At 37.9% G+C, this 72,089-nt stretch overlaps 2 non-coding genes across 2 annotated transcripts; both read left to right on the forward strand.

Moving 5' to 3' along the window:
• The first annotated feature begins 29,623 nt into the window (after positions 1 to 29,623).
• Positions 29,624 to 29,731, forward strand: LOC148552736 (small nucleolar RNA R71). Its single transcript, XR_015892599.1, has one exon. It is a non-coding gene; the product is annotated as a small nucleolar RNA R71 (small nucleolar RNA).
• A 10,201-nt stretch (positions 29,732 to 39,932) lies between these two features.
• On the forward strand, positions 39,933 to 40,036 carry LOC148552737 (small nucleolar RNA R71). The gene has a single exon (XR_015893628.1). It is a non-coding gene; the product is annotated as a small nucleolar RNA R71 (small nucleolar RNA).
• The last annotated feature ends 32,053 nt before the right edge of the window (positions 40,037 to 72,089 follow it).

Raw genomic sequence — 72,089 nt, forward strand, 5'->3', positions numbered from 1 at the left:
TGGAAATTGTTTCTCATACGTAATGTCTTTTCTATGTAAAATAGAAAATAAAAATTAAACTTGTACCAGAAATTCAAAAGATGAATGAAATCATGCGGGAAAGAGTAAAATGAATCCCTTTTTTTTTTCTTATTAAAAATAACCATAAAAAGAATTAGAATAAGAGAATGACTAATGGCATTACTGTAACACTGCCGAAAAATCCAACGGGGCCACCGAGTATGTTTTCCAAAAATTATTTAAAATCCACCCAAAGCATTAGCTAAAATTTATTATGAATAATTGATTTTGACATTCGTTTATTAAAATTTAAAACAAATTAACGTATATAATTTATGATCTAATTATGTGTTCAGTCTGTTGTACGAATAAAAATAATTAGTTTTTTATATTTGTTTTTTGAAAATAAAATTTTATGTCTCTGCATATGTAAAAATACAGTTAGAAATTAGCATAAGAAAATTATACCGATAATTATAAAATTAACTGCAAATTGATTTTTTTAAAACAATTGAATCTTGAGTCCCACTTTTAATTATCACACTCGTATTCTTTGCAACATATATGTAATTTGAAAGAAGAGAAATGAAAAAATGAATTAGAAAGATAAGCGTTGAAAATTTAAAACTAAATTAAAAACTAAAAAATTTTGTATATAATAATAATAATGATCATTATAGTAATAACAACAATAACAACAACAACAACAACAACAACAACAACAACAACAACAACAACAATAATCATAATCATAATCATAATAATATTTTTTATTTGAATTATATTATATTGTTAATCTTGTTTTTTTTTTTTGTAGAATGGAAAGATGAAAAAGAACAGAGAATGAGAGAAAGGAGAAAGAAAGATAAAGATGAATGATAAGAGCGAGAGTTAGAATTTGTTAATTTAGCAAGAAAAGTTTTATTTTAATTGTAAAAAAATATCGGATGACATAGTTTGATTTGTTAAATTACTGATATAAAATATAAGTTACATAAGGAGGCAAAATATTAGAGAGAAATATAAAAATGAAGAGAGGTAGATGAGAAAATTTAGGAAGGAAGTTTTATTAATATTTTAAAAAAATATTTTCTCTCACTCTTAAGAAGAGAGTGTCATGTTTTTCCTTTGATTATTAAATCCGATAGTAATATATGATACGTAATGTAGGTATAATTCAATTTCAATTTTATTGCAACTGCTAGAATGTTATGTTGCACATCTTGGTTAGCAAATTAGTTATTAGTTGCTGATATTGATAATGATATATACACTAGATAGAGTGGTCGAAGAAATGATAGACTTAGAGAAAGGAAAAGGAAGGAGGGGAGAGCTCTTTAATTTCGGCGGGAGAGATTTGATTTCAATCGCAATGAGAAAGTGACATGTGGCACACTTTGGTGGTAGTATTAGTGAGGAGGCAGAAGAACTTCTTTAATTTTGACATCAAAAGACTTGATTCCAATTGCAATGAGAAAGTAACAAGTGGCACATTTTAGTTGTAAAATTAGAGACGTATAATAGATTGCGATTGCATGTGTTTAGGCAAGGAATATCTGATCCGCTCTCAAGTGTTGTCGATATCAGACTCTCCAGGAGACATTTTTGTGAGGAAAAAATGCATTGTATGTGTGCACGGTTGAACACGAATTCTTTTGTTCAGTGTTAACATAGCTGGAAGACTCGTAATAAAGCAGAGACATGTGGTCCGCAACATAATGATGCGCATCCTGCACGTCACCGTTTCTTTGAGGACGCTAGATAATTTCATGGTTAGCTGAGGTGTTAATGCTTTGTGCCTGGTAAGCTTATTATGAAGAATGTCAAGCCTCAACTGTAAGGTTAGGGCGTATGGCAGTGTTAATTGAGTTCACGTTGACACCCGATGCGTATGGGTTAGGGTATTGTTTAGAGTTAGGTGTGGTCATGATGATGCAGAACGAAATTCGCAAGTTGTCGTTGCATTTTTGCAAGTGCATGAACTCCTGTAGCCATTCACGACTACTATGCTGGATTGCACTGGTCTGGTTTTGTCTCAGGTCAACACGGGGAAGACGACGTGAGCGAGGTACGCATTGGCAAATTCTTGTCAAACTGGATGTGGTGTTTTACATACAAGTCTATGCCGATGTTTGCGTTGAGATGTAACATAGTCAATGTGTAGTGTTTTTGATATTATGAATGATGTAACATTGTGAAAACTTCGTAGGCGTACCCGCGTGTGAATTGTCGATATAGTGGGTGTTGGTAAAAAATAATTAAAATCGACGAAGGGAGTCATTTGAAGATTTGTGAGTAAGCTTTTAGAAGGAAGTTGATATCAAAGAAGTCTTGCGTTTGGGGACATCGAGTAAGAAGACGATCGAATCAGCTAGTCGAAGAGATATTCGACGAGAAATATCGAAGACCTTGAACTAGAAGGTTAATTTTAAACCGTGACATGATCAAGCTAAGGAGTGAGAACAGTTAATTCTTGTTTTCACACACGTGGACATTAAGTTTCAATTCAATCGGTAAAAGAATGGCTATATATAGAAGAAGGCTCAAAGAAACTTAGGTTGGAACTGTGCTTCTTTATTTTAGATACGTAGACTCACATCCCAGGGACTTTCTGAGTCTGCTTCGAGTTAATTTTCTATAGGTTTGTACCAGATGTCTTTACTTTCCATTTATCTTTTTTGCAACGGTCGTCGTCATACCATGTTGTGTTTTCGTATCGAGAATATCAGTAACAGGAAATAGTGGTGTACAACAAGGTTGAGGAAATATAATGACACCCTAGGTTAATAATTTCTAAAATGGAAAACACAAAGATAAGGGCAATTTACGCTAATAAACCAACTCCCCACCAAAATTACGTGGATTCTCCAAACTTGAAACGGCTGCCCGAATGTCCGAATAGGGTTCTCTATATGAAGCGAACTGATTAAATTTGATTAACCCTAATACATAGTAAATTGCAACTAGGGGAGTCTAATTACAAAAGAAACATTCCCTTACCCCGCATATCAAATCTAACGGATCCGAATCAGGCTAGCCTACTTTTTTTTGGAGTCAACTAGGGTTATCGAATCCATTGAACTTGGTGTATGATGATGCGTATCCCTTTAAGTACCCCGAAGCCATTTATGGTCGATTTAATATATAAGGCAGCATTCGATTTCATCCTTGTGCAATGAAAAAATGGCCAAGAACGTTTACGGCTCCTTCCATAAAATTTTGTGATTGGGAAATAAGTATTCAATTAAATTGTAAACAGTAATGGCTTTAAATAAACTTTTAGCATTTACTCTCGATGGATTAATCCATTTAACTAAACTTTTAAGCCCTTTTTTCTTAAAAAGTGTTTAGCATAGAAACAAATACCTTCCTAAGTTTATATAAATAAATTTATTAAAAATATTCTTACTCAATTTTTAAAAATAAGACTCTTCTACATAATTAACAACGTAAAGCTTATTTTATTTTCTGCGAGCAATTAACAAAATAATTACATACACATGAAAATACTTATGTTTAAAACTAGAATTTAAAATACAAAAACGTTAAATTCAGGTACGATACTTCTTGAAAAATAATTATTTATTTATTAACTTAAAAATACCATGTAAACTAACTTGTGTTAGTACTCTTTTTAAGTACTCTTAGTAATAAGTATATTATGTACGAATTGTTGACCGTTGTTTTGGGCCAAAGTGAATCCAGAAAGTGCTTATCTATAATGATCATGGTAACTGATGCACATAAACTAGTTATGCTACGATTTAGGAAATTGCACGATCGGCAAAATTCCTTCCGGCAAGTGCACCGGTTATCGTCAAGTAAAAACTCACAATAGAGTGAGGTCGAATCCCACAAGGATTGGTTGAGTGAGCAATTCGGATTAGAAGTGTGTTCTAGTTGAGCGGAATCAAGATTGAGATGAGAATTGCGGAATGTAAAATTGGCGGGAAAAGTAAATGACAAGAAATTGAAATGGCGGAATCTTAAATTGCATGAATTAAAGAGCAGAAACTAAATTGCTGAAATTAAAAGGGAATGGGGGTGATTGCATGAATTGAGTTGCAGAATGTAAAGAGAAGATGTAATCAGAATTGGGGAATTCATTGGGTTATAGGAGATATTGAGATCTCCGAATCAAAACATGTTTATCTCTTCCTCAAGCAATACGTTCATTGAATTTTGCTTGGCAATCTTATATGATTGGATCCCAATCCCTTGGCTCACCAATTCTCTCTAAAAATGAACAAATTCCCAATCCCTTGGTTTAAATGTTCATAAGAAGAGATGATGCTCGATCACTGATTATACCACACAGTTTCATGAACTACAATTTGGTAGGATTACATGTCACAATATCCATCCAAACTCCAATCCAATTCACTGTGAGAAAGCTTCTCTAGCATGAATCCTCCATTCCTTTCCCAAGGTTCCGAAGGATTCCAATTATGGGTAGTTTCTTTCCCAAGACAACTACCCAATGGAATTAGATCGAGAAGCTTTCTAACAAAATTCAAGAGAAAAGATTGAAGAAGAAGATAAACTATTATTGATTCATTGAATTACAATAGAGCTCCCTAACCCAATGAAAGGGGGTTTAGTGAGTCATAGCTCTGAATTCAATTACAAAGATATGAAAACTAGCTAAAAGTGAAGGTAAAAAAGTCCTCTCTAACTTAAATTCTATCCTATTTATACACTTTCTATATTGAGCTTCTGTTGTGTTTCTTGGGCTTTGAGGCCTCTCCCTGCTTTCCTTTTGCCTTGGGTTTATGATCCATAATCTTGATGAGGCTGCTGGTCCAAATTCTGTAACATTCATTGAGCCAACTTAGTGATAATCAAATAATGGCACATGACTCAATAAATTGAAATTTCAGACTCATCAATCCTTCAGGCCCAATCCCATAAACCATGATATTCAATTGGGTTTCATACCAGAATAAGTTTAAGTTAATGTTTGTGCTCAAATACTAACTTAAACCACAATATCTTTGGTCCAGAAACCTTTTCCAAGAGTGGCGTTTAAGTTGCAGTTTAAGCTTAAACTGCAGCTTAAACGCCAGACACTTCCAGTGAGGCCTTTTGGAGAAGCACGTTTAAGCTTTAGTTTAAGGTTAAACTGAAGCTTAAACGTGGAAATGGAAGAAGGCAGCCCTGGAGAGTCATGTAGTCGAACACGTTTAAGCTCCAGTTTGAGGTCAAACTGAAGCTTAAACGTGGATATAGGAAGGGCAGCCCTGGAGGTCGAACACGTTTAACCTCCAGTTTAAGGTCAAACTGGAGGTTAAACGTGGAAATAGAAGGAGGCATCCTGGAGGTCGAACACGTTTAACCTCCAGTTTAAGGTTAAACTGGAGGTTAAACGTGGAAGCTTAGAAAGGTAGCCCTGGAGGTGTCGAACACGTTTAAGCTCCAGTTTGAGGTCAAACTGGAGCTTAAACGTGGAAATGGAGAGAGCAACCCTGGAGGAGAAAACTTGGTCGAACACGTTTAAGCTCCAGTTTGAGGTCAAACTGGAGCTTAAACGTGGAAATGGCTCCCTGGTGCTTTTCCCATTCTGGCGTTTAACCTCCAGTTTGAGGTCAAACTGGAGGTTAAACGTGGAACTCCTTGCTGAGTGGCATTCTCATTCTGGCGTTTAACCTCCAGTTTGAGGTCAAACTGGAGGTTAACCTTCAATTCCAGCATTTCTTAGCCTTCATGATTCTGGCGTTTAAGCTCCAGTTTAGGCTTAAACTGGAACTTAAACTCCAATTGTGATATTCAAGCTTCCTTTATTGATTTTGTTGCTTCCTTGCTTAGCCTCTTCTTCCCTGAAATCATCCAAACAAATGCATCAAAGTCTTGCAAAATTTCATGAGAAATCTTCCATTCTTATCATTCAAGTAATATAACTAAAACTCATGGAATTTGCATTAAAATCATACTGTTTGGATGGTTCATTGCTTTGTTCTTCATTTAACCATTTTTGGTTACTTTAAGCTCAAGAAAATGCATAAAACAACTAAAACTAACAGAAAAATGCTAGTGAAACTAGCCTAAGATGCCTTGGCATCAGTAACCATAGCAAGATTATTGAGATTACTTAAAAAGTGTACGAAAGAGTATGTCGAGTGAATATTTTCACAAGTTATTAATCTGTCCTTATTAACTTAAAAATTTAGTATAACTTGATATATTAATAGATATATACATTTAACTAATTTTTTAATATTTACATTGATTATAATACTTTTAAAACCAAATGAAATTATTTCTTAAACATAACTATTATCATTCTTGCTTATGCAACATTTTCTTTAAAATTATCTTTTAAGAATTCTTTTCAAAACCAAAAATTTATCCAGAACAAAAAACTCATTTTTAAAAGTTTCTTTTAAAAATGCATTTCCACCCAAGGAATTAAAAATTTATTTGAATGGGCGGGAAAAGATAAAACTTATTTCATGTGGCAACAAAAACTGAATATTGGCTTCACTGGGGATCGTTTGATTTGATTGCGCGGTCTCCAAGGTTTTATTATGCATGACCATTGTTGCTTTGGGACCACGCTTATGCAGGAGTCTCGTGAGTGTGATAGATACGCAAGGAAGAATTGAAATGGACAGTAACCTAACTTAATAGGGCATCTAACTAGTCAGTTTAGGCTGAGGGAGAAACAAATCCGTGGCTAAATTAAGTTGTGTGAGTGTGCCACCGAGGTTGCAGGCCCTACCACTTGTTTCACTACAAATACCCATTGTTTGGAAGTCACATAGTGGAGAAAAGTCTCTGCTGTCCTTTCTTTGGTTCTTGTTGAGGGTTAGGGAGGATGGGGTTCCCCTTTTATGCGGTTAAGGTTGTTAAACAACCTGGTATTTACACCTCATGGGTTCGTTACAAAGCCCAGGTCGACGGTGTTAGCAACACTTTTTTCAAGGGTTTTCGTTCCCATGAGGAATCACTAGGACGGCTTCGCACCTGTGAAGAGGTAGTTGTTAAGTTATTGGCCCCCGGTGGCATTCATCGTGCGTTCAGTCCGGTGATGGACTTCGTTGAGGAGAGACAATTCTCTTCTAAAGCAGGTGCTATCTTGTTTGGGTAGTCGTCACAGTCGGATACTATTGTTCAAAGGTAATATTTCTAGCAATGCAAGGCTGGTTTGCGTGCGTGCTGTGAAATTTTAAGTTCCTAATTTGTTCGTGTTGCGTTGTCCTTGTGTGAAGGAGTGCGTGGCAGGTGGAGGACTTCCTCTGTGTCGAGAATATGGAAATGTTACTAGCACGAGTGTGTGCTTCAATTGGTGTTGGGCCTCCCCTATTTTATCGACGAGATAGCAGTGCGCCGGACACGGGTCCACTGGTGGGGTTTGTTGTGGTTCTTCCTTCAAATCCTCTAGGCTTGGCCATAACAGCTGAGGTCGAGCTAAGCACGTCTAAGGAGGATGCTTGAGAGGACGCTGCATTTCGAGGGATTGAAGGGTTGTTAAAAGCGACAAGAAAGAAGATACTAGACTATAACTACCGCGTCATGATGCGTGTTCAGAAGCAGCTTGAGTACCTATGTTGTCAATGTGCATATAGGGATCGTGACCGCATATATCAACTTGAGATGGAGAATGCAACCTTGAAGGATCAGGTTGCCCTGCTCAACAACATGTTAATATAAGAACGTCTTCGAGTGTCATGGTTAAAATTGTATCCACATGGACAGTTTGCAGGTAGATTTTATGTGGCTTAACTGTAATCTTTTAGTGAATGGGTTACATGAGGGTTTTGGACGGATAGTTATATGTGTTTCCAAGCATGTATTGTCCATGATTCTCGTTTAGTCTATTGTCCATGGATAATTATGATCAAGCAAATGTGACTGTGTTTCGGTGCTACACTTTGCATGACTTTAAATCCAATGCATGATGAAATGGGAATTGACGTAAATCTGAGGATATTAGGCATACAACTGTTTGCCACCTGTACCCGTGCATTTTTTGCATTCCAACCCATGTCCACCTGTTCAGTATACCACATAATTTAATTTTTTAATTCATGGGAAACTTTGTCAACGAGTTCCACTTGGTTTTGTTCTGTTCTTGGGGTGAGGGTCGGATGAAAGTGTGTATAAAGTTTTCGTGACTGATTGACGTCTTCAGCTGAATGGGAAGATTTACTTATTAAAACTGATTTTTAATACCAAACTTATTAAGAAGGATTAAATCTATGTTTAATATTTATGATATTTAAAAGATAAGGACCAAATCTTGGGATCCCTATATCATTAATTAATTTTTTATTTATTTTTCATATTTTTATGTTAATAAGTTTCATTTCACCCGAAATTTTAGTAATTTTCATTTTTTTTATTTTTATTTCTTTGATCTTTAATATTTTTTTCTGTTAATCAGAGAAAAAAGGATGACAGATCACAAAAATAAAAAATTATATCATTATAACATACTAAAATAAAGTACTATACAAAACATTATGGTTGAACTAATTTTAAGGGCACCATAAACGCAGGATTAAATATATTTAAAAAACAAGACTATTGTAATTTAGTGTTGTATTTTTTTCATAATGGACTATTATCTATCTAAAAGTGATTTTCACTATTATGTCAAAAAAATATTAATATTATCAAAATAAACTTTAGTACGTAATTGCCAGTCGTGAAATCAAGTTGGCATAAACTCAAAGATACCCTAAATTAATTCTACAAATTCTCTTTTATTCCAACTCCATGTTGACATACCTCAACCGTAAACCCACACATAGTAAGTTGGTTTGTATCTGACACAAAGCTCAATAACAAGGTATTGGTGTTTATTGGGCTAGAGTATCATAGGGCCATGGCCCGAAAAGGTGATGTTAGACAAGTTAAGCCTATAAATGTTGGTGTTGGTTATGCGTGTGTGACACCACAATAAAGCCTTTCCCGTGCACAAAAACATAGCCTTTCCATAGTATCTTGATGGAGAAGCAAAATGGTGTAAAAGGGGGTACCGGATCTGCTCCGAGCAAGACTTCGAAGAAGGAAGCGGCACGAGGTACGTCCGGGTTGGACAAGTACATTCACTGTCAATGTGGCAGCACCATTTTCATTCATGTGTAGCATGAAACAATGTGACGTTATACCGAAGGCCACTAAGTGTATCTTTTTTTGATTTTTTTATCTTCATGTATTTAGGGAGGGTCAGATGGATGCCAATGAGAATGTGACCTCGTCTGAGGATCGGGTGCTGTAACTGCTCAGGTCCATCCGTCAGGTACGAATTCAAACCCATTCGACATCCTTGAAAGTGATTAACATGGTGGAACTTGGTCTGGTAATGTTGCTAACATTGTTTCTGATTTTACAGCATTTGGAAAGGGATGAAGCAACTCAGAGCGCAGCGGTGTGGGTTCAGAATGACCAAATAAAGTCTCTGCATGAAGTAGTTGCCGGGCATGCCAAGATTATTGAAATGCTTTTGCAGTCTATGCCGACAGAAGTGAAGGACAAGCTAGCCATTGAGGTGAACACTGGCGGCGACTCAGGAACGAAGACCGTCCGTGGTCGAAAAGCATCATCTGTGGCACATAAGAGGGTTTCATTACGATCAACAACCAAAATTCCTACTCAGGCCATGTCCAATCCAGGCCGAAATATAACCATCCTTAAGGTCATGAGGGTAAAAATTGGACATTTTGCAAGCCATACACTTGCATACCTCTGTTGTTAATTACGTGGTATGATTTCATGCATCTGAGTCAAACACCCATTTATGCCACAGAGAAAGCTAGAGTTCAGTTACGATGGCGGGTCCGATAGAATGGATGACGTTCAGCAGAATGGGCCGGGGAGCCCCTTTACATATTATATGCCCGTTGGCCATTACATGGATGGTGGAGAGATCCCCAAGGTCAGGCATTCGGAAACTCGCGTCTACTCAATCCATGGGTGATGTACCGCAATTACCTTGTCTAAATATTTTTTCCTTGTAACAGTGCATGGACGTGTTGTTCCCACCTCCGAAAGGAATGGAATTTGCTGGTCTGGATCTTGCGGTAGCAGCGTACATTTTTGGTAAAGACCTCACAGCAAGGTTGGTAGCCACCGTTTTCAAAAACAAAAAAACATAAATTTTTTTCCTGCATTTTTTCTAAAGTTTTATGCCTCACCTTGATGTGGCAGCTGTTGCCTTTGGATAGCTGCTTATGACTTTCTTTCTCTTACAAGCAGTTAAGTGCTCGTTCCTAATGAATACTGCCCCGTTACTAGAGGGTCTCTACAGACACTATTCCCTGGGCAGCAAGTGATCGATGACGTAAGGCACCAACACCCGGTGAAAACCGGTTATATGTTGCTAATTGTATGACCTTGGAATGTGTGACGCTTGCAAGTACTCAGCTTGACCGCTGCGATGTGCACTAGGAGCATCACCGCGGAGTCGTCTTTGAAGCATTGGTGGCTTCCTACTGGATTCTCGGTCAGTACCTGTAAATTTAATTTGCATTTGTGATCTGAAGTAGATTGTTATAATTGTCTGCGCCTTAGAATTTCAAATATTCTTCTCAGTGTTTGATGTCTTGACAGTAAATTACACTGATCCCCGGCCACCATTGTCCACAGACCCTGGAGTACATTAGGAAAAGTTCATGGGGTTGGCAGACAACTTATTGAAGGTAGTTTCTTAGTCGTATGCATGGAATCCAGATTTGGTTAAATAGTGAGGGGTAGTCGTTCACTTGCGCGTGTTGTTTTGTTCGGGCTATGTCAACGGTGTACGTGCCAATGCACAAGGATAATCACTGGTACCTTATGATTATCAACTTTGTGAGCTCCGCACTGGTGTACTTAGACTCTCTTAAGGTTGATAAGGAAACAAAGGCCCGCAAGGATCAAATGCGATATGTGGTAATGCATGGTTTCTTTTTCTTTCATTGTAGTAATCTACCTAGCCAAACGAATCTAACTTAATCAATTGTACTCAGTGTGTAGGCATTTTTCCTGGAGAAGATGCTTGCTGATCATAGTTTCTTCGAGGATAAGGTCAACTGTATCTTTCCCAAGCCTTCTACCTGTAATGTCGTGGAACTTGAAATAGGGCAGCAGGATGAAAGATCATATGTAATTGCATCAATTTTAGGTTCATCATGGCTATCATTTACCTGAGATAGTTAACATCACATTTTGTCTAAACGATTACAGGAACGATTGCAGAGTGTGGGTGGCACAGTGGATGATCTAGTCCTACATGTGGCAAAATTACGACCTACAGGTAACGTAATTTTCACCCCATTTGACATGTGCCCACAACACCACTATTCTCTTTGCAATATATCGTCTTTGATCTGCCTCGAGTGAATCTAGGTCGTCAATGCAACCACGCGAATGTGACAAGCTCTGGACCTAGTTATGGGAAGGCACAATGCACTATGAACAGACATAGGATGCATGGCCGTTGATAACTGGGATGCAAGGTGCCATGGTCAGTAATAAAGGCAAGGAAGCACGTTCGGGAATCATTCGGCAAAGCTGCACCAACCAAGTAGGTTGTGTGGCTGGAAAGGTGGCTAGTAAAACACCCTTCGAATGGCTTTTGAAGCTGTCCATTCATCGCATTTTGTTGATTCTGGAGTAGTGCACCGTTTACTGCAATCTGGTGCACTTGTTGTTTACTGATAAGAGCATACTATGTTTTGGTGAACCGACATGCACACGATTGGGTGCCTCTTTTGTCTTACACAGATAATGCTTAGTAACTGTCCCCTCTGTAGATCATGTGGATCGTTAAGCTGTCCGAGTTTATTTTGGGGATTTTCGGTTGATATTTTTTGTAAGTATTGGATACACATCTGTGCGTGTTGTTCGGCACAAAAAACTAGTGACTCTGTTATGGCGTGGAATTTGATTTTGTAATGCCCGTCATGTGTTTGTGTAAAAAATATTTGGAATGAACAAGTTTTACTAACTGTGTCGATGATTGGGCCTCGTAAGCCATTTTCATCATTTCTTATCGTGTCTCTAGTATGAACTTTAACACAAATCATAAGCTTAATTAGTTCTCGTAAATTGCACCAGCAGTTCATAAAATGGTCTAATGCTCAAATATTTATATATGCAAGTTGAATAGCAAGTGCAACATGAAGGAGTCTGATTTCAAATATCATGTTAGATCGAACAGCCATCATTGGGGTATAATCGAAAAAATATGAAACAAATTAACCAAAAAAACATTGGGGATTATAGCTGCACGGTCTCTCCCTGCACCGTCGAACTTCTCTAGAAGAAATGGCAAACGAAATGGTCTTCTTCCTCAATCTTTGAGCATTTCGTTGAACATTTTCATACACTCCTTCAGTTCCCCATTCTCCTGTTCCAACTCCTATACACACTTGGAAAGAGACTCTACACCGTCGTTCTTCTCTTCCTCCAGCTATTGCTGCATACGCAGCATCTTCCTGTAGTTGATATCTAAGATCTCATAACCAGTGATAGCAAGAACCTTCTCCAACATTATGGCGGACGCCTGTTGTCTGGCATCATGGTCTTCGTCGCAGACAAGACCCTCATCTACAACACTCATAAATCTAGCACAGTTTGGCATGAATACAGAATACCGGAAACGGACATCTCCAAGCGTGTTGTTGGCCTTTCTCAGAATGAAGGCCGGGGACCGTACGCGCAGATTCGCACATGTAACAGCCCGGTTTTTCGAGTACACGAGATCTTTTCTAAAGGCACGGATTTCTCTGGAAGATCCGTAAAGGGAACACCTCTGTTGTATCAACAAGCGTTGATAAATCCCATTTTTAGAGTTTATCTTGTGTTGAATTTAGAGGGTTTTGTCAACCTTTTCCCACATTTATTCAATGAAATAGTATGGTTTGTAAATACTCTTTTAATTGTGCTTAAGAGTGGAAACATGCTTTTTAGGTCTTAGAATAGCTAAATTTAATTCACCTTAATTCCATTAGATGCCTTGATATATTTGTTAAGTGATTTCAGATTTAGGAGGCAAAGATTGGATTGAGGGAATGAAGAAAAAGCATGTAGAAATGGAGAACTCATGAAGAAATGAAGGAATCGCAAAAGCTGTCAAGCCGACCTCTTCGCACTTAATTGACCATAACTTGAGCTACAGAGGTCCAAATGATGCGGTTCTAGTTGTGTTGGAAAGCTAACATCTGGGGCATCGAAATGATATAAAATTTTCCATAGTTGCATCACGTTTAGGGGCGCGCACGTACACTGTACCCGTACGCACCGATGGTTGCACATGATTCACTTAATGCAGCTCGTGACCAGCGATTTTAGAAGCCTTGTGGGCCCAATCCAACTCATTTCTGATGCTATTTAACACAAGGATTGAAGAGGGATGACATACATTACACACTTAGTCATCATTAGTTTAGTTTAGATTAGTTTTGGAGGTAAAGTTAGTTCTAGAGAGAGAAGCTCTCTTTTCTCTCTAGAAATAGGATTAGGTTTTAGATCTAAATTAGAATTTCTTAGATCTAGGTTAATTTCATGCTTAGATTTACTTTTCCTTTTGTATTTCTTCTTCTTCTACTTCTCCTTTCCCAAGTTTAGTATTTAATTCTTGTAATTCTCTACTTTTATGTTGATGCACTTTTGTTCTTCTATTTTCTCTTTAATGCAATTCATGTTTTGATTTTCTTTATTGTTGAATTGCTTTGTTGTTGTTTAATTTCTTGCAATTGAGTAATATAGATTTACTTTCCTTGCAATTTTACTATGTTTTCTTTTTATTGCCTTCCAGGTGTTTGATAAAATGGTTGGAAGAATGTTAGAGTAGATGTTAGTGCTCTTGGCTTGGGAAGGTAACTTAGGAACTCTTGAGTTACTAATGTCCAAGTGATTGATGATTGGGAGCCATTGACTCTAATTCTCACTAATTGAATTGGTGGAGAGCTAGGACTTATGCACTTGGATTGACATAGCTCATTTGACTTTCCTTTACTAGTTAGAGGATGATTTAATGGGGTTGATCCTTGCCAATTCTCATGTTATGGTTAGTGATAAGGATAGAGATCCTTGACCACCAAACATTGCCAAGACCTTTTTAGCTATTAGTTTACTTCCTTGCCATTTATCTTTCATGTCTCTTATCCAAAACCCCAAAATATACCTATAACCAATAACAAGACACTTTATTACAATTCCTAGGGAGAACGAACCGAGGTTTGAATACTTCAGTTTATAATTTTAGGGGTTTGTTACTTGTGACAAACAAATGTTTGTATGAAAGGATTATTGATTGGTTTAGAAACTATACTTGCAACGAGAATTCATTTGTGAATTTTAAACCATCACTTTTTCAGTTCATCAAGCATCTCAATCCTTATTGTCATTATGTCATCCTTAAGCTATAACCTCTTCTGAGGCAAGCTCGATAATGCAATCACGAAGAACCTAGTTTTTGAACCATATCGGTTAGGAGTTTTGATTCTAGTTTTCGTAAACAATCTCAGTTTGATGAACTAGACTCAATTCATGAAAGAAGAATGATAATAGTATAATATTATTATTATATTAGTATTAGAAGATGCTTGAATGATATTATAAGGTTACCTGGTCTGTTTTAGTTAAAAACAGGAAATCGGTTTCACCAGGTTCATAGTTTACTGGTGCAGCTTAGCACCAGCACTCTCTGATAACTTTAGCAATGCTAATGCCTCATCATATACCTTTTATTGTCATATTAAATATGTTACTAGTGTTGTTTATGCTAGTAGCTCAGAAAAAAATTTTTAGAGATGTTTTTACGAGTGTTCCGATACATCTAGTTTTAGTAGTTATACACCTGAGATATTTTAATATTATTTTAATCCACCTCCAAGCCAACCAATCACAACTCACCCTACACCCCCAAGACCTCCAAGGTTGTCTCATTTTCTCCTTTTGGCCAGAAATAGTTAGAGAGAAAAAGAGAGAAAAGTTCTTAGTTTCAAATCTTCAAAGCTTGATTTTTTCTGAACTAAAACTCAAATCAAAACTCCGATTACACTAAAATGATCCTCTCTTATTCCTCTACATCAAGGCTAAGAATAAGGTGAGATGGCTGTTCCTTTCCCCTTTGAATTCAGTTTTCAAGGAAACATGCATGAACATGTGCTTTCTTGATGTTCCTCCTTAGATCTCTTGCTTGGCTTGACTTGTGGGCCAAATATGTTCAATTCCCAGAACATTTTAGGTGAGGAATCCCTTCTGAACATGTTGATTAAGGTTTGGTTAGTTGAGGTTTTATGGATTCAACGTTGTTCTTGATGAATTTGGAGCAGAAAATCAAAGTAGGGTTTGATGAAATTAATCTTGATTAATTGTGTTTGAGTTTTGTGATTATGATATGGTTTGGCTGTGGTTGAAATTGATGGTTTATATGAGTGATTCTTGTTGAAATTTTGGTAAAAATTTGATGATATTTAACTTTGAATTTGTGTTTTTCATGGCTACTGGAAAAACGAAACCCTAACCCTTAAATTGGGGTTCAATTTCTGTCAAAATCATGTGGAAAAGATGGGGTTTTAGTGGATGGGAATTTATTATGAATTATGGTAAAAATCGGTTGTTGAAAAGATTGAAAAATTTACGAAGAACACAAAGAACACTTTGAATGTGGTGAAGAACAATGAAGGACACCTTTTTTATCCATAAAAGGGCAAGGAAGTAATTATTTTGGTGTTTAGGAGGTTATTTGTAATTTCCAAAAGTTAGGGTGGTTATAGTAGAAATATTAAAAGTTACTTATAAACCACTATTTTATGGTTTATCTTGTGCTCAATTGAGTGATTTTATCAAGTCCTTGCACACTTATACATACAAATTGCATGGTTTTACAATTCCTTCCTAGTTTTGTTCTATAATTGAAAACTTGCTTCCTGAGCCTTTAAATTATATGTTTTTAATTCCCTTTATACCATTCGATGCCGTGATCTGTGCGTTAAGTGTTTTCAGGCTTTATAGGGCAGGAATGGCTTAGAGGATAGAAAGGAAGCTTGCAAAAATGAAAGGAACACAAGAAATAAAGGAGACAACCAGCGAGGATCGACGCGTGCACGTACCTGACCCGTATGCGCGAACTGGAGTTTGCACGATGACGCGTGCGTGTACCTGACGCGTACGTATGACTAGCATAGAAGACAAGCGATGCGTACGCGTGGCTAACGCATACGCATGACTAGGATTTTTGTCAATCGATGCGTACACATGACTGATACGTACGCGTGATGTGCGGTATCTGTAGAAATCACAAAAAACGCTGGGGGCAATTTTGGGCAAGTTTGGACCCAGTTTTTTCCCAGAAACACTGACTAAAGCCAGGGGACAAGCAGAGACTCAACACACATACAACATTCATTCACAATTTAGGTTTTAGATGTAGTTTCTAGAGAGAGGGGCTCTCTCTCCTCTCTCTAGGTTTTAGGATTTCTGTTAGTTTTAGGTTTATTTCTTCCTAATTCCAGGTTCAACGTTCCTTTAATTTAGTTTCTCTTCTACTCTTATTTAGTCTAGCACTTTAGTTTAGTTATTTCTCTTTTTGATATGTTTATTTTCCCAATTTGGTTTATGAACTCCATGTCAGATTTGATTTCTTTATTTAATGCAATTTGAGGTATTTCATATTTATGATTTTAATTTAGCTTTTTACATTCTTAGCTTTGGTTGAGTAATTGGAGATGCTTGAGTTATAAAACTCCTTGTTGACTGATAATTGAAATTTGCTAGTTGATTTGGATCCTTCTAAAGCTAGTCTTTCCTTAGGAATTGACTAGGACTCGAGGAATCAAATTGATTCGTCCACTTGACTTTCCTTTATTTAGTAAGGGTTAACTAAGTGGGAGCAATGAACAATTCTCATCACAATTGATAAGGATAACTAGGATAGGACGTCTAATTCTCATACCTTGCCAAGAGTTTTCTTAATTATTAATTTACTTTCTTGCAATTTACCTTGTTCCTTATTCAAAAACCGCAAAAAGATAATCTTCCATAACCAATAATAAATACGCCTCCCTTCAATTCCTTGAGAGACGACCCGAGGTTCAAATACTTCGGTTATCAATTTTATTAGGGGTTTGTTACTTGTGACAACCAAATTTTTGTATGAAAGGATTTTAGTTGGTTTAGAAACTATACTAGCAACGAGGTTTCATTTGTGAATTCTTTACCGATAGAAATCCGTTCATTAAAATGGCGCCGTTGCCAGGGATCGAACCCGGGTCGTCCGCGTGATAGGCAGAAATACTAACAAATGAACCCGGGTCCCTGGCAACGGCGCCATTTTGATGAATGGATTTCTGTCGGTAAAGAATTCACAAATGAAACCTCGTTGCTATTATAGTTTCTAAACCAACTAAAATCCTCTCATACAAAAATTTGGTTGTCACAAGTAACAAACCACTAAAAAAATTGATAACTGATGTATTTAAACCTCAGGTCGCCTCTCAAGGATTTGCAGGGAGGTGTATTTATTATTGGTTATGGAAGATTATCTTTTTGGGGTTTTTGAATAAGGAACAAAAAAGATAAATTGCAAGAAAGTAAATTAATAATTAAGAAAACTCTTGGAAAGGTATGAGAATTAGATGTCCTATCCTAGTTATCCTTACCAATTGTGATGAGAGTTGTTCATTGCTCCAACTTAGTTAACCCTTACTAAATAAAGGAAAGTCAAGTGGACGAATCAATTTGATTCCTTAAGTCCTAGTCAACTCCTAAGGAAAGACTAGCTTTAGAGGGATCCAAATCAACCAGCAAATTTCAATTATCAGTCAATAAGGAGTTTGATAACTCAAGTGTCTCCAATTACTCAATGATGCATGGAAACTTGTCTCTCAACAAATTTCCCTCGGCAAGTATACCGAATTGTCGTCAAGTAAAAACTCACAATAGAGTGAGGTCGAATCCCACAGGGATTGATTGGTCAAGCAACTTTAATTAGAGGAATGTTCTAGTTGAGCTAAGCAGAAATTGAGTTGAGTAATTGTAGAAAGTTAAATGGATGGAAAGTAAATAACATCAGATGTAAATGCTAGAAATAAAGAGCAGAATGTAAATGGCGGAAAGTAAATTGCAGAATCTTAAATGGGGAATTGGGAGGATGAGCATAAAAGTAAATGGCAGAAAATAAAGAGAATGGGTAAGATCAGAAATGGGAGATTCATTGGGCTCAGGAGATGTTGTATTCTCCGGATCAAGTTCATTCTCATCTCTTCCTCAAACAATGCATTCATTGATCTCCTTGGCAATCTTAAGTGATTGGATTCCAATTCCTTGGTAATTCAATCTCTCAAATCTTGATCAATAGCCAATTCTTTGGTCTAATTGCTCATGGGAAGAGATGAAGTATGGTCACTGATTATACCACATGTATTCCCAAATCAAAGTGTTGGTAGGATTATATGTCACTATATCCATCCAAACCCCAATTTGGTCCAACATGAGAAAGCATTTCTAGCATGATCTCTTCATTCCTCTTCCAAGGTTCTGAAGAGATCCAAGTATGAATAGCTTCTTTTCCAAGACAACTACCCAATTGGATGAAGATTGAAAGCTTTCTAGTAAAATCAAGAGAAAAGAAAGAAGAAGAATAATAAAAATTATTATTGATCCATCAAATTACAACAGAGCTCCCTAACCCAATGAAAAGGGATTTAGTTGTTCATAGCTCTGGAAATGGAAGAAGATAAAGAAGAATGCATTGTCAAGTTAAACTAGAAATTACAGAGAAAGTAAAATATACAGAGTGTAGTTCTCCAAAATGCCAGCTCCTTTACTAGTTCAAAACTACTCCTATATATACTACTCTTCTGATCTTCTAGTTGGCTCTTCAAGTCTTGGATATGGGCCTTTGATCTTGAGTTGAAGCAGTTATAGTCTACAGTGGACTCAGCTTTGCTTGCAGAAAAAGTGTGAGTTAGGCATGGACGTTAGTTAGGATGTTAGTGGTGTTAACATTAAGTAAAAATGTGGGTTCGAGAACGTTAGTGACAATCACCTTTTTCACTAACGTTCCAAACCAAAATGATCCACGTTAACTTCAACGTTAGTGGCACTAACGTGACCACTAACGTTGCCTCTTGGTCCTTTGCAAACGTTATTGGCGTTCACCTTTTCCAGTAACGTTGCTAATTGCCTCTTTTCCCCATGTTAGAGTTCACGTTAGTATAACTAACGTGACCCTTAACGTGGGCATGCCTAAGCTTCGAGAGCGTTAGTGACACTTATCTTTGTCACTAACGCTCCAAATGCCCCTCCTTCCCACGTTAGAGTTCACGTTAATTAGATTAACGTGGTAGTAATTGCCATCTCCAACGTTAGTGACAAAGGTGAGTGTCACTAACGTTGGCAATTTCTTCATCCTCCCATGTTAGAGTTCACGTTAATTGAATTAACGTGACTCTTAACGTGGCTAAGTGTGCCATTTCGGGGCGTTAGTGGCATTCACTTTTACGATTAACATTGGAGCTACCTTTTTCTTCCACGTTAACTACCACGTTAATGTAATTAACGTGACAACTAACGTGGGCTATGATGGCTTCGAAGGCGTTATTGGGGATCCCTTTTCTCATTAACGCTACAAGCTTATGCCCATTCCACGTTAGTGGTCACGTTAATTAGACTAACGTGGCTACTAACGTGGCTCTTCCTTGCTTCTTTTGTCCTGAAATCAAGCAAATAAAGTGCATCAAAGTTCTATTCCAAGTCATTAGATCATGCATTATCCATTTTGTCATTCAATTCATGCATAATTCTCATGAAATCAGATAAAGTTCACCATGTTTGCTTGAATCAAGATTTAAGTGTATTTCTACCCAAAACTTGCTTATTTACTAAGAAAATACATGAAACTACCCTAAAACAGTAAAGAAAAGGTCAGTGAAACTGGCCAAAATGCCCTGGCATCACAACACCAAACTTAAAGCTTGCTTGTCCCTAAGCAAGTACCAAAACATTAGAATGATGAATGAAAGAACAAGAGAAACAAGTTCTTATTATAGAAGTAAAGCTCTTGGTTTATGGGGTTTCATGCATAGCAACTTAGGTTCATTCCTTTACTGGTTTCTAGGTCCTTATCATGCTCTTGAATACTTGCTTGATTGCATCCTATAAGATCCTTATTCTTTGATCCTCCCTTTTTTTCTCAGGGTTTATTGCATCCTTAGGCTAAGTGCTCTGTGAGGGGGCAACTCTTTAAAGTAAGCTTTCAGCTAACACTCCCGAACCAGTTGGTTCAAGGTGCTAGGTGTTGAAACACCCCTAAGGACTTACTCCCCCAAGTCGCTCTCCCCCATACATGCACACCACATGCACATGGTTTGTTATTTTTTTTTTCTTTGAGGCCTTAGTGTCCAGCACCTCTTTAGGTTATTAAATATTCTGTAGCAAAAGTTGCTCTTGATAGTGGACTTTCAGCTGATAATCCCGGGTTAGTTAACCCAAGTTACCAAGTGATAAGGCACCCCTGAGAGCTTAGTCATCCAAGCATATCCTTTGCACAGGAGCACCACAGACATATGCCTCAGTATTCAAACCCTTGGTGCCTAGCCTTATTTCTTATTATTTTTCTTTCTTTTTCAAAATCTTATTGTTCTTTCTCTTTTTCTTATTAGGATCTTGTTGTTTGGCTAGTCTCATAGGATGTGTTTCAAGCATGTAATTCAATACACATGAGTGCCCTCATACCTTATAGGTGATCCAACATAGCTAATCTATTATCCCACCACAAACCTTGAGGACTTATTTCACCATATGAACCCTATTCTAGTTTCTTTCATAACATTCTCTTTTATTAAATTCAAAGGGCAAGCATACAAGTAAGTAGGATGAGAATGAAAATAGGTAACTTGGACCAGCACACATAGACTTAACACTAAAAATGCTAAAGACAGAATTGAAAATTCCTAAGCTACTATGGAAGCATGTTCTATTTCATACATGATTTTCCTTATTTAGACTTGAAAAAGATAAAATGAAGAGGGAACTCCACCACCTTTTACTTATGGGGATGCCTATGCTCTCTCTCTTGTTTTTCCTCTTTGTGTCCTTCTTGAGTGCTTGAACCCCCATTTCCCTTGCGCTTTCCGACCAACTTTTTCCAGAAGCCAGCATCTTCCATCTTCTTTTTCAATGTTTCCTTCTGTTGTTTTACCTGCCCTTCCTCTTGTTCTATTAGCTCTTTTTGGACTGTATCATACCTTGGGATTGAAGAGTGCAAATTATGCATATGCCCAGATACATAGTTCAACTTGGCTTGAGTGTTTATGTTAAATTCTTCCTTATGTAGTTGCCGTCCTTCATTAAGCACGCTGAACTCGTTGAATGCTTTCATCTGAGCTAGCTAACATTGGTTGAGTTCTTAAAGGCGTTTATCTTGACGCTCTTGCCTTTCAGTCACTTGATTGATGGCTTGAGTGAGCTGGTAGAAGTATTCCTGTTGCTGCTCTATTTGTTGTTTTTGCCACTCTCCTTGTTGATTCATCCAGTTAGGAAGTAGTTCTTCCTGACGATCCATCCGTTGGGATTGAAAGTGTAGTTGTTGCTCTTATCCTTCCATATGTCTCCTTGCCAAGTCCTCAATGGCTCCTTGAATGTGAACCAGATTTATATTGGTTGGATCATAGTACTCTTCTTGCTGGTATTATTCTTGATGAGGTTCTTCTTGGTGAGGTCCTTCTTGTGATGCTCTTTTCCTTATTTGAGGCCTTCTTTGTTGTTGGGCGGGTGCTGCATAAGTTATACACTGGAGCGTAACTAACCTCCCAGGGTTTACCTAATGTGGATTGCTGTCTTCGAAGACCACCTTGGCTTTGTTACATAGTCTCAGGATGGTACTGGGATACAAAAGCCGGGCACTTGGATCACTCTTTTTGGCTGCTTCTTGGATTCCCTCAGCTATAATTTCATGTACATTGATGTCTCCACCGCTCATAATGCAATGTAGCATAGTAGCTCGAGCAATGTTGACCTCAGAATTGTTCGAGGCTGGAAGGATAGATCTTCTTACGAGCTCAAACCATCCTTTGGCTTCCGGGATGAGATCTCATCTTCTAATGAACCGTGGCCTCTTATCCGAATACCTTTCCCAATCCGATCCTATGACACACATGTCATTCACAATTTCTTCAAGCTCATCATTGTCGGGGCCATTACTTATTCTTGCTTGACAACTTGGCTTGTCAGAGGGTTGTGATCTAAAATGAAGATTCCTCATTATAACATTGGGACTGAAATCCACTTCTGTTCCTCTCACATAGTTTTTGAAGGTAGGAGCCTCGGTATTGTCTTCTTTGGCTACATTGGCATAGAACTCCTTAATGAGATTTGCATTTATCTTTGTTTCTGGGTTCATGAGCTCTTGCCAACCCCTCTGTTCAATCTTTTCTCTAATCTGCGGGCACTCATCATCGTTGAATTGGAATGTCAACTCTGGCAATACTTTCTTGTGTTTTATACATTTGAATTGAAGCTCATGAAAGGCGGTCTTGAACCTTCCTTCATTAAAAGGAATGCTTTCCACCGGTGTCTTTCCCTTTCACCTTTTGGAGCTTGATGAGGCCATAAGTGACTTTTGATATGTGAAGGTGTTGAAGGGTGCAGATAAGTGATGAAATTCGGCCGGGTTAGGATAGGGTGTAGTTAAGGGAGTGGATGAGAGTGCTTTCGATGGGGTAAGAGGTGTTGAGTTCCGAAAGTGAGAAGTATAAAGAAAGGGGAATTGGAATGTAAAGAGGTACGGACTAGAAACCACTTATATAGAAAAGTGGTGAGTAAATGAAAGGTGTGGATTGATGGTGTAGGCTAATAATGGACGGATGGGGTTCAGCATGGGATGGGCACAAGGATCATCACTTTTATGATATGAGTGGTTCGGCTTCCAAGGGTGTTATTCTTCCAATGTTGCATGGCAACATTTCCCAATGTATTCCCTTTGAAGACATGTGTATAGTCCCCATTTTTGAAGTGGCCGAACCCTCTGGTGCACGAAATTGTGATCTCAGGCAACGGCGCCAAAAACTCTGTACGCACGTCTTAATAAATTGTTTTTCATTCACAACTTCGATACAACTAACCAGCAAGTGCACTGGGTCGTCCAAGTAATAAACCTTACGTGAGTAAGGGTCGATCCCACGGAGATTGTTGGTATGAAGCAAGCTATGGTCATCTTGTAAATCTCAGTCAGGCGGATAATAATTGATTATGGAGTTTTCGAAAATAATACTAATTAAACAGAAAATAAGGATAGAAATACTTATGTATATCACTGGTGAGAATTTCAGATAAAGGTATAGAGATGTTTTCGTCCCTCTGAACTTCTGCTTTCCCGCTGTCTTCATCCAATCAGTCTTACTCCTTTCCATGGGTGGCTTTATGTAAGGACATCACCGTTGTCAATGGCTACTTTTTATCCTCTCTGGAAAATGGTCTGATGCGCTGTCACTGTATGACTAATTGTCTGGAGGCATCACCCTTGTCAATGGCTGCATCCTATCCTCTTGTGAAAATGGTCCAAATGCTCTGTCACAGCACGGCTAATCATCTGAGGTTCTCGATCATACTGGAATAGGATTCACCCTCCTTTTGCGTCTGTCACTACGCCCAGTACTCACGAGTTTGAAGTTCGTCACAGTCATTCAATCCCAGAGTCCTACTCGGAATACCACAGACAAGGTTTAGACTTTTCGAACTCTCATGAATGCCACCATCAATCTAGCTTATACCACGAAGATTCTGATTAAAAGATCCAAGAGATACTCGTTCAATCTAAGGTAGAACAGAAGTGGTTGTCAGGCACGCGTTCATAGGGAATGATGATGATTGTCACGTTCATCACATTCAGGTTGAAGTGCGAATGAATATCTTAGAAGCGGAGTAAGTTGAATTGAATAGAAAAACAGTAGTACTTTGCATTAATCTTTGAGGAACAGCAAAGCTCCACACCTTAATCTATGGAGTGCAGAAACTCTACCGTATGAAAATACATAAGTGATAATGGTCCAGGCATGGCCGAATGGCCAGCCCCCAAAACGTGATCACAGGATCAACAATACAATCCAGGATGTCAAATACAATAGTAAAAACTCCTATTTATACTAAACTAGTTACTAGGGTTTACAGAAGTAAGTAATTGATGCATAAATCCACTTCCGGGGCCCACTTGGTGTGTGCTTGGGCTGAGCTTTGAATGTTACACGTGCAGAGGCTCTTTCTGGAGTTGAACGCTAGGTTGTAATATGTTTCTGGCGTTCAACTCTGGTTTGTGACGTGTTTCTGGCGTTTAACTCCAGACAGCATCATAGAACTGGCGTTCAACACCCTTTTACATCGTCTAAACTCAGCCAAAGTATGGACTATTATATATTGCTGGAAATCCCTGGATGTCTACATTCCAACGCAATTAGAAGCGTGCCATTTTGAGTTCTGTAGCTCCAGAAAATCCACTTTGAGTGCAGGGAGGTCAGAATCCAACAGCATCAGCAGTCCTTCTTCAACCTCTGAGTCTGATTTTTGCTCAAGTCCCTCAATTTCAGCCAGAAAATCCCTGAAATCACAAAAAAACACAATAACTCATAGTAAAGTCCAGAAATGTGAATTTAACAAAAAAACTAATGAAAACATCCCTAAAAGTAACCAGATTCTACTAAAATCATACTAAAAACCATGCCAAAAAGCGTATAAATTATCCGCTCATCACAACACCAAACTTAAATTGTTGCTTGTCCCCAAGCAACTGAAAATCCAATAGGATAAAAAGAAGAGAATATACTATAAATTCCAAACTATCAATGAAACATAGCTCCAATCAGATGAGCGGGACTTGTAGCTTTTTGCCTCTTGAATAGTTTTGGCATCTCACTTTATCCATTGAAGTTCAGAATGATTGGAATCTATAGGAACTCAGAGTTCAGATAGTGTTATTGATTCTCCTAGTTCAGTATGATGATTCTTGAACACAGCTATTTTATGAGTCTTGGCCGTGGCCCTAAGCACTTTGTTTTCCAGTATTACCACCAGATACATAAATGCCACAGACACATAACTGGGTGAACCTTTTCAGATTGTGACTCAGCTTTGCTAAAGTCCCCAATTAGAGGTGTCCAGGGTTCTTAAGCACACTCTTTTTTTTTTTTTGCTTTGGACCTTGACTTTAACCGCTCAGTCTCAAGTTTTCACTTGACACCTTCACGCCACAAGCACATGGTTAGGGACAGCTTGGTTTAGCCGCTTAGGCCAGGATTTTATCTCTTTAGGCCCTCCTATCCACTGATGCTCAAATCCTAGGATCCTTTTTATAACCCTTGCCTTTTGGTTTTAAGGGTTATTGGCTTTTTGCTTTTGCCTCTTGGTTTTAAGAGCTTTTGGCTTTTTCTGCTTGCTTTTTCTTTTTATTTTTTTTCGCCTATTTTTTTTTCTGCAAGCTTTGTTCTTTGCTGCTTTTTCTTGCTTCAAGGATCATTTTTATGATTTTTCAAATTATCAAATAACATGTCTCCTTGTCATCATTCTTTCAAGAGCCAACATATTTAACATTCTTAAACAACAACTTCAAAAGACATATGCACTGTTCAAGCATTCATTCAGAAAACAAAAAGTATTGTCACCACATCAATATAATTAAACTAAGTTCAAGGATAAATTCGAAACTCATGTACTTCTTGTTCTTTTGAATTAAAACATTTTTCATTTAAGAGAGGTGATGGATTCATAGGACATTCATAACTTTAGGACATAATTACTAAATACTAATGATCATGTAATGAAGACACAAACATAGATAAGCACTTAACATAGAAAACGAAAAATAGAGAATGTAAGAACAAGGAATGAGTCCACCTTAGTGATGGTGGCGTTTCCTTCTTGAGGAACCAATGATGTCCTTGAGCTCTTCTATGTCTCTTCATTGTCTTTGTTGCTCCTCCCTCATTGCTTTTTGATCTTTTCTTATTTCATGAAGGATGATGGAGTGCTCTTGATGTTCCACCCTTAATTGTCCCATGTTGGAACTTAATTCTCCTAGGGAGGTGTTGATCTGCTCCCAATAGTTTTGTGGAGAAAAATGCATTTGAGGCATCTCGGGGATCTCATGGTGATGAGCTTCATGCGTCTCTTGAGATCCATGAATGGGCTCTCTTGCTTGCTCCATCCTTTTCTTAGTGATGGGCTTCTCATCCTCAATGGGAATGTCTCCTTCTATGAAAGCTCCAACTGAGTAACATAGATGGAAAATAAGTTGAGGAAAAGCTAGCCTTGCCCCAGAAGAGGGCTTTTCGGCTATTTTGTAGAGTTCAAGGGAGATGACTTCATGAACTTCTACTTCCTCTCCAATCATGATGCTATGGATCATGATGGCCCGATCCACAGTAACTTCAGATCGGTTGCTAGTGGGGATGATGGAGCGTTGGATGAACTCTAACCATCCTCTAGCTACAGGCTTGAGGTCCAGTCTTCTTAATTGAACCGGCTTGCCTTTAGAGTCAATCTTCTATTGAGCTCCTTCCACACATATGTCCATGAGGACTTGGTCTAACCTTTGATTAAAGTTGACCCTTCTAGTGTAGGGGCGTGCATCTCCTTGCATCATAGGCAAGTTGAACGCCAACCTCACATTTTCCGGACTAAAATATAAGTATTTCCCCCGAACCATTGTAATATAGTTCTTTGGATTTGGGTTCTTACTTTGATTATGGTTCTTAGTGATCCATGCATTGGCATAGAACTCTTGAACCATTAGGATGCCGACTTGTTGGATGGGGTTTGTTAGAACTTCCCAACCTCTTCTTTGGATTTCATGTCGGATCTCCAGATACTCATTTTTCTTGAGTTTGAAAGGGACCTCAAGAATCACCTTCTTCTTGACCACAACATCATAGAAGTGGTCTTGATGAGCTTTGGAGATGAATCTTTCCATCTCCCATGACTCGGAGGTGGAAGCTTTTGTCTTCCCTTTCCCTTTTCTAGAGGATTCTCCAGTCTTGGGTTCCATCAATGGTAATGGAAAAACAAAAAGCTTATGCTTTTACCACACCAAACTTAGAATATTGCTCGCCCTCGAGTAAGAGAAGAAAGAATAGATGAAGAAGAAGAAGAAAATATGGAGGAGAGGAGGGAGAGGTATATTCAGCCAAGAAGAGAAGAGAGGGTTGTGTTGTGTGAAAATGAGGAAGAATGGAGGGCTATATATATGGAAAGGAGGGGGGGTAATTTCGGCCATATAGGGTGGTTTTGGGTGGGAAATTGATTTTGAATTTTGAAGGTAGGTGGGGTTTATGAGGTAGGTTTATGGGGAAGAGTGGATGGATGTGAGTGGTGAAGTGGTGATAGGGAAGAGAGATTGAGGTGATTGGTGAAGAGTTTTGGGGAAGAGTGTTTATGGGATTGTGTGAAAAAGGGGTGAGAAGAAGTGAGTGGAGGTAGTGGGGATCCTATGGAGTCCACAGATCCTGAGGTGATCCTGTGGGATCCACAGATCCTAAGGTGTTCAAGGATTTACAACCTTGCACTAAATTAGGCATGCAAAATGCCCTTGCACACAACTCTGGGCGTTCAGCGCCAGATTGGTGCTTGTTCTGGGCGTTGAACGCCCATTTGTTGCCCATTTCTGGCGTTGAACGCCAGAACCATGCTTGTTCTGGGCGTTCAGCACCAGCTCTTCTCCAGGGTGCAATTCTGGCGTTCAAACGCCCAGATGCTACCCATTTTGGGCGTTCAGCGCCAAAACCATGCTCTATTCTTGCGTTGAACGCCAGTAAGGTCTTCCTCTAGGGTGTGATTTTTTTTTTCTGCTCTTTTTGATTTTGTTTTCAATTTTTTAATTTATTTTGTGACTCCACATGATCATGTACCTATAAAGACATATAACTAATAAAAATATAATTAAATAAGAATTGGATTGCCTCCCAACAAGCGCTTCTTTAATGTCAATAGCTTGACAGTGGGCTCTCATGGAGCCTCACAGATGTTCAGAGCATTGTTGAGACTCCCCAACACCAAACTTAGAGTTTGGATATGGGAGTTCAACACCAAACTTAGAGTTTGGTTGTGGCCTCCCAACACCAAACTTAGAGTTTGACTGTGGGGGTTCTGGTTGACTCTGTTTTGAGAGAAGCTTACTGTGCCTCTTTTCCATGTTTACAGAAGGATGTCCTTGAGTTTTAAACTCAAGGGAGTCCTCATTCAATTGAAGGACTAATTCACCTCTGTCAACATCAATCACAGCTCTTGCTGTGGCTAGGAAGGGTCTTCCAAGGATGATGGATTCATCCTCATCCTTCCCAGTATCTAGGACTATGAAATCAGCAGGGATGTAAAGGCCTTCAACCTTTACTAGCACGTCCTCTACTTGTCCATAAGCCTGTTTTCTTGAATTGTCTGCCATCTCTAATGAAATTTTAGCAGTTTGCACCCCAAAGATTCCCAGTTTCTCTATTACAGAGAGGGGCATGAGGTTTATCCCTGAACCAAGGTCACACCGAGCTTTTTCAAAGATCATGGTGCCTATGGTATAAGGTATTAGGAACTTTCCAGGATCCTATTTCTTCTGAGGCAATGTCAGTTGATCTAGATCACTTAGTTCATTGGTGAACAAGGGAGGTTCATCTTCCCAAGTCTCAATACCAAATAATTTGGCATTCAGCTTCATGATTGCACCAAGAAACTTGGCAGCTTGGTCTTCAGTAACATTCTCATTCTCTTCGGAAGAGGAATACTCATCAGAGCTCATGAATGGCATAAGGAGGTTCAATGGAATCTCTATGGTCTCTAGATGAGTCTCAGATTCCTTTGGTTCCTCAGAGGGAAACTCCTTATTGATCACTGGACGTCCCAGGAGGTCTTCCCCCTTGGGATTCACGTCCTCCTCTCCCTCTTTGGGTTCAGCCATTTTGACTATGTCAATGGCCTTGCACTCTCCTTTTGGATTTTCTTCTGTATTGCTTGGGAGAGTACTAGGAGGGATTTCAGTGATCCTTTTACTCAGCTGGCCCACTTGTGCTTCCAAATTTCTAATGGAGGACCTTGTTTCATTCATGAAACTCACAGTGGCCTTAGATAGATCAGAGACTAATTTTGCTAAATTAGAGGTATTTTGTTCAGAGTTCTCTGTCTGTTGCTGAGTGGATGATGGAAAAGGTTTACTGTTGTTAAACCTATTTCTTCCACCATTATTAAAGCCTTATTGAGGCTTTTGATCCTTCCATGAGAGATTTGGGTGATTTCTCCATGAAGGATTATAGGTGTTTCCATATGGTTTACCCATGTAATTCACCTCTGCTATTGCAGGGTTCTCAGGATCATAAGCTTCTTCTTCAGAAGATGCCTCTCAAGTACTGTTGGATGCAGCTTGCATTCCGTTCAAACTCTGAGAAATCATATTGACTTGCTGAGTCAATATTTTATTCTGAGTCAGTATGGCATTCAGAGTATCAATTTCAAGAACTCCCTTCTTCATAGGCGTCCCATTACTCACAGGATTCTTCTCAGAAGTGTACATGAACTAGTTATTAGCAACCATGTCAATGAGTTCTTGAGCTTCTGCAGGCGTTTTCTTTAGGTGAATGGATCCACCTGCAGAAGTATCCAATGACATCTTAGCTACTTCAGACAGACCATCATAGTATATATCCAGGATGGTCCATTCTGAAAGCATGTCAGAAGGACACTTTTTGGTCAGTCCTTTGTATCTCTCCCAAGCTTCATAGAGGGATTCACCTTCTTTCTGTTTGAAGGTTTGAACATCCACTCTAAGCTTACTCAGCTTTTGAGGAGGAAAGAACTTGGCTAAGAAAGCCTTGACCAGCTTATCCCAAGAGTTCAGGCTATCCTTAGGTTGAGAGTCCAACCACACTCTAGCTCTGTCTCTTACAGCAAAAGGGAAAAGAATGAGCCTGTAGACTTTAGGATTTACTCCATTAGTCTTAACAATATCACAGATCTGCAAGAATTCATTTAAGAACTGAAAAGGATCTTCAGATGGAAGTCCATGAAACTTGCAGTTCTGCTGCATCAGAGAAACTAATTGAGGTTTCAGCTCAAAATTGTTTGCTCCAATGGTAGGGATGGAGATGCTTCTTCCATGTAAATTGGAATTGGGTGCAGTAAAGTCACCAAGCATCCTCCTTGCATTATTATTATTTTCGGCTGCCATCTCCTCTTCCTGTTCGAAATTTTCTGAAAGGTGCTTGCTGGATTGTTGTAATTTAGCTTCTCTTAGTTTCCTTTTCAGAGTCCTTTCAGGTTCTGGATCTGCTTCAACAAGAATATTCTTGTCCTTGCTCCTGCTCATATGAAAAAGAGGGACATAAAAATAATAATAATAGGGATCTTTTTTGCCCAAGTATAGAGGTTCCCTTATGTGAGTAGAATAAAAGAAGAAGAGAAACTCTGAACTCAGAGAGAGAGAGAGGGTTCGGATTTTTGGGGAGATGAAGTGTCAGTATATGAATAAATAAATAGAAAGAGATGAGAGGGAAAGATTTTCGAAAAATATTTTTGAAAAATGGTTAGTGATTTTCGAAAACAGTTTTTGAAAAAGGTTAGTAATTTTCGAAAATTAATATCAAAAATTAAAATGATTAGTTAATTAAAAAGAAATTTTGAAAAAGAGGGAAGATATTTTCGAAAATTAGAGAGAGAGGGAGTTAGTTAGGTAGTTTTGAAAAAGATAAGAAACAAACAAAAAAGTTAGTTAGTTAGTTGAAACAAATTTGAAAATCAATTTTGAAAAGATAAGAAGATAGGAAGTTAGAAAAGATATTTTAAAATCAAATTTTGAAAAAGATAAGATAAGAAGATATTTTTGAAAAGATATGATTGAAATTAGTTTTGAAAAAGATTTGATTTTTAAAATCACAATTAATGACTTGATTCACAAGAAATCACAAGATATGATTCTAGAACTTAAAGTTTGAATCTTTCTTAACAAGTAAGTAACAAACTTGATATTTTTTGAATCAAAACATGAATTATTGATGATATTTTCGAAAATTATGATATAAAATTGAGAAAAAGATTTTTGAAAATTATCTTGAAAATTTTCAAAAATAGATAAGAAAAATGAAAAAGATTTGTTTTTTTTTTTGAAAAAGATTTTGAAAAAGATAAGGTTTTCAAATTGAAAATTTGATTTGACTCATAAGAAACAATTGAATTTTAAAAATTTTTTAAAAAGTCAATCCAAATTTTTGAATTTTACGAGAGAAAAAAGGAAAGATATTTTTTTGATTTTTTTTAATTTTTATGATGAGAGAGAAAAACATGAAAAAGACTCAAGGCATGGAAATTATGGATCAAAACAATGAATGCATGCAAGAATGCTATGAATGTCAAGATGAACACCAAGAACACTTTGAATGTCAAGATGAACATCAAGAACTTTTTTTGAAAATTTTTATATGCAAAGAAAATATGCAAGACACCAAACTTAGAAATCTTTCATGTTTAGACTCTATGGATGCAAAAATGCACATGAAAAACAAGAAAAGATGCAAAACAAGAAAACATCAAGATCAAACAAGAAGACTTACTAAGAACAACTTGAAGATCATGAAGAACACTATGAATGCATGATTTTTTTTTCAAAAAATGCAAGATGAACATGCAATTGACACCAAACTCAAAATCTGACTCAAGACTCAAACAAGAAACATGAAATATTTTTGATTTTTTATAATTTTCTAAATTTTTTTGGAATTTTTGAAAATTATATGAAAAAGAAAAAAATAAGGATTCCAAAATTTTTAATATGAATTCCAGGAATCTTCAATTCTTAGTCTAAAGCTCCAAGCTAAGGGTTAGACATAGCTTAATAGCCAGCCAAGCTTTAGAAGATATAAGCAATTCCCTGACATGTGGAGGCCTCAGTCTAAAAGAATTTAGACATAGCGCGGATTGAAGTTCGTAGATGCAACGCGGGTGCGTCATTCACGCGTTCACGTCACCTAACTTCGGGGCAGCTATAGCAAATTATATATCAAATCGAAGCTCCGGATGTTAGCTTTCCAACGCAACTGGAACCGCGTCATTTGGATCTCTGTAGCTAAAGTTATAGCCGTTTGAGTGCGAAGAGGTCAGGCTGACAGCTTTGCAGTTCCTTCAACTTCTTGTATTCCTTCCATTTTTGCATGCTTCCTTTCCATCCTCTAAGCCATTCCTGCCCTATAAACTCTGAAATCACTTAACACACATATCAAGGCATCTAATGGTGATAAGAGAGGATTAATATTAGCAATATAAAGGCCAAAGAAGCATGTTTTCAATCATAGCACAAAATCAGGAAGGAATACATAAAGCATGCGATTAGTATGAATAAATTGGTAAAGAGTTGATAAAAACCACTCAATTGAGCACAAGATAAACCATGAAATAGTGGTTTATCAACCTCCCCACACTTAAACATTAGCATGTCCTCATGCTAAGCTCAAGAGAAGCTATAAAGGTGAAGAGGAGTAGTAGAATATATGAAATGCAACCTATCTATATGAATGCAACTACATGCAAAATGATTCTACCTACTTGGTTAAAAATAAATAAGTTCTCCAAGACAAACATGAATCAGATTTCACTAATTCAAATTATACAATAAAATACAAGTAAAAACTTGTAAGAAGATAGCTCTTGAAAGCAGGGAACATAGAATCAAGCATTGAACCCTCACTAGTAGTGTATATCACTCTAGTCTCTTAAGTGTATAGGGTAATTCGCTCTACTCTTCTCTAGTCATGCTTTCTAAAACTTTGTTCTTCATCTAACCAATCAACAATATTTAATGTATCAATGCAAACATCATGAGGTCTTTTCAAGGTTGTAATGGGGCTATGGTAAGGGTAAGGGTATATATATGGCTAAGTGAGCTATAAATTGAATCTTTGACTAACCTAAGCTCTCACCTAACATACATGCACTCTATATATTCTAATTCATGCCTAGCTACCAAAAATTCCCACTTTTGTATGATTCCCACACTCATGTACCAAAATTTTGATATTTCTTTACTTTTATCACATGTGCATTGATCTTTTTATTAACTTAGCATTGGGGTAATTTTGTCCCCTTATTTATTTACTTATTTATTGAATATTTTTGGATTTCTTTTGTAGAGAAATAAACATAACCTATTAATGCACATAGATTTTCTATTATTTTTCTATTTTGGTTTTTTTCATGAGTAGGTTCCCAAATTCCTAATATTCAAATAAATTAGAAACATGATACATTCCCTTATTAACCCATGTTCCCACAATTTTCTCACACTTAGTTGATGCACAATCTCTATCTTAAGCTAACCAAAGATTCAGTTAGGGATTTTAATTTGTTTTTCTGCTTAAGGCTAGTGATGTGGTAAAATATAGAATAAATGGGATTAAAAAGGCTCAAGGTGGCAAATGAAGGTGATTGAAAGGGTAGGCTTATTTGGGATAAGTGAGTAAAAATCAAATAATGTCCTCAATCATATGCAGGCATGTAAATACACTAAATATTGGACATATAGAATGGAACAAAGCAAAGGTTGCAATCATAGTGAAGAAAACACACAAGAATAAAAATTTATGGTTAAATAATGTAACAATGTAAATAAGCTCAAAATCTCACAGGTTGTGTGTTCTTTGGCTCAAAAACCATGTTCCAAATACAACTTCAAACAAGTTTTAACATAAAAATTTTTTCAATTTTAAATTAGTGAAACTTTTTTTTCAAAAATAGAGTCCTAAAAAGAAATTTATTACTTTAACCAAGTAGTAACTAAATGCATAAAATCAAATAAACATGCAATTAAACATGCAAATGCAACAACTAATTTAACAAAGAAAATTTAAACATTGGTGTTGAGACAGGAAGGTACTAACCCACGGAGATCGGTATCGACCTCCCCACACTTAAAGATTGCACCGTCCTCGGTGCATGCTAAGATGTACAAATGGACGGGTCTCTCTAACTGATGCTTTTTTCCAAGGATTGTGCTGATGGACTTGTCTGTCTCCCCATGTAAACGTCTTCCGGTTCTCTTCCTAGTGGCCATCCTGAAAGAAAAAGGGAAGAAAAGTAACCCAACAATAAAGATAAGAAAATAAATGAAGTATGGTTGGGTTAATGCCAAATGATAAGGGTCTCATTTACATGGAAGCTTCAACATGTACGTGAGAAAACAATATAAGCACATGGCATACTAGTTGTGCAAAATTTGCAACAAAGGAGAGGAAAATATGTGTAATGCAAGATAGTATAAGTTTATATCAATGCAAGAGAAGTACAAGTGTCATAAAAGATTAACATTGATTTAAATAATGTTACCCAATCAGAATAAAACAAGTCATAAGCACTAAGATAATACCGGAAAAGATATAACAGTTGAATAAGAACATTTGAACACCAATGGTAAAATAATAAATTTAGAAAAGAAAATAAAAATATGCAAAATTAAAATGCAATGAATGAAAGTATGCAAATAAATAAAATAGAATAAAAGATAAGAAGAATGAGAAGGGAAAGAAATAAAGTAAGAAAGAAAGAAGAAAGAAGAAAAGATAGAAGAAATTAGGATTAGAGAAGAAAAGATAAGAAAATTGGCTGATCTGGATATTCTGTGCGCCGCTTGTGACGCGGATGCGTGAGTGACGCGGTCGCGCGGATAGCGCTTCTATGAAATGACGCGGACGCGTCATCCACGCGGTCGCGTGGATCGATCTGTGCCATTAGCGCGACGGCAGCCGCGCGGTCGCGTAACTTTCTGTTTGAAGCTGATATTGCCAAATTTTAGGGTGACGCGGTCGCGTGGGGACGCGATCACATGGTTGACCAATATTGGGATATGACGCGGACGCGTGGGGCACGCGTTCACGTGGTATGGTTTGTGCGTCTAGCGCCAGTCCAGCATCACTCTAGCTCATCTTTCGGCCATGCACCCTTTTGACGTCGATTTTCAGGTCACGCGGCTGCGTGGGTGACGCGGTCGCATCGGAGGCCAATGTTCCCACCTGACTCGGACGCGTCAGCGACGCGATCGCGTGGGGTCAAATTATGCTAAAGGCGCACTTCCAGCCACGCTCTCGCGTGACTTTCTGTTCGTTTTCTTTTCTTTCCATTGCACTGGTGACGCGGATGCGTCAGTGACGCTGCCGCGTCGCAGGCGTGCTTTTTTTTTTTCCTGAAAAAAATGCAAAATGCAGTGTTAATATGAATGTGATGTAAAACTCCAGGTTCAATATAATAAAATAAAATAAAAACTCGAAAACAAATAAAACTAAACATAAATGAAAAAGGAACGATCATACCATGGTGGGTTGTCTCCCAACTAGCACTTTTAGTTAAAGTCTTTAAGTTGGACATTTGATGAGCTTCTTGTTATGGTGGCTTGTGCTTGAACTCATCCAGGAATCTCCACCAATGTTTGTAATTCCAATGGCCTCCGGGATCCCAAACTAGGCGCAGAAAGCCTTGAAGCAGGTTAAAGCAAGTGACAAGGCCCCAAGAGTGTTGAATGTTGGAATGAATTCCGGGGTCCCAAACCTTGCTTTTGCACCCGTCTTCTTGTTGATCATCATGATTCCATCCGGATAGCAAGCAATTTGAATTCTCACTAAAGCAGCCAAACAACTTCCTAGACCCATTCAGTTGAGCTTTACACCAACCTTTAAACTTTGAGCACACAACCATGTTGAACCTTGCTTGACAACTCCAAGCACTAACCATCTTCCTCTTTCTCTTAATGCCACAAAGAGCTCTAAGTTGACCATCCGTCTCCAGTAGCCCATATTCAAGTGGAATTAGAAAGCTAAGGGATATGAATTTTACCCACTTGAATGTTGTGAAGGATGATGGCAACTTAGGGGGAGGTATTTCTAACAAATTTGCAAGCTCCACTCCCTTGTGCTCCTCTCTGACAACTTCCACCTCCTTGCAAGTTTCTTCAATATCAACCTCTTCCTCTTGGTAGCTTTCTTCCAATTCAATCTCTTTTTCATTGCTCACCAAGGGCATGGGAGGCTGTGCTTCTTCTTCTTTAATCTCTATCTCTTGATCAACCTCTACAAAGTCTTCAACCATGATCTGCCTTGGAGGTTGTACGCTCTCCTCAACATCAACATCAAACACTGTGGAAGGAGGCTCTGTGACTGGACATTCCAATGGAGGTACAACATCTCTTAAGTTTGCAACCACTTCTTCCTTTTTAATAATTGCTGCTTTGTCCAGTTATTTAAGTATAAAATCATACTCATCCTCGATAATTTTCTTTCCATGACAACTCCTTTCAACTACTCCTTCATCTTCAAGGGTCTCTCCTACCTTTACCCGTAAGGCCTCCTCTAGCTCTTTATGAAGTATGGATTCACGAAGATGATTCCTTCTTTCATGTTCCATATCAATAGCATAATTGGGATCATCTTGCTCTTGGATTGATGGATGTGGGTGCTCTTCCATGGAGGGTGGTGATGGAATGAAAAGATCATTATGTGGTTGAAAAGGAAGTGCACTAGAGCTTGAGGGTTAAATATTGGAGGTAGAGGGTTGGTTCATGCGGGATATAAGATTTTCGAGTGTAGAGGTGAGACCAATGATGTTAGAGATGAGTGTATTGTTATCCAATATAGGTTGGGGTAGATCTATGTATGGTTCATTCGGTTCATAGGGTGGTTGGTATGGTAGATGTAGGTTAAGGTCATATGGAGGTAAATGGTGTAAAGGGGCTTGTGTGTTTGGTGGTTCAAAGGTATGTTGGGGAGGTGGTTCATAAGCATAGGGTGGGACTTATTGGTAATTACAAGGGGGTCCACCATATCTATCAGCTTAGGATGCATTGTAGAGTGGTCCTTGCCCATGATATCTTGGAGGGTGTTGTTCCATCCATCTTTGATTGCTTAGACCTTGATGCATATTCCTGTTATAACTTCCACTCCTTTCAACAGATTTAGAACCAAACTCAAAGCGAGAGGGGTGAGAATTCATGGTAGCTAATAAAAATTAAAAACGAAATTAAAAACAAATTTAAATTAAAAGGTTATTGAAATTTAAATTTTAAAAATTAAATTTTTGAATTTTAAATTTTGAAATTTGAAATTTGAAATTTGAATTTTGAGTTTTAAATTTTAAATTTTTGAATTTAATAAGGAAAGAGAAAAACAATAAAATGACACCAAACTTAAAATTTTTAGATCAAAACGAAGAAAACAACTAAGAACAACTTGAAGATCAAGATGAACACGAAGAAAAATGTTTTTTGAAAAATTTTTTTATAAATAAATAAAAAACCAATAACCTCTTAATTTATGAAAAAATAAAAATAAAAACAAAAATAAAAACAAAAATAAAAACAAATAAACAAGCAAAAAGCAAATAGTCGCGTTGTAAAGAATTTTATAAAAATAGTCGCGTTGTAGATATAGATTCTAAACCAATAGAAATCCCTTCGTACAAACGTTTTGGTTGTCACAAGTAACAAACCCCTTTTTAAATTGATAACCGAAGTATTTAAACCTCGGGTCATCTTCTCAAGGAATTGCAGGGAAGTATGTTCTTATTATTGGTTATGAGTTTGTAAATTGGGGGGTTTTTAATGTATAAGATAGAAAGCGAGAATAGTAAATGGCAAGAAAGTAAATTGTATTAAATTAAATAGATAATAAAACTCTTGGCAAGGTATGAAAACTGAAAGTCCTATACTGGTTATCCTTATCAATTGTAATGAGAATTGGATTTTTCTCCCACTTTGTTAACCTCTAACTATGAAGGTAAGTTAAGTGGATGAATTAATTTTTTTTCCTCAGGTCCGAGTCTTTCCTTGGGAAAAGTTAGAGTTATTGGAACTCGAATTAATTCTTGAAGAATTCCAATTTTCAATCAACAATGAGTTTGATAACTCAAGAGTCACCAATTATTTAACCAAAGCCAAAAGGGAAAATATCTAAATTAAATTAAAAGCATTCATATAAATAAAGCAAAGCAAAATTAAATCTGAAAATACCTCGAATTGCATTAATAAAAGAAATCAAATCTAACATGGAAGTTCATAAATTAAATTAGAAAAATAAATAAAAGGAACATTGAACCTGTGATCGTAAAAGATGAAATAATCATAGAGTTAAAAGAATCCTAATTCTAAATCCTAAGAGAAAGGAGAGAACCTCTCTCTAAACTAAATCTAAATCATAATAATTGTGAATATGAAAGCTTCTTCATGAGTGGATGCATTTCCCCACTTTATAGCCTCTAATCTGTGTGTTCTGGGCTGAAAACTGGGTAAAAAACAACATAGAAATCGCCCCCTGTGATTTCTGTTACGTCATTCACGCGTCCGTGCGGATTGCAGTTCGCAGATGCGACGCGGGCGCGTCATTCACGCGTTCGCGTCACCTAACTTCGGGGCAGCTATAGCAAGTTATATATCAAATCGAAGCCCCGGACGTTAGCTTTCTAACACAACTGGAATCGCGTCGTTTGGACCTCTGTAGCTAAAGTTATAGCCGTTTGAGTGCGAAGAGGTCAGGCTGACAGCTTTGCAGTTCCTTCAATTTCTTGTATTCCTTCCATTTTTGCATGCTTCCTTTCCATCCTCTAAGCCATTCCTGCCCTATAAACTCTGAAATCACTTAACACATATATCAAGGCATCTAATGGTGATAAGAGAGGATTAATATTAGCAATATAAAGGCCAAAGAAGCATATTTTCAATCATAGCACAAAATCAGGAAGGAAGACATAAAGCATGCGATTAGTATGAATAAATGGGTAAAGAGTTGATGAAAACCACTCAATTGAGCACAAGATAAACCATGAAATAGTGGTTTATCAGTGAGCTTTTCCTGGTCAACAGCTCCTTCATACACTTAATGTATGAGGGCATTTGTTGGAGAGCCTTGATGAATGGTATGTTCACATGAAGGGATGCAAACATGTCGAGGAACTTTGAGTATATTCTCTTTTCTACACCACCCTTGAGTTTTTGGGAAAAAGGTGCATAGAGTTTCAGAATCTCCTTCTGTGTAGTTTTAGTTTCTTGGTGGCCCTCTTCTTGCTTCTCTGCTGAAGTATCTCCAGAGGGTTCTAAGGGTTTGTTCAGCTCTTCCTCAGTCCCCTTATCACTTATAGTGACCTTCTTGCATTCTTCCCATATCACTTTCTTTGCTTCACCTCTCGGGTTTTTCTCTGTGTCACTTGGGAAACTGTCAGTAGGTTTGGGAATCTTCTCAGAGAGGTATCACACTTGAAATTCCAGCCTCTTGATGGTGTCTCCCTGGTTTTTGATATTGGCTCGCACCTCCTCCTTGAACACCTTGTTGTCTTGGATTTCCTTGCATATGCCTTCAAGTAGAGTCTCAATTCTGGAGAGTCTATCTTCGGATAATGGTGAGTTAAGATTGGAGGGATGAGAAGGGCCATTTTGGTTTTGATATGGATGTTGAGAGGTATTGTTAGGTGGGTGTTGATATGATCTTTGTGTGGAATGTTAGTGAGCTGCATTGTTGTTGGGGTTGTGACGTCTCTGATCTTGGCCTTGATCTTGTTGATTTTCCCACCCAAAGTTTGGGTGGTTCCTCCAGCTAGGATTATAAGTTTTGGAGTATGGATCATGGGTCTGCCTGGGTGAATTCCCAAGGTAGTTGGCTTGTTCCTGGTCACCCTCATCCTCTGCATTCACTCCTTCTTGAGCTGCTGATGAGATGGTGACTGCTGCCACCTGGTTCCTTTCCATCTTCATGGTAAGGTCAGCCAGCTGCTTGGTGATCATCTTGTTTTGAGCCAGCAGTGCATCCACATTGTTCAGCTCCATTACTCCTCTAATATTGCCCCTTTCAGAATCATAGAAGTAATCATTCTCAGCTACAGTCTCAATGACATCTATGGCTTCTTCAATGGTCTTTTTCTTGTTCAGAGATTCCCCGGATGAGTGGTCTACTGCCTTCTTTGATTCATAAGAAAGACCCTCATAGAAAATATGTAACTGCACCCATTCATTGAACATGTCTGGTGGGCACCTTCTTGTCAAGTCCTTAAACCTCTCCCATGCTTCATAGAGAGTTTCACCATCTTGTTGCCTGAATGTTTGTACTTCAGCTCTCAACCTGTTAATTCTCTGAGGAGGGTAGAATCTCACCAAAAATTTGTTCACCACATCTTTCCAGGTTGTTAAACTCTCCTTCGGGAAAGATTCCAGCCATTTAGATGCTTTGTCCTTGAGTGAAAAGGGGAACAAAAGCAATCTATAGGTGTCAGGATGAACACCATTAGACTTCACAGTATCACATATCCTTAGGAAGGTGGTGAGATGTTGATTGGGGTCTTCTTGGACACTTCCTCCAAATGAACAGTTATTCTGAACAAGGGTGATAAGATGGGGTTTTAGTTCAAAGTTATTGGCATGTATGGTTGGCTTTTGGATGTTACTTCCGCAATTTCCTGGGTTTGGATTGATGTAAGAGCCCAGAACTCTTTTCTCTTGCCCAGCATGATTTGCTGGTCCTTCTCTGGCATGGTTGTGAGCCTCTTCTTCATGGTGGTTCTCTATATTCTCCTCCATATTTAGTTCAAAATACTCATCCTCTTCCTCATCACCAACGACTCTCTTTCTTCTTGCTTCCCTCCTTAATCTAAGGAAGGTCCTCTCAGGTTCAGAATCAAAGGAAGTTGAAGCTCCGCTTCTTCTACCTGTCATACAACCAACAGAGCAAAAAGTAGGAAAGAGAATTAATGGAGAAGTTACTCCTATTAGGGGTGTTGTTAGTGTGAGTGATGCAATATATCAAACAGTTAGTGGTTAGTGAACTGAATTGAAAAAAAATGAAGATAACACCACAAAGGGGTAAGGGGTAAAGGGAAGAAAATAACTAAAACTGAAAGTAAATCACTCAAATGAAATTAAATCAAACAAAGAAAAATGCTCAATCTAGTTATCCACCAATTTAATCATTGTTGATACAAAATCAATCCCTGGCAACGGCGCCATAAACTTGATGCACGGGAACTTGTCTCTCAACAAAATTCCCTCGGCAAGTATACCGAATTGTCGTCAAGTAAAAACTCACAATAGAGTGAGGTCAAATCCCACAAGGATTGATTGGTCAAGCAACTTTAATTAGAGGAATGTTCTAGTTGAGCTAAGCAGAAATTGAGTTGAGTAATTGCAGAAAGTTAAATGGCGGGAAAGTAAATAACAGAAGATGTAAATGCTGGAAATAAAGAGCAGAATGTAAATGGCGGAAAGTAAATTGCAGAATCTTAAATGGGGAATTAGGAGGATGAGCATAAAAGTAAATGGCAGAAAATAAAGAGAATGGATAAGATCAGAAATGGGGGATTCATTGGGCTCAGGAGATGTTGTATTCTCCAGATCAAGATCATTCTCATCTCTTCCTCAATCAATGCATTCATTGATCTCCTTGGCAATCTTAAGTGATTGGATTCCAATTCCTTGGTAATTCAATCTCTCAAATCTTGATCAATAGCCAATTCCTTGGTCTAATTGCTCATGAGAAGAGATGAAGTATGGTCACTGATTATACCACATGTATTCCCAAATCAAAGTGTTGGTAGGATTATATGTCACTATATCCATCCAAACCGAAATTTGGTCCAACATGAGAAAGCATTTCTAGCATGATCTCTTCATTCCTCTTCCAAGGTTCCGAAGAGATCCAAGTATGAATAGCTTCTTTTCCATGACAACTATCCAATTGGATGAAGATTGAAAGCTTTCTACTAAAATCAAGAGAAAAGAAAAAAGAAGAATAATGAAAACTATTATTGATCCATCAAATTACAACAGAGCTCCCTAACCCAATGAAAAGGGGTTTAGTTGTTCATAGCTCTGGAAATGGAAGAAGATAAAGAAGAATGCATTGTCAAGTTAAACTAGAAATTATAGAGAAAGTAAAATATACAGAGTGTAGTTCTCCAAAATGCCAAGCTCCTTTACTAATTCAAAACTACTCCTATATATACTACTCTTCTGATCTTCTAGTTGGCTCTTCAAGTCTTGGATATGGGCCTTTGATCTTGAGTTGAAGCAGTTATAGTCTACAGTGGGCTCAGCTTTGCTTGCAGAAAAAGTGTGAGTTAGGCATGGACGTTAGTTAGAACGTTAGTGGTGTTAACGTTAAGTGAAAATGTGGGTTCGAGAACGTTAGTGACGATCACCTTTTTCACTAACATTCCAAACCAAAATGATCCATGTTAACTTCAATGTTAGTGGCACTAATGTGACCACTAACGTTGCCTCTTGGTCCTTCGCAAACGTTATTGGCATTCACCTTTTCCGGTAACGTTGCTAATTGCCTCTTTTCCCCACGTTAGAGTTCACGTTAGTATAACTAACGTGACCCTTAACATGGGCATGCCTAAGCTTCGAGAGCGTTAGTGACACTGACCTTTGTCACTAACGCTCCAAATGCCCCTCCTTCCCACGTTAGAGTTCACGTTAATTAGATTAACGTGGCCACTAACATGGTGACAATTGCCATCTCCAACGTTAGTGACAAAGGTGAGTGTCACTAACGTTGGCAATTTCTTCCTTCTCCCACATTAGAGTTCACGTTAATTGAATTAACGTGACTCTTAACGTGGCTAAGTGTGCCATTTTGGGGCGTTAGTGGCATTCACTTTTACCACTAACGTTGGAGCTCCCTTTTTCTTCCACGTTAGCTACCACGTTAATGTAATTAATGCGATAACTAACGTGGGCTATGATGGCTTCGAAGGCGTTATTGGTGATCACTTTTCTCATTAACGCTACAAGCTTATGCCCATTCCACGTTAGTGGTCACGTTAATTAGACTAACGTGGCTACTAACGTGGCTCTTCCTTGCTTCTTTTATCTTGAAATCAAGCAAATAAAGTGCATCAAAGCTCTATTCCAAGTCATGAGATCATGCATTATCCAATTTGTCATTCAATTCATGCATGATTCTCATGAAATCATGTAAAATTCACCATGTTTGCTTGAATCAAGATGTAAGTGTATCTCTACCCAAAACTTGCTTATTTACTAAGAAAATGCATGAAACTACCCTAAAACAGTAAAGAAAAGGTCAGTGAAACTGGCCAAAATGCCCTGGCATCACTCAACCAAAGCTAAAAATGTAAAAAGCTAAATTAAAATCATAAATATGAAATACCTCAAATTGTATTAAATAAAGAAATCAAATCTAACATGGAGTTCATAAACCAAATTGGGAAAATAAACAAATCAACAAGAGAAATAAGTAAACTAAAGTGCTAGACTAAATAAGAATAGAAGAGAAACTAAATTAAAGGAACGCTGAACCTGGAATTGGGAAGAAATAAACCTAAAACTAAGAGAAATCCTAAAAACTAGAGAGAGGAGAGCGCCTCTCTCTCTAGAAACTACATCTAAAACCTAAATTGTGAATGAATGTTGTATGTGTGTTGACTCTCTACTTGTCCCTTGGCTTTAGTCTGCGTTTCTAGGCCCAAAATTGGGTCCAAACTTGGCCCAAAATCGCCCCTAATGTTTTCTGTGATTTCTACAAATAACGTACGTCATACATACGAGTCAGTCATGCGTACGCGTCGATTGACAAAAATCCTGGTCACGCGTACGGGTCAGCCACGCGTACGCGTCGCTTGTCTTCTGTGCTAGTCCTGCGTATGCGTCAGGTACGCGCACGCATCGATTGTCGCTATTTCTTGTGTTCCTTCAATTTTTGCAAGCTTCCTTTCTATCCTCTAAGTCATTCCTGCCCTATAAAGCCTGAAAACACTTAACGCACAGATCACGACATCGAATGGTATAAAGGGGAATTAAAAACATACAATTTAAAGGCTCAGGAAGCAAGTTTTCAATTATAGAACAAAACTAGAAAGGAATTGTAAAACCAAGCAAATTGTATGAATAAGTGTGCAAAGACTTGATAAAAACCACTCAATTGAGCACAAGATGAATCATAAAATAGTGGTTTATCAATTACCGGGGTAAAAAGTGAATTTTAAAGGTTAAAAGATAAAGGTAAGGTAATTTTCAAAAATTTAATAATAAAATAATAAATAATAATAAAATATTAAATAATAATATTTAATTAAAAATAATATTTTAATAAAAATAATAAAATAATGCAGAAAAGACAATTTTTCGTAAAAGCTTTAGAAAGACAACTTTAAACTCAGAATCTCATAATTACCTTCAGAAAACACTTAGGGAGTGATAATAACATATTAGTGAGGCAAAGATAAAGGAAAGATAAAAAATTAAAGAAGAGATAAAAATCGAAGAAAAAGTCGGTAAAGTTTTAATGATAGAAAACAATAGAAACTAGAGAACGAACTAGGAGCTACATAGTTAGTTCTTGAGTTGCGCCTATGGTTAGGTATAATATGAAAAGTTAAACTATTTCAGTATAGACTTAATGAACCTATACTTGGGATAGGTGACGATTAGATTCTTGCTAGTAAAGAATTTTATAAGAATAATCACGTTGTAGCTATAGTTTCTAAACTAACAAAGAATCCTTTCGTACAAAAGTTTTGGTTGTCATAAGTAACAAACCCCTAATAAAATTGATAACCGAAGTATTCAAATCTCGGGTCGTCTCTTAAGGAATTGCAGGGAGGTGTGTTTATTATTGGTTATGGAAAAAGTATCTTTTTGGGTTTTTTAAGATAAGAAGCAACAATAGTAAATGGCAATGGAAACAAGCTAACTAGAAAAACTCTTGGCAAGGTATGAGAACTGGAAATCCCATCCTAATTATCCTTATCAAGTGTGATGAGAATTGTTATTGCTTCTACTTAGTTAACCCTTACTAAATAAAGGAAAGTCAAGTGGACTAATCAATTTGATTCTCCAAGTCCTAGTCAACTCTTGTGGAAAGACTAGCTTTAGAGGGATCCAAATCAATCAGCGATTTCCAATTTTCAATCAACGGCTGAGTTTGACAACTCAAGTGTCACCAATTACTCAACCAAAGCCAAAAGGGGAAAAATCTAAATTATTTATATCATAAATAGAAGAAAGTAATCATAAATTTGAAATACCTCAAATTTCATTTAAACATAAATTCAAATCTAACATGAAGAGTTCATAAGCCAATTTGGCAACATAAGTAATTAACAAGTAAAAGCATTAGAATAAATAAAAGTAGAAGAGAAACATAAATTAAAGGAACATTGAACCTGGAATTGGGAAGGAATAAACCTAACCTAAGAGAAATCCTAAATCCTAAAACCAAAGAGAGAGGATAGAGCCTCTCTCTCTAGAAACTACATCTAAAACCTAAAATTGTGAATATGAAAGTTGTTTTAATGAATGGATTGATTCACCCACTTTATAGCCTCTAATCTGTGTTTTCCGGGCTGAAAACTGGGTCAAAAACAGCCCAGAAAAATTGCCCCCAGCAATTTCTGATACGTCCAGCACGCGGCAAAGTCACGCGTGAGCATCGTCCATGCGTGAGCGTAGATTGGATTTTTGCCAGGTAATGCGTGCACGTGATCCACGCATGCGCGTCGTCTATATTCAAGGTAGCTATGTTAAATTATATATCGTTCGAATCTCCAGATGTTAGCTTTCCAACGCAACTGAAACCGTCTCATTTGGACCTCTGTAGCTCAAGTTATGACCGTTTGAATGCGAAGAGGTCAGGCTGGTCAACTTTAGCAGTTCCTTCAGCTTCTTGTAATCCTTCCACTTTTTCATGCTTCCTTTCTATCCTCTGAGCCATTCCTGCCCTGTAATCGCTGAAATCATTTAACGCACATATCACGGCATCAAATGGTTATAAGAGAGGATTAATATTAGCAAATATAAGGCCAAAAAAGCATGTTTTCAATCATAGCACAAAATCAGGAAGAAAAACGTAAAACATGGGAATTTTATGAATGAGTGTGAGAATAATGGGTAAAATCCACTAGATTAAGCACAGGATAAACCCTAAAAATGGGGTTTATCAACCTCCCCACACTTAAACATTAGCATGTCCTCATGCTAAGCTCAAGAGAAGCTATAAAGGAGTGAAGATAAATGGTAGGATGTATGAAATGCAACCTATCTGTATGAATTCAGCTAAATGTAAAATGCTTTTACCTGCTCGATAAAAAGTAAATAAATCTTTCAAGAACAAATATGAATTGGATTTCACTAATTCAAATCACAAAATAAAGTACAAGTAAACTTGCAGAAGAAAATAGTTTATGAAAGCCGGGAACAAAGAATCGAGCATCGAACCCTCACCGGAATTGTATACACTCTAATCACTCAAGTGTTTAAGGTTCGATCTCTCAATTCTCTACTAATCTTGCTTTCTAAGGCTTGCTCTTCTTCTACCAATCAACAAAAGTTTAATGCACAAATACACAAATCAAGAGGTCTTTTAAGGGTTGTAATGGGGTTAGGGTCAATGTAGGATTATATTTGGTTAAGTGGACTAAAATCTGAATCCTTAATTAACTTAAACTTTCCACCTAACTTAGACAATCCATGTAATCATAATACAAAATCTAACTATCCATTAACCATGTTTTCCACATATTCATGAATCCTAATTCGAGTACAGTACATATGCATTGCTATCACCATTTTCTTTGTGGCGTTTTGTCCCCTTTTATTTATTTGCTCTTTTTCTTTTCTTTTTCTCCTTTTTCTCCTTACCCAATTCTTAAACCAAACGTTTCCAAATCCAACTTTCCCCACACTTAATTCATGAGCACCCTCACTAGTCTAAGCTAACCAAGGATTCAAATTAAGGTCATTATTGTTTTCCGCTTAGAGTTAGTGATGAGCTAAAGTAAAGAACAAAGGGGTATAGCAGGCTCAACATTGGTTTGCAAAGGATAATAAAAGGGTAAGGCCATATGGGTATGTAAGCCTAGTGAAACAAGGCCTCAATCATATAAGTGCATGCATACATCAAACTATGGAAATATAGAATTAAGCATGACAAGGATCACAATTTTAAAGAGAATAACACACACCAAAAAAATAAAATATTGGTTGATAAGATGCAACCAATCAAGTAGGCTCAAAATCTCACTGGTTTTGTGTGTTCGAGCTCTAAAACCATGTTCCAAATTAAAATTTTTTCAAACAAGTTTTTCGAAAAGTTTAATTCAAATTAGTGAAATGCTATAAAAAGTTTCTTGAAAAAGTAAATATTACTTCAACCAAGTGGTAAAATATGCACAAAAATCAAACAAACATGCAAATGCAACAACTCATTTAACAAAGAAAATTTAAACATTGGTGTTGAGAAGGAAATAACTAACCCACGGAGATCTGTATCGACCACCCCACACTTAAAGATTGCACCGTTCTCGGTGCATGCTAAGATGTGCAGGTGGACGGGCTGCTACAACTGATGCTTTTCTCTAGAGATTGTCTAGATGGACTTGTCTGTTGCCCCATATAGAAGTTTTTCTTTCCCTTTCTCGGTGGCCAGCCTGAAAGAAGAGGAAAAAGAAGAAAAATTAACCCAGAAATAAAGATAAGAAAATAAATAAAGTCTGGGTTGGTTAATGCCAAATAATGAGGGTCTCAATTACATGGTAGCTACAACATGCAAGTGAGAAAATAATAGAAGCACATGGCATACCAGTGGTGCAAAAGTTGCGACAATGGGGGAAAGAGTGTGGGTAATGCAAGATAGTGTAAGTTCGTGTCAATGCAAGATAATATAAGTATCATAAAGGAGTAGCATTGACTTATGATAAATAATACCCAGTCAGAGTAAAACAAGTCATGAAGCACCAGAATAAATCAAGAAAAGATGCAACAGTTGAAGAAGAAAATTTAACACCGATGGAAAAATAATAAATTTAGAAAAGAAAATAAAAATATGCACAAAATTAAAATGCAATGAATAAAAGTATGCAAATAAATTAAGTAAAAATAGAATGAAAGTGAAGAAAGATGAGAAGTTAAAGAGATGAAGAAGAAGAAAGTAAGGAAGAGGGAAGAAAGAAGTAGAAAATATAGAAGAAAGAAGAAAGAATGATAATAGAAAGATAAGTAGGATTGGAGAAGAAAAGATAAGAAAAGTGGCGCTGATCTGGATAAACTGTGCGTCGCATGCGACGCGGACGCATGGGGCACGCGTTCGCGTGGGTTGGGCTATCTTCAAGTGAGGCGTACACATCAGGGACACGTTCGCATGTCTTGAATTGTGCTATAGGCGCGAGAGCAGCCTCGCGCACGCACAACTCTCTGTTTTAATGCGCACATTGCCAAAAATTCAACCGACGCGTACGCGTGAGGGATGCGCACCCGTGGATGGCCTGGAGGGGGAAATGACGCGTTTGGATCAGGGACGCGCACGTGTGGTAGGACTTGTGCTTCCAACACAATTCCAGCCCCACACCATCACAACTTTCTGGCCATACACCTCTGTACGTCGTTTTTGCAGGGTCACGCGTGCGCGTGGGTGACGCGCACGCGTGGAGGGCTGATTTTGCAAGCGAGGTGTACGCGTCAGGGATGCATATGCATGGGCATGTTTGTGCCTAAGGCACGCCTCCAGCCACGCTCCCACGTAACTCTCTGTTTCTTTCTTCTTTGCTTTGCATACACACATGACGCGTACGCATCAGCGACGCTCACGCGTCGCGTGTGAAATTTTTTTTTTTGCAGTATGTAGAATGCAAAATACAGAATGCAGATAACTATGCAGAAATTATGAATGAACACGAATGAAAATAAAATAAAATAAAACTAAGAACAAAAAGGAAAGAATATACCATGGTGGGTTGTCTACCACCTAGCACTTTTAGTTAAAGTCCTTAAGTTGGACATTTGGTGAGTCCCTTGTTTTGGTGGCTTGTGCTTGAACTCATCCAGAAATCCCCACCAATTTTTGTAATTCCGATGGCCTCCGGGATCCCAAACTAGGTGCAAAAAGCCTTCAAGCAAGATTAAGCAAGTGACAAGGCCCCAAGAGTGTTGATTGCTAGACTGCATTCCGGGGTCCCAAACCTTGCTTTTGCACCCGTCTTTGTGCTGATCATCATTGTTCCAACCGGGTGGTAAGCAATCCAAATTCTCACTGAGGTATCCAAACAGTTTCCTAGACCCACACAATTCAGTATTCTTCTAACCATGATAATTCAGTCGTGAGCTTCCTACCACAATGAACCTAGGATTGTGTTGCCAACCACTAACCATCTCCCTCTTATTCTTATAGCCACAAAGAGCTCTAAGTTTCCCATCCGTCTCAAGCAAAGCATATTCAAGTGAGCTAATTAAGCTTAGAGATGAGAGATTTACCCACTTGAATGAAGGGATGGATGGTGATGGTTTTGGGGGAGAGGTCTCCAACAACTTTGGCAAGGTGATTTCCAGCTCCATTCCCTTGAGCTCTTCCTTGAAAACTTCCACCTCCTTGCAAGCTTCTTCAATTTCAACCTCTTCCTCTTGGTAGCTTTCTTCCAATTCGATCTCTTCTTCATTGTTCACCAAGGGCATGGGAGGTTGTGCTTCTTCTTCTTTAATCTCCATGTCAAGTCCAATGGGAGATGATTCAAATGTAGGTAAGAATTCATCAATGATTGAATCCATCTCTTGATCATCCCCTAAAAAAGTCTTCAACCATGATATGCCTTGGAGGTTGTACACCCTCCTCAACATCAAATTCGAACTCCTTAGAAGGGGGCTCTATGACTGGGCTTTCCCATGGACGTTCCGCATCACCTAAGTCTTCAAATAATTCTTCTTCTTCGATAATTCTGGCCTCCTCCACTTGTTCTAATACAAAGTCATGATCTTTACTGTCCACCGGAGTTTCTAGTGTCTCCTTCATGCTATGTTCTTCATTAGATTCTCCACATGAAGCCATGGGGGTTCCTTGAGTGTCCGAACATCGGGAAGCTAATTGATTTATTGCTTGCTCCAGTTGATAAAGGGTTGCATGAAATTGATCTACTGTTTCCTTCCGACGAGCCTGTGATTCTTGGGTCGATGGATATGGACATGGTGCATATGGAAGTGGTGGTTCTTGGGAGTAATTGGATTGGAATTGGGGTGGATAAGGGTTAGGGTCATATGGAGGTGAATGGTGTAAAGGGGCTTGTTAGTTTGGTGGTTCAAAGGTATGTTGGGAAGGTAGTTCATAAGCATATGGTAGGGCTTGTTGGTAACTACAAGGGGTCCACCATATTCGTCATCTTGGTACGCTCCCTGGAATGGCTCTTGACCATCGTAATTTGATGGAGGTGGGTTGTCACGAAAGGGTCCACCATAACTATTGTCTTGGTATGCATCACAGAATGGTTGTTGGTTATAGTGCATTGGAGGGGGTTGTTGCCAAGAGGGTTGATCAAATCCTTGTGGCTCCTCCCATCTTTGATTCTTCTAACCTTGATGCCTATTTTCATTATAGTTTCCATTCCTTACAACAACATTGGAACCAAACTTAAAGCCAGAGGGGTGAGAATTCATAGTAGCTAATAAAAAAATTAAAAACAAAAACTAATAAAAATTAATGAAAATAAACTCCTAAAACTAAAAATACTAACAAAGAAACAAAAAAGCAAAATTATTTACAATAACCAATAATAAGGCACACGTTTGCAATTCCCCGGCAACGGCGCCATTTTGACGATTAGATTCTTGCTAGTAAAGAATTTTATAAGAATAATCACGTTGTAGGTATAGTTTCTAAACTAACAAAGAATCCTTTTGTACAAAAGTTTTGGTTGTCACAAGTAACAAACCCCTAATAAAATTGATAATCGAAGTATTCAAACCTCGGGTCGTCTCTCAAGCAATTGCAATGAGGTGTATTTATTATTGGTTATGGAAAAAGTATATTTTTTGGGTTTTTTAAGATAAGAAGCAACAATAGTAAATGGCAATAGAAACAAACTAACTAGAAAAACTCTTGGCAAGGTATGAGAATTGGAAATCCCATTCTAGTTATCCTTATCAGGTGTGATGAGAATTGTTATTGCTCCCACTTAGTTAACCCTTACTAAATAAAGGAAAGTCAAGTGGACTAATCAATTTGATTCCTTAAGTCCTAGTTAACTACTGTGGAAAGACTAGCTTTAGAGGGATCCAAATCAATCAGCAATTTCCAATTTTCAATCAACAGCTGAGTTTGACAACTCAAGTGTCACCAATTACTCAACCAAAGCCAAAAGGGGAAAAATCTAAATTATTTATATCATAAATAGAAGAAAGCAATCATAAATCTGAAATACCTCAAATTGCATTTAAACATAAATTCAAATATAACATGAAGAGTTCATAAGCCAATTTGGCAACATAAGTAATTAACAAGTAAAAGCATTAGAATAAATGAAATTAGAAGAGAAACATAAATTAAAGGAACATTTAACCTGGAATTGAGAAGGAATGAACCTAACCTAAGAGAAATCCTAAATCCTAAAACCTAAGAAAGACAGGAGAGAGCCTCTCTCTCTAGAAACTACATTTAAAACCTAAAATTGTGAATATGAAAGTTGTTTTAATGAATGGATTGACTTCCCCACTTTATAGCCTCTAATCTGTGTTTTCTGGGCTAAAAACTGGGTCAAAAACAGCCCAAAAATTTCCCCGAACGATTTCTAGTACGTCCAGCACGCGGCAAAGTCACGCGTGAGGGTCATCTACGCGTGAGCGTGGATTGGATTTTTGCCAGGTCACGCGTGCACGTGATCCACGCGTGCGCGTCACCTATCTTCGGGGCAGCTATGAGAAAGAATATATTGTTGTGAAGCCCCAGGTGTTAGCTTTCCAACGCAACTAAAATCGCCTCATTTGGACCTCTGTAGCTCAAGTTATGACCGTTTGAGTGCGAAGAGGTCAGGCTGGACAGCTTTAGCAGTTGCTTCAGCTTCTTGTATTCCTTCCACTTTTGCATGCTTCCTTTCAATCCTCTGAGCCATTCCTGCCCTGTAATTGATAAACCCTGATTTTGTGGTTTATCTTGTGCTTATTTTAGGGGATTTTACCACCTTTTCCCACATTTATTCAATGAGATAGCATGGTTTTGTAATTCTCCCTTGAATTGTGCTTAAGTGTAAAAATATGCTTTTTAGGCTCCTAAATTGGTGATTTTAACTCACTTTAATTCCATTCAATACTTGCCTTATGGACTTGAAATCACTAAACAACACATCAAGGCATCGAATGGAATTAAAGTGAGTTAAAATCACCAATTTAGGGGCCTAAAAAGTATGTTTTTACACTTAAGCATAGTTCAAGGGAGAATTACAAAACCATGCTATCTCATTGATTAAATGTGCGAAAAGGTGGTAAAATCCCCTAAAATAAGCACAAGATAAAACACGAAATCGGGGTTTATCTGTAATCCCTGAAATAATTTAACGCACATATCACAGCATCGAATGGTTGTAAGAGAGGATTAATATTAGTAAATATAAGGCCAAAGAAACATGTTTTCAATCATAGCACAAAATCATGAAGGAAAACTGATGAGCGGAAAATTTATACGCTTTTTGGCATTATTTTTAGTATGTTTTTAGTATATTTTAGTTAGTTTTTATTATGTTTTTATTAGTTTTAAATAAAAATCACATTTCTGGACTTTACTATGAGTTTGTGTGTTTTTCTATGATTTCAGGTATTTTCTGGCTGAAATTGAGGGACCTGAGCAAAAATCTGATTCAGAGGCTGAAAAAGGACTGCAGATGCTGCTGGATTCCGACCTCCCTGCACTCGAAGTGGATTTTCTAGAGCTATAGAAGACCAATTGGAGCGCTCTCAATTGCATTGAAAGGTAGATATCCTGGGCTTTCCAGCAATATATAATAGTCTATACTTTTCTTGAGATTTGATGGCCCAAACCGGCATTCCAAGTCAGCATAGAAATTCTGGCGTCAAAACGCCAGAACTGGCATGAAAGCTGGAGTTAAACGCCCAAACTGGCACAAAAACTGGCGTTTAACTCCAAGAAAGATCTCTATACGTGAAACCTTCAATGCTCAGTCCAAGCACACACCAAGTGGGCACCAGAAGTGGATTTTTACACTAACCATTCTAGCTTACTCATTTTCTGTAACCCTTGGTCACTAGTTTATTATAAAAACTATTTTTAGTGATTCTTCTTGTACCTGATGACATTCTACACGTTTCATATTGTATCTTCTACGGCATGAGTCTCTAAACCCATGGTTGGGGGTGAGGAGCTCTGCTGTGTTTTGATGAATTAATGCAATTACTACTATTTTCCATTCTATCACGCTTGTTTCTATTCTAAGATATTCACTCGCACTTCAACCTGATGAATGTGATGATCCGTGACACTCATCATTATTCTCACCTATGAACGCGTGCCTGACAACCACATCCGTTCTAACTACAATAGCTTGAGTGCATATCTCTTGGGTTTCTAATCTAAGATTAGAACCTTCGTGGTATAGGCTAGAAATATTGGCGGCCATTCCTGAGATCCAGAAAGTCTAAACCTTGTCTGTGTTATTCCGAGTAGGATCTGGGAAGGGATGACTGTGATGAGCTTTAAACTCACGAGTGCTGGGCGTAGTGACAGACGCGAAAGGATCAATGGATCCTTTTCCAACATGAGTGAAAACCGACAGATGATTAGCCGTGTGGTGGCGGCGCATTTGGACCATTTTCACTGAGAGGACGGATGGTAGCCATTGACAATGGTGATCCACCAACATACAGCTTGCCATGGAAGGAGCCTTGCGTGCATGAAGAAGAAGACAGTAGGAAAGCAGAGATTCAGAAGATAGAGCTTCTCCAAAACCTCAACCTATTCTCCATTACTGCATAACAAATATTTATTTCATGTTCTTTTACTTTTTACAATCAAATCTGAGAATTATTGATATCCTGACTAAGAGTTACAAGATAACCATAGCTTGCTTCAAGCCGACAATCTCCGTGGGATCGACCCTTACTCACGTAAGGTATTACTTGGACGACCCAGTGCACTTGCTGGTTTGTTGTGCGGAGTTGCAAAAGTGTGATTGTAATTTTGTGCACCAAGTTTTTGGCGCCGTTGCCGGGGATTGTTCGAGTTTGGACAACTGTCGGTTTATCTTCTTGCTTAGATTAGGAATAATTTATTTTTGTTGGTTTAGAGTCACTAAATTTGAGTCTTTTATTTGAGTTAGTTTCATATTTTAAGTTTGGTGTCAATTGCATGCTTTTATTTTCTTTCAATTTTTTGAATTTGCATGTTATTAGTTCTTTCTTGATCTTTAAAAATTCTAAGTTTGGTGTCTTCTTTGTGTTTTCCTTTAAAATTTCGAAATTTGTGGTTGATTTTCTAAAAAATTTTAAGTTTGGTGTCCTGTGTGCTTTTATTTACTTAAAAATTTTTAAAAATTTGTTCTTGGTGTTCATCTTGATCTTCAAAGTGTTCTTGGTGTTCATCTTGATATTCAAAGTTTTCTTGTTTGTTCTCTTTGTTTTGATCTAAAATTTCTAAGTTTAGTGTCATTTTGTTGTTTTTCTCTTTCCTCATTAAAATTCAAAAATCAAAAAAATATCTTTTCCTTATTTTACTCATAAATTTTGAAATTTTGCATTTAATTAGTCAAAGATTTTCAAAATCATATCTTTTTTCTTAGTCAAGTCAAAATTCTAATTTCAAAAGTTGATATTTTCAAATCTTTTTTAAAAATCAAATATTTTTAATTTCTTCAATCATATCTTTTTTTTATAAATTGCAATCATATCTTCTCAATCATATCTTTTTCAAAAATAATTTTCAATCATATCTTTTTTATTGCTAATTTCAAAATCTTTTTCAAAAAAATCACCTAACTACTTTTTTCTTTCATATTTCAAAATTAACTAAGCATTCTTTTTCCAAAATCTTTTTAATTAATTAATTAATTTAGTTTTTAATTTGCTTTTATTTCATTTTCTTCTAATTTTTGAAAATTATATCTAGAATTTTTTAAATCTTTTTAATTAATTAGCCATTTTAGCATTCGAATTATTTATTTATCTTTTTACTTTCTCTCTTAATTTTTGAAACTTTTATTTTATTTTTCATTTATTTCATTTTATTTTATTCGGTTAATTTAAATTAAAATAAAATAAAAACAAAATATATTTTACTTGCAATTCACATCATCTCCCTTTCTCCATCATGGACCTAAGTGGAAATGAGCAGTCCAGAAGGACTCTAGGGTCATATGCTAACCCCATTACAGCTGCATATGGGAGTAGCATCTGTATACCTCCCATCAAAGTAAGCAGTTTTGAGCTAAATCCTCAGCTCATTATCATGGTGCAGCAAAATTGCCAGTATTCCGATTTTCCACAGGAAGAACCTACTGAGTTTCTGGCACAATTCTTACAAATTGCTGACACAGTAGTGATTAAAAAGTGGATCAGGATGTCTACAGATTATTACTGTTTCCATTTGCTGTAAAAGATCAAGCTAAGAGGTGGTTAAATAACCAACCCACAACAAGCATAAAAACATGGAGACAGTTATCAGACAAATTCCTGAATCAATTTTACCTTCCAAAAAGGATGACACAGCTAAGGCTGGACATCCAAGGCTTTAGACAAGAGGATAATGAATCCCTTTATAATGCCTGGGAGAGGTACAGAGGGATGCTGAGAAAATGCCCCTCTGAAATGTTCTCAAAGTGGGTACAGTTAGACATCTTCTACCATGGGCTTACAGAAAGAGCTCAAATGTCTATAGACTACTCAGCTGGTGGATCTATACACATGAGGAAGACAATTGAAGAGGCTCAAGAACTCATACATACGGTTGCTAGAAATCAACATCTGTACTCAAGTAGTGAGTCCTCCATAAAAGAAGAGGCTAGGACAGTAACTACTGATCCTAATCCTCAAGAATAGATTATTGAACTTAATCAGCAATTACTCCTTTGACAAAATAATTAGCAGAATTTAAAGAGATGCTCCAAGACACTAAAAATGCTAACAAGAATATGGAAGCACAATTGAATCAGACAAGACAGCAGCTATCTAAATAGATAACAGAAGTATGCCAAGATATCCAATTAAGGAGCGGGAAGGCATTGAATAAATCAGCTCAAAGTAGCAAAAAGCCAAGAAAGGAACAACTGACAGAGGATGACCAAACCACTGCCCAAAATCCCTCTGAGGACAGCAAGAGCCCAGAGAGGAATAATTCTGGCGTTCAAACACTAGAAAAGGGTGAAAGATTGGGGTCAAACGCCTAGTGGATGCCAACTTCTGGCGTTCAAATGCCAGAAAAGGGAGAAAAGTTGGCGTTGAACACCCATTTCTTGCCCAGTTCTGGTGTTTAAACGCCAGAAAATGGTGGGAAGCTGGCGTTAAATGCCCATCCAGTACCCAATCCTGCAGTTCAAACGCCAATGAGGGATCAGACACCTGCAAGTGCTGATAGTAACCCCTCTAAGAAGGCTTCTCCAACCAACTCTGTAGGGAATAAATCTTCAACAACTAAGGTTGAAGAATACAAAGCCAAGATGCCTTATCCTCAGAAACTCCACCAAGCAGAACATGATAAACAATTTGCCCACTTTGCAGACTATCTCAGGACTCTTGAGATAAAGATCCCGTTTGCAGAGGCACTTGAGCAAATACCCTCTTATGCTAAGTTTATGAAAGAGATCTTAAGTCATAAGAAGGATTGGAGAGAAACTGAAAAGGTGTTTCTCACTGAAGAATGCAGTGCAGTCATTCTGAAAAGCTTAACAGAGAAGCTTCAGGATGCAGGAAGCTTTATGATACCATGCACATTAGAAGGTGCTTGTACCAAGACAGCTCTATGTGACCTTGGGGCAAGTATCAATCTAATCCCTGCATCCACTATCAGAAAGCTTGGCTTGACTGAAGAAGTCAAACCAACCCGGATATGTCTTCAACTTGCTGATGGCCCTATTAAATATCCATCAGGCATAATTGAGGACATGATTGTCAAGGTTGGGCCATTTGCCTTTCCCACTGACTTTGTAGTGCTGAAGATGGAGGAGCACAAGAATGCAACTCTCATTCTAGGAAGACCTTTCCTAGCAACTGAACGAACTCTTATTGATGTACAAAAAGGGGAAGTGACCCTGAGAGTCAATGAGGATGAGTTCAAGTTAAATGTTGTCAAAGCTATGCAGCATCTAGATGCATCAAATGACTGCATGAGCATTGATATTATTGACTCCCTGGTGGAAGAGGTCAATATGACTGAGAGTCTCGAATCAGAACTAGAGGACATCTTTAAAGATGTTCAGCCTGATTTGGAGGAATAAGAGGAAATAAAAGAACCTCTGAAAATCCCTCAGGAAGAGGAGAAATCTCCTAAACCCGAGCTCAAACCACTACCACCATCCTTGAAATATGCATTTCTGGGAGAAGGTGACACTTTTCTAGTGATCATAAGCTCTGCTTTAAATCCACAGGAAGAGAAAGCACTAATTCAAGTGCTAAGGACACACAAGACAGCTCTTAGGTGGTCCATAAGTGATCTTAAGGGCATTTACCCAGCAAGATGCATGCACAAGATCCTATTGGAGGATGATGCTAAGTCAGTGGTTCAACCACAGAGGCAGCTAAATCCAGCCATGAAGGAAGTGGTGCAGAAAGAGGTCACTAAGTTACTAGAGGCTGGGATTTTTTATCCTATTTCTGATAGCCCCTAGGTGAGACCTATCCATGTTGTCCCTAAGAAGGGAGGAATGACAGTAGTTCATAATGAAAAGAATGAACTGGTTCCTACAAGAATAGTTACAGGGTGACGTATGTGTATTGACTATAGAAGGCTCAATACAGCCACCAGAAAGGATCATTTTCCTTTACCATTCATAGACCAGATGCTAGAGAGACTAGCAGGTCATGAATACTACTGCTTTTTGGATGGCTATTCAGGATACAACCAAATTGCAGTAGATCCTCAGGACCAAGAGAAAACACCATTCACATGTCCTTCTGGAGTATTTGCTTACAGAAGGATGCCCTTTGGTCTATGCAATGCACCTGCAACCTTTCAGAGGTGCATGCTCTCTATCTTCTCTGATATGGTAGAGAAATTTCTGGAAGTCTTCATGGATGACTTTTCAGTATTTGGAGACTCATTCAGCTCCTGTCTTGACCATTTAGCACTTGTTCTGAGAAGATGCCAAGAGACCAACCTAGTTTTAAACTGGGAAAAATGTCACTTTATGGTGATTGAAGGAATTGTCCTTGGGCATAAAATTTCAAACAAGGGAATAGATGTGGATCAAGCTAAGGTAGAGGTAATTGAAAAATTACCACTACCTGCCAATGTAAAGGCAAACAGAAGCTTTCTGGGACATGCAGGATTCTACAGGAGGTTTATAAAGGATTTTTCAAAAATTGCAAAACCTCTGAGCAATCTGCTAGCTGCTGACACGCCATTTGTGTTTGACATAGAGTGTCTGCAAGCATTTGAAACCCTGAAAGCTAAGCTGGTCACAGCACCAGTCATCTCTGTACCAGATTGGACATTACCATTTAAACTAATCTGTGATGCCAGTAACCATGCCATTGGTGTAGTGTTGGGATAGAGGCATAATAAGCTTCTGCACGTCATTTACTATGCTAGCCGTGTTCTAAATGATGCACAGAAGAATTACACAACCACAGAAAAAGAGTTACTTGCAGTGATTTATGCCATTGACAAGTTTAGATCCTATTTAGTAGGTTCAAAAGTGATTGTGTAGCCTGACCATGCTGCTCTTAAATACCTACTCATAAAGCAGGATTCAAAACCCATACTCATAAGATGGGTGTTGCTTCTGCAAGAGTTTGATATAGAAATAAGAGACAGAAAAGAGACAGAGAACCAGGTAGCTGATCACCTGTCCCGGATAGAACTAGTAGCAGGAGCGTCCCTCCCTCCTACTGAGATCTCTGAAACCTTTCCGGATGAGAAACTCTTCGCCATTCAGAAAGCACCATGGTTTGCAGACATTGCGAATTATAAAGCTGTGAGGTTCATACCCAAAGAGTACAGCAGGGTGCAGACGAAAAAACTAATTTCAAATGCAAAGTACTACTTATGGGATGAACCATATATCTTTAAGAGATGTGCAGACGGAATGATCCGCAGATGCATACCCAGAGAAGAGGCACAAAAGATCCTATGGCACTGCCATGGATCACAGTATGGAGGACATTTTGGAGGTGAGCGAATAGCCACTAAGGTCCTCCAATGTGGCTTCTACTGGCCTACTCTCTATAGAGATGCCTGAGAGTTTGTGCGTAACTGTGACAGTTGCCAAAGAGCTGGCAACTTGCCTCATGGTTATGCCATGCCTCAACAAGGGATCTTAGAGATTGAGTTGTTTGATGTATGGGGTATTGACTTCATGGGTCCCTTCCCACCATCATACTCAAATACTTACATTCTGGTGGCAGTAGACTATGTATCTAAATGGGTAGAAGCAATTGCCACACCCACTAATGATACTAAGACCGTATTGAAATTCCTCCATAAATATATCTTCAGCAGATTTGGCATCCCCAGAGTACTAATCAGTGACGGGGGCACTCATTTCTGCAATAAACAGCTATACTCTGCTATGGTCCGATATGGAATTAGCCACAAAGTAGCAACTCCATATCACCCACAGACAAATGGGCAGGCTGAAGTCTCTAATAGAGAACTAAAAAGAATCCTGGAACGGACTGTAATTGCCTGTAGAAAGGATTGGGCAAAAAGATTGGATGATGCTCTGTGGGCATACAGAACAGCATTCAAGACTCCTATAGGAACCTCTCCATACCAGCTTGTGTATGGCAAGGCCTGTCATCTGCCCGTGGAACTAGAACATAAAGCCTATTGGGCAACCAGATTCCTAAACCTGGATGTTAAGTTAGCTGGAGAGAAAAGATTGCTCCAGCTGAATGAGCTAGAGGAATTCAGACTCAATGCTTTTGAAAATGCAAAAATTTATAAGGAGAAAGCAAAAAGGTAGCATGACAAGAAACTGTCATCTAGAGTCTTTGAAACAGGACAGAAAGTTCTACTGTTTAACTCTAGGCTCAGATTATTCTCCGGGAAATTGAAATCCCGGTAGAGGGGACAATATGTGATTACAAGTGTGTCACCATATGGACATGTTGAGCTTCAGGATATTGACTCTGACAAAAAATTCATTGTTAATGGACAGAGGATCAAACATTATCTTGAAAGTAATTTTGAGCAAGAATGCTCAAACCTGAGACTAGACTAAAAGCTCAGTCAAGGTCCAGCTAAAGACAATAAAGAAACGCTTATTAGGAGGCAACCCAATGGTCTTTAATTATATATATTTATCTTCCATTGTTATCTTATATTTTCTTTAGGTTGATCATCATGTGGAGTCACAAAAACAACTGAAAAAGCAAAAACAGAATGAAAAATAGCATTAAAAATAGCACACCTTGGAGGAGAATCTTACTGGCGTTTAAACGCCAGTAAGGGTAGCAGAATGGGTGTTAAACGCCCAGTCTGGCACCATTCTGGGTGTTTAACGCCAGAAAGGGGCACAGAACTGGCGTTTAACGCCAGAAATGGGCACAGAGTTGGCGTTAAACGCCAGAAAGGGGAGAAAAGCTGGTGTTAAACGCCTGAAATGGGCAGCAACCTGGCGTTAACCGCCCGAAATGGGCAGCAACCTGGCGTTTAACGCCAGGATTGGCAATCAAGGGGGCGTTTACATGCCACATGGTGCAGGGATGGGAAATCATTGACACCTCAGGATCTGTGGACCCCACAGGATCCCCACCTACCTCAACTCTATCTATCTCTTCTTCACACCTTCCGATAACACCCTTTTTCTTCTTTTGCTCGAGGACGAGTAAACCTTCTAAGTTTGGTGTGGTAAAAGCGTTGCTTTTTGTTTTTTCATAACCATTTATGGCACCTAAGGCCGGAGAAACCTCTAGGAAGAGGAAAGAGAAGGCAATTGCTTCCAACTCTGAGTCATGAGAGATGGTGAGATTCATCTCAAAAGCCCATCACTAGAAAGAGGATGGAGCAAACAAGAGAGCCCACTCATGGACCTCAACAAAAGCAACCCATTATCCTCCATGAAATCAGAGAGGAGCAACAAAGGCAAGGAAGAGACATTGAGGAGCTCAAGCACTCTGTAGGATCTTCAAGAAGGAGAACTAGATGCCATCACTAAAGTGGACCCGTTCTTTAATTTTCTTGTTCTTATTTTTCTATTTTTCAAATTTTTATGCTTTATGTTTATCTATGTTTGTGTCTTTATTACATGATCATTAGTGTCTTAGTGTCTATGTCTTAAAGCTATGAATGTCCTATGAATCCATCACCTTTCTTAAATAAAAAGTGTTTTAAATTGAAAAAGAAAAAGAAGGGCATGAATTGCGAATTTTAAAACAAATTAATTATTTTGATGTTGTGGCAATACTTTTTGTTTTTCTGAATGAATGCTTGAACAGTGCATATTTTTGAATTTATTGTTTATGAATGTTAAAATTGTTGGCTCTTGAAAGAATAATGGAAAAGGAGAAATGTTATTGATAATCTGAAAAATCATATAATTCATTCTTAAAGCAAGAAAAAGCAGTGAAAGACTTGCAGAAAAAAAATATATATGCAAAAAAAAAAAGCAAGCAGAAAAAGCCAATAGCCCTTTAAACAAAAAGGCAAGGGTAAAATAAAAAGGATCGAAGGCTTTGAGCATCAGTGGATAGGAGGGCCTAAAGGAATAAAATCCTGGCCTAAGCGGATAAACCAAGCTGTCCCTAACCATGTGCTTGTGGCGTGAAGGTGTCAAGTAAAAACTTGAGACTGAGCGGTTAAAGTCGTGGTCCAAAGGAAAAAGAGTGTGCTTAAGAGCTCTGGACACCTCTAATTGGGGACTTTAGCAAAGCTGAGTCACAATCTGAAAAGGTTCACCCAGTTATGTGTCTGTGGGATTTATGTATCCGGTAGTAATATTGGAAAACAAAATGCTTAGGGTCACGGCCAAGACTCACAAAGTAACTGTGTTCAAGAATCAACATAATGTACTAGGAGAATCAATAACACTATCTGAATTCTGAGTTCCTATAGATGCCAATCATTCTGAACTTTAAAGGAAAAAGTGAGATGCCAAAACTGTTCAGAAGCAAAAAGCTAATAGCCCTGCTCATCTAATTAAGACTGATCTTCATAGATGTTTTTGGAATTCATTGTATATTCTCTTCTTTTTATCCTATTTGATTTTTAATTGCTTGGGGACAAGCAACAATTTAAGTTTGGTGTTGTGATGAGTGGATAATTTATACGCTTTTTGGCATTATTTTTAGTATGTTTTTAGTATATTTTAGTTAGTTTTTATTATGTTTTTATTAGTTTTTAAATAAAAATCACATTTCTGAACTTTAATATGAGTTTGTGTATTTTTCTATGATTTCAAGTATTTTCTGGTTGAAATTGAGGGACCTGAGCAAAAATCTGATTCAGAGGCTGAAAAAGGAATGCAGATGCTGCTGGATTCTGACCTCCCTACACTCAAAGTGGATTTTCTAGAGCTACAGAAGCCCAATCGGCACGCTCTCAATTGCGTTGAAAAGTAAACATCCTGGGCTTTCCAACAATATATAATAGTCCATACTTTTCCTGAGATATGATGGCCCAAATCGGCGTTCCAATTCAGCATAGAAATTCTGGCGTCAAAACGCCAGAACTGGCATGAAAGCTGGAGTTAAACGCCCAAACTAGCACAAAAGCTGGCGTTTAACTCCAAGAAAGGTCTCTACACGTGAAAGCTTCAATGCTCAGCCCAAGCACACACCAAGCGGGCCCCAGAAGTGGATTTTTACACTAACCATTCTAGCTTACTCATTTTCTGTAACCCTAGGTCACTAGTTTATTATAAAAACTACTTTTAGTGATTCATCTTGTACCTGATGACATTCTACACGTTTCATATTGTATCTTCTACAGTATGAGTCTCTAAACCCCATGGTTGGGGGTGAGGAGCTCTGCTGTGTTTTGATGAATTAATTCAATTACTACTGTTTTCCATTCTATCACACTTGTTTCTATTCTAAGATATTCACTCGCACTTCAACCTGATGAATGTGATGATCCGTGACACTCATCATTATTCTCACCTATGAACGCGTGCCTAACAACCACCTCTGTTCTAACTGCAATAGCTTGAGTGCATATCTCTTGGGTTTCTAATCTAAGATTAGAACCTTCGTGGTATAAGCTAGAATTATTGGCGGCCATTCCTGAGATCCGAAAAGTCTAAACCTTGTCTATGGTATTCCGAGTAGGATCTGGGAAGGGATGACTGTGACGAGCTTCAAACTCACGAGTGCTGAGCGTAGTGACAGACGCAAAAGGATCAATGGATCCTATTCCAACATGAGTGAGAACCGACAGATGATTAGCCGTGCGGTGACAACGCATTTGGACCATTTTCACTGAGAGGACGGATGGTAGCTATTGACAACGGTGATCTACCAACATACAGCTTGCCATGGAAGGAGCCTTGCGTGCATGAAGAAGAAGACAATAGGAAAGCAGAGATTCAGAAGATAGAGCATCTCCAAAACCTCAACCTGTTCTCCATTACTGCATAACAAGTATTTATTTCATGTTCTTTTACTTTTTACAATCAAATCTGAGTATTATTGGTATCCTGACTAAGAGTTACAAGATAACCATAGCTTGCTTCAAGCCAACAATCTCCGTGGGATCGACCCTTACTCACGTAAGGTATTACTTGGACGACCGAGTACACTTGCTGGTTAGTTGTGAGGAGTTGCAAAAGTGTGATTGTAATTTCATGCACCAAAAACGTAAAACATGCAAATTGTATGAATAAGTGTGAGAATAATGGGTAAAATCCACTAGATTAAGCACAGGATAAACCCTAAAAATGGGGTTTATCAATAGGCTAACTATTCATACCGAAATTTACATAAGCTATAAATACATATGTTAGACAGAAAAACTAGAGCAAAGTAAAGAGACAAAGAGAAAATAGTAATCAGACCAGAGTAAAGAGACAAAGAGAAAAGAGTAATATGACTAAGAGAATAGAGGAAAAGAGTATAAAAATAAAGAGTTAAGCCTTGTGGTATGATATTCTATTGTATATTCATCTGTTGCTTTTTTGTTGGCCTTAGAGGTCCTGTAGGCCCAAGTTCACCTACAGTAAGTTGTTATTCACATAGGCCGAAGTTCACCTACAGTGAAAATGAATTGTGTAACTCAGGGTTTTGCTCCTGTAGACCGAAGTTGACCTACAGAGAGTTGTGATTCCTGTAAGCCGAAGTTCACTTACAGGAGCGCTATTTCTATAAACCGAAGTTCACTTATAGGGGCGCCATTTTTGTAAGCCGAAGTTCACTTACAGGGGTGCCATTTCTATAGGCCAAAGTTCACCTACAAAAAGTTATTGTGTTGTGTTTAGACTATTCTTGTAAGCCGAAGCTCACTTATAGGAGTGCTTTTCCTGTAGGCTAAAGTTCACCTACAGAGATAAAGCCATATCTAGGACTAGTTCCTAGGTAATGTCGGGCTGCAGAGTGTAAACCGACACGTGAGCTCATGGCCTGCATAAGACAGACATGCATCATATTTGGTTGTGCATTTCCTCTGTTCTGATTGTTGAATGAATGTATGCTTTGTTTGTTTGTATTCTATTCTCTGTGTTTGTGTTTTATTTTCTTGTATTCTTTTGTTCGTGTTTTGCTTCCTGTTTTCTCTATTTTTTCTATTTATCTGTTTCTTCTATTTACTGCTTCTCTATATTTTGCTATTTGTCTACTAAATAACATAGAATTAATGTACTTAACTAATAACCCTTGCCCTACTAAGAACTCTCCAGTTCTTACCCATTCTCTCTCCCTTCCCCCTTCAGACGGAAGCAAGAATACCCTTATGTAGTTTGTTGATGATTGTTTCGCAAAGAGGATTCCACTCTAGGTAGTCTTCTGAGTCTAGAGTGAACATCGTTATCTGTTTATATGTATATACTGTGAGACCAGCCAATGTCTACACCCCGTTCGTATGTGAACTTTATCCTAAATCCTATGTACGAGACTCCTGTTATGTGGCTACATGCTGAGGTACCAGAGAGATGTCATTTGGAAATGTTTGATCATGCAGAGGAGTAGTAGATGATGTTTGACCTTTTAATGACGTTCCACTTAACTTGAGTTTTGAAGACTTAGAACGTACTTTCCCTCGCTTTAGTAGTTTAGAGGGACTAGGTGAGTATAAAGTCTAGGCTAGCCTGGGCGCCAGCTTTGGGACTTCTTGAACAGGTCAGGACCTGGGATGTTGTATGTATATATATGTATATAGTTATTATCTAGCTATATCTAGGGGTGTTCTAACTAAAGATCTTTACTCTAATAAGGGTTGGATAACTGAATGTTGTTAACTGCTTAAGATGTATGTAAGTGTGATTGTTTATAACTGTTGTATATGTTATCATTTGTGAATTGATTATGAATGACTCTATTTATTAATACAAATGTTTTGAAAAAAAAAGTACCTCGTAAAATAACTACGCTTTTAACAACGAATTAGGCTCATATAATTAAATAATAGATAATAATTTGGAAGACAAGTTGGTGATGCTCAGTTTTCGGTATGATATAGACATACTGAAAACTGGGTCGTTACAGCACACACCCTCAGGAGCATCAACTTCATATCGTCTTCGTAAATGAAGGTGGCGGAGCCTATTTGGAGTCCGTCTGCGATGGTAACCCCTGAAAACGAGAAGTTAAAAGGAGCGCAGGATGGATAGGTAACTAGGGTGCATGGTGTACACAAGTTAATGCAATAAGGTGTTGGACATAGTTCCCAATTTACGTACCAGTTATTTTCGACAAGTGATCCCCCACACCTCCTATTTGGAAACCGTTTGAACTTGCATCCATGGCACAATGTAAGGAAGTGTTTTATCTTTTCATGGGATAATGATGGTAGTGAGATGCGTGTGTAGTAACAGAAATAACATAATCACAAGGATAAAATGGAGATTTCCAGTCAGCCGCGTGCCCTTCTGCATCCCAACACAGACCTAACTTTACCTACCCCGCAGACGTTCTTTCAGTGTCCCTTTCAGCAGGATTTTGGCTATAATCTCACCATTGATACGACCCTAGCCGTATGATTTTTTGAAAACCGATGTACCCATCACGTCAATGGGGCTGACTGCAACTCCAGCCAAATAACACTACTGACAGATGCACAACCAAGGGATGTTATATTGGTAAGATTTTTCTCTTTAATATCACCTCGTTGTGAGTATAGCCTACCAACAACAAACATCGGGGGTCAAATTTAGAAGAGGGATTTGGTTGTCACAAGTTCAACCCCAATAGAAATAACTGAAGTATTCAAACCTCGGGTCGTCTCACGAAGAATGGGCAAACATGTGCTTCGACATTGGTTAGAAATCCGGGGTTGAGAGTTATGAGCATGAAAATAAATGGAAAACTTAACAAGCAAGTAATCTTAAATTGCAATAATCGAATTCAACTACGTAAGCAAAAACTAAGCAATTCCAATGAGCAAGCAATATTCTACTTAATTCTTCCTTAAGCTAAATGAATAACTATGACTAAGACACTTGAATTTGGAAATCGGTTTTCAAATATGAATGATAAAAACAACTCTTGGCTAGGCATGGGAATTGGGGTCACAATCCTTATCCAACACTTCATCTTGACAATTATGAGGAACCAAGCTCATTAAGTCTACTCCCAAGTCTTAAGTGCGTGATATCTACTCCTAGACTTGAAGTACGTCAAATGGCCCTGGCCACATCAACCCATAAGTCCCAACCTACCTACTAATTAGATTAGTAGTGGGTTGGCGTTAATGAGTATCAAATTGACCACCTAGGGCTCCCAAATCATCAAATCCATTAGACCCAATGACTCAAGTTTACCCAATTCCCTTGACTTAGGCCAAGAGTGAGAAAGAACTACTCCATAATCAAAGTAAACAATTCATCAAACACTTGGTAAGCGCTAACAAAAGACATGTTCAAAATAGTAATTAAATTGAATTCTACAAATACCCACTAACAATGATCAACATACAATCAAACAATCAACAAGATTAAACATAGAAATCATCAATGTGACATCAACAAAACAAGATTCACAACATTCATGAATTGGGTAAAATAACAATTGACAAGAATCATAAAACTATCACTAGATGTAAGTAAGATTGTAGCAAGGAAATTAAATTGAACAATTAAAACTGTAATCAACAAAATCCAATTCACAAATCAACAAGGAAAAATCAAAATAGAAACTAGATCTAGAGAGGAACAAGGGTTTCTCTCTCTAGAATCACCAAAGAACCAAAAAACTCTCAAAATTATGTCCTAGTCTCCAAATGAGTCATCCCCCCCTTTCCCCTTAAGCATCCTTGGGTCTTTTCCATGCAGAAACAGCTTGAAATTGGGCCTCCTTGGCCTCAGAAATCGCCAGGCATGATTTCACTTAATGAGGTCACGTGCAGCTTCCCACACGTGCGCACCAGTTGCGCGTGTGCGTCGATAGAAATCTTCCAATCTGCACGGATGCGTCCATCCTTGCGCGCCGCTTCTAGCCAGTCCCATCCACGCGAGCGCGTGGAGTGCGCGGGCGCGCCGATGCTTCTGCTCCCAAGAATTCAATTCTTCATGCTCCTCCCTTTTTGTACATGCTTTCTCCTTCTCTTCTGAATCAATCCTAACCTATAATTCCTGAAATTACTCAACAAAGATATCACGGCATCGAATGACAATAGAAGAGGGTTGAAATATGGCAAATTTAAGGTAAAACAAGCATGTTTTTCATCATAGAGCAATATTGGGAAGTGAACACAAAACCATGCATTTCTTGTGAATAAGTGTGAGAAATATTGATAAAATCCCCCAGAATAAGCACAAGATAAACCACGAAATCGGGGTTTATCAACTACTCCTGGGCTGTGAGGGAAATTTCCATCTACTATGGGGATTTCTAGTCAGACGCGTATCCTTCTGCAACCCAACGCAGACCTAACTTTACCTACCCTGCAGACGTCCTTTCGGTGTCCCTTTCAGCAGGATTTTGACTATAATCTCATCATTGATATGACCCTGGCCGTCTGATTTTGTAAAAATTGATGTACCCATCACGTCGATTGGGCTGACTGTAAATCCAGCCAAATAACACTACTCCTGGGCTATGAGGGAAATTTGCATTCAATTATGGAAGCAATCTACAATATCAGGACACGGAAACCGGCCCAGTTGAGGTTACTTGCAGGCAGGTCCATGTCTTATCTAAAAGATTACGTAAGCCGGTCTTATCCAAAAGTTTTGAATGCTTTCCATGGTTTAATGTCAAAAACATATTTCTTTAAATTTTTGCATTATAACTGTTGAAAAATGAATGGTTTTAGAGATAAATTACGTGTTTAAGAGGTTCACAGTTAACGTGTAAGGTATACTAATTTTGTATCATTTTTGTTTTTTAAAAAAGAAATCGCAGTTATGTAGATGATAAACCACTATTTTATGGGTTTTTTTGTATTGAATTAAGTGAATTTTGTCAACTATTCTCACACTTAGTCATATAAATTGCATTGTTTTGTGAATCCTTCCTAATTTGTGCTTAAGAGTGAAAACATGCTTCCTAGGCCTTAAAATTGCTAAATTTTAATCCTCTCTTATTACCGTTTGATGTCGTGATATGTTTGTTGAGTAATCTCAGGGTTATAGGGTAGAAATGGCATAGAGGATGGAAAGGAAGCATGCAAAGGTGGAAGCAACACAAGGAATTGAAGATCTGGAATCCAAAACCGAAGCATACGCGTGGTTGACGCGTACGCGTGATCAAGCCATTTTTCAACCGATGGGTACGCGTGACTGATGCATATGCATGGTCAGTGCATTGTCCAAGCGACGCGTAGGCGTGACAAGCGGCACATGCCTCATTAAAGAGAAAATGATGGGGCAATTTTTGAGCTAATTTTTGGCCCAGTTTCGAGCCCAAATTGAGGATAAAATGCTGGGAATGAAGGGGAATGGCATACACTCATTACACACTTTAGTTTCAGTTTTAGTTTGAATTCTTGAGAGAAAAACTCTCACTTCTGTCTAGGTTTTAGTGTTCTTCAATTCAATTTCACTTGGTTCCTTTGGTTAGATCTGTGTTAATTCTAATTTTAGATTTCTTTAATGTGTAGTTTCCCTCTTCTAATTTTATTTAGTGTTCTTATTATTCTAGTTATTTTGGATCTTGAATTTGGATCTTGTTGAGATTGATTTCTATTAATGTATTCAGGAATTTCATGTTAATTGTTGTTAATTGCTTTATTATTGTTAGTTGTTTGTAGTGGATAGCTTTAATTTAAATTATCTTCTCAATTTTATAATGTCTTTCATTTGTGCTCACCAAGTGTTTGAGGAAATGTCACTTATGGCTATGGAGTAGATTTCCACTCTTGGCTTGGGAGTTGAATAATTGGAGACTCTTGAATTGTCAAAGTCTTTTGTTGATTGATAATTGGATGTTGCTAGTTGACTTGAATGCCACCAAAACTAGTCTTTCATTAGGATTTGATTAGCACGTGTGGATTAGAGTCAATTGCACCCACTTGACTTTCCTTCATAGTTAAAGGTTAACTAAGTAGAGCAATGGACAATTCTTGTCACAATTGATGATGATAATGAGGATAGGAATTCCAATTCTCACCCCTAGCTAAGGTTTCTACATTGATTGATTGTTATTCATCCTTGCTAGCATGATCTTTTAACTTCCTTATTTTAATTGATAGTGTTAATTGCTTTAATTTCTAGTCATTTTCTTTTCTTGCATTCAACTCCAAAAACCCCAAGAGAACCCCTAACCAATGATGTACATCTCATTGCAACTCCTAAGGAAAACGACCCAGGATTCTACTCCCGGTTATTGATTTTATTGTTGTGACACATTTTCTAACTTTGACTAGAGGATAGATTGTTAGTTTAAACTATGCTTACAACAGAATTCTTTTAGTAAATTTTATACTAACATTTATCCTCATGTTAGTAGATTAAAGAAAATGTTGTTAGTCTTGTTAAAAACATTTTATCCGTGTTGAATAACCTATTACTTTTTAAATTTTAAGGTTTACTATTAAAACTGATGTAACAATTGTGTAGTAGTAGCAAGGTCACCAATTTTACCGTGTTTAAAAGGTGTGGTTAAGGTGACTTAAGTATAAATTTTTGGTTGCCAACCAGTATAAGAAGGGCATGGCGTAATTCCTGTTGGAGTCTGAGGTTGGAGTTAATGACATGGTTGACGCCGGAGCAGCCGGTGAGTGAAAGTTTTGGATGGATGGCAATCGGATGAGCTCGTTGGCCAAACCATGGGGATAAACACAGCCTAACTTACGGCATCTTCGTTGGTCCTGGAGGATCAGTCAGGAACTAGGTCCGATTTGTTGGGTTTTTGCTCGGGTCGTCTTCATTGGGCCAAGCCCAACACCCAGAGGACAATCCCAAGTGAGTTTAGAACCTCACAAGCACCGGAGAAAGGATAAATAACCTAACCATAATTCAACGTAAGCCGATTCGGAATCCTCAAACCCTGCTTCGTTATGAAACCTTCCGATATCCATGGTAATCCATCGGACCTGTCTTCTTGCAAGTTATTTACATTCCATTTTGATATTGGAATTGGTAGAGTTCATGAATTATCTTATCACTTTGGCCCTATGTGCTCGTACACGTTCTTGAAAGTTGATTCACCTTTGACCAAGTAGATAGAAGCATTTGCATTAGTTGCATCCATGTGGGTAAATTGCATTTCATAAACCTCATTCTCCTATGTTTTTTGGTCTTTTAATTTTTAGCATGAGAACATGCTTGGTTTAAGTGTGGAGAGGTTTGATAAACCCTAATTATGTGGTTTATCTTGTGTAGAATTTAGGGGGTTTTATCAATATTTTCCGCACTTATTCATATAAATTGGATGGTTTTGTGTTTCCTTCCTAATTTTGCTTCATGGATTAAAACATGCTTCTTTAACCTTAAAAATGCTATATTTTAATCCTCTTCTATTACCATTCGATGTCGTGATATGTTTGTTAAGTGGATTCGGGATTTATAGGGCAAGAATGGTCTAGAAGATGGAAAAGAAGCATGCACAAGTGGAAGGGACATGAAGAATGAAGCTTTGGAGAATTAGAGGCGACGCTAACGCGTGGATTCGTGCAGCAGTGACCGACGCGTACGCATGCTCGACGCGTATGCGTGGCTCGTAGAACTCAGATGACGTGCACGCGTGGCTGACACGCACGCGTGACGCCCAGTATGTGACTTCATTAATGAAATCGTGGCTGGTGATTTCTGAGAGGCTCCAGGCCCAAATCCAACTTGATTCTGCATGGAAAAGACCCAGGAATTGATGGAGAAAAGGGGGGATCCAATCATTCACACAATACACATAATTCTAGCTAGTTTTTGGTTCTTGTTTTCTAGGGAGAGAAACTCTTACTTCTCTCTAGATTTAGTTTGTTTTGATTTTTCTTTGTTAAAATTCTAAATTGGGTCTTGTTAATTTTAGTTTCAATTACTTAATTTGAGTTCTCTAGTTATAATTTTTTGTAGATCTTGTGTTGAATTTATATTTGCTTGTTATTTCCCTTTTCTTCTCATTTTATGAACTTTGTGGATCTTGAATTTCTATTAGTGCATTGATCTTATCTATGATTGATAGTGTTATTTGAGTTGTTTTCTATTGATAATTGTTAGTGGGTATTTGTGACTTCCAATTAATTTGCAATTTGAATATGTCTTTTGTTAATGCATACCATGTGTTAATGAAATGTTTTCTTTGATTATGGAATAGTGATGAACGAGATTTTTGCTAGTAAAGAATTTCACAATAAATTCCCATTGCAAGTATAGTTTCTAAACCAACAATAATCCTTTCAAACTAAAATTTTGTTGTCACTAAAACAAACCCAATAAAATTAAACCAAAGTATTTAAACCTCGAGTCGTCTCTTATGAAATTGCAGGGAGGTGTGTTACTTATAATTGGTTATGAGATTGTATCTTTTTGGGTTTTTGAAATAAGGAATAAGGAAAGTAAATGACAAGAAAGTAAACTAATAGCTTAGAAAGCTCTTGGCAAGGTATGAGAATTAGAAGTCCTATCCTAGCTATCCTTATTAATTGCGACATCAGTTGTCCATTACTCCCACTTAGTTAACCTCTAACTATGAAGGGAAGTCAAGTGGATGAATCAAT

This window comes from Arachis ipaensis, chromosome B7 (genome assembly GCF_059453495.1).
Source record: "Arachis ipaensis isolate K30076 ecotype BB chromosome B7, ASM5945349v1, whole genome shotgun sequence".
Lineage (NCBI taxonomy): Eukaryota > Viridiplantae > Streptophyta > Magnoliopsida > Fabales > Fabaceae > Arachis > Arachis ipaensis.